Source organism: Oncorhynchus gorbuscha, linkage group LG12 (assembly GCF_021184085.1).
Source record: "Oncorhynchus gorbuscha isolate QuinsamMale2020 ecotype Even-year linkage group LG12, OgorEven_v1.0, whole genome shotgun sequence".
Lineage (NCBI taxonomy): Eukaryota > Metazoa > Chordata > Actinopteri > Salmoniformes > Salmonidae > Oncorhynchus > Oncorhynchus gorbuscha.
Window position 1 is genome coordinate 83779287 of NC_060184.1, and position 72089 is coordinate 83851375.

Sequence of the window (72089 nt, forward strand, 5' to 3'; positions counted from 1 at the left end):
AGTTATTTACTGTGAAAGAAAATAACCTAACAACATCTCAACAACATAGGATTCCCCACAAACAATTGTATGATCTCTTATATAGAACATTAGGCCCAGCCTTTTGGAACTTTGGTTTTCCTAGATATGACTACTATATTGTGATCACAACATCTGATGAATTTGGATAATGCTTTCAAACACCTTCCTGCAGCAATAGTAAAGATATGATCAAAATATGTTGATGATTCAATTTCTGTACTGTTTGTAACTACCCTGGTAGGTTGATTAATTAATTAACAGTGTCTTGAGTTTAGTTTGCCTGTTCTACAGTCTTGTAAAGATAGGGGGGGTTGACTGGGACAGGCAATGTACCATCCATAATGTTTTATGGAAACGTTTTTGTAAAACAAGCACCTTATATCAGGTCATCTTGAAACTTTCCCTCTAAAGGTAACTTTCATCAAGGTTTTATATGCTCTATTGGTTTCTCTCTTTTCATTGGCAGAATCCTTTTTCAGTGTTATGATATTCATAACATCCATATACACCAGTCTATCTCCCTGTCAACTAACAGAACTCTGCTGGTTGTCCTGGTAACAGATACCGGTGGGCAGATTGTATTTTATTTGTTCAAACTGAACTACAGCACTTACTTTGATGTGTCAAATCTGATCCTTTCCTCTCTTCTGCTCCTCCCAAAGTTCCACTCAGCCCCGTTGTTTTCCTGCAGTCCACCAGCAGCACAGACAACCTCTTCCTACCCAGCAGTAAGGTGCTACCGGGAGAGGCACGACACGAGGACTCGGGGAGTGAGGAAGGGCTAGCGTTGTCCTGGTAACCATAAAGAGGGGACACACAGACATGTCATTATGGATGTTGATGTCACTGTTGACATAAAGTGCTTTACAGAAACCCAGCCCAGACCCAGACTCAGATAGAGCAAGCTGTATGCTAAACCAGATCAAGCTGTACCATCTGGTGTTCTGATCTGGAGAGACTCTTCACTGCCTCGTCAGCATCAGGATGTTGTTGAGGCTCCCCAGAGGATCCACCATAGTCATGTCTGTCTCCTGTGTGAATGAGAACATCAAACAGATGGTAAACTGATGACCATCTATTGCAATCATAGAGTCTTACAAGAGGCATGCATATGTCTAAAATGGCCACTTTCATCATGATTTCCTAAAACAGTGTTTGTGATGCAAATGTAAAAGGGTCGTTCCACGAAATGGGTGGCTTTTGCGTCCCTTTGTTATTTTAAGTAGAAAATATTCACCAATATTTAATTTTAAAAGCCTGTTATATTAGATGAGGGGAACTTTAATATAGACCACATGGAGAATTCAATACATCGAATTGAAAAGTCCCTAAAATATATGAACCAATGGCAGATTGACCCTTTAACAATTCCTACAGTACTGAACAACATATTCAAGTGTAGAACTTCAGTAGAATGCCACTTAACAACCACACATTAGTTCAACAACGGCATAGTTTGTGTCCCTGTTGAAGTCAGTACTCACTGGTGTTAATCTGATATTCTGTCTCCGCTTTCACTCCAAAAACATCTTCCTTCTTCACCTTTATTGAGATAGCATCCTCTTCCTCTCTAAACGGTTCTTTCTCTTCTATCACTATAATAGCCTCCTCTTCCTCCTTTTTCATTCTGAAAGATTCTTAAGGCGTAAGACATAAGGCGGCTATTGCTCAAAACATACTTCTGCATTTAACACAAACACATTCTGTCCTCAGCAGAATCGAAACCGCTTAAGCAACTATAGAATACCAAGCTCATCTGTCTGACTTAAGTTATCACATGCGTCCCTGTCAAAACAGGAAGCGCCCTCGCCTGAAACACCAACTGTCAGTTCCAGTTCCTCTTATCTCACGATCCCCTGACACACAAACATCTTCTTGCATAAGCACACACACACACTCCACTCCCCTTTCAACTGGGCAGGAGCCAGGATCGGACGACTTCACGGGGCACCAATGAGGCTCCTGCACAGGCTCGGTCAGGACCCGCCTCCAACCTTCACCAACCAGTCAGAAGACAGAACTACAAGAATCAACCTACGTCATTCTATGTACAAAATCCGCTGCACACTGTTTAGGGACCCTTTTCAGCTGACTCCTTCCGAGCCATATGATTAGGTCTGTGCACGCTTAGATTACAGGACAAGATATCTTTTACTTTAATGAACTGCCTTTTTGCTATACTTGATTCCACTCAGTCCAGCGTCTTGATTTGGTCTCTCTCTCTGGTAGTTATTCATCAACAGTTCTTTCTCTTCTTTCACTATAACAGCCGCCTCTTCCTCCTTTTTCATTCTGAAAGATTCTTTCTCCAAACAGCCGACACCCTCTTCATTAGCAAGGGAGGAGTAGTTTAGTGAGCTCATGGTCAGGGATGTTAGCTAGCTAGCATTAGCGTCTAGCCTAGTGCTAGGCTCAGTATCAATCTTTAACACGTTTGCAAATTGAACCAGTTGATATGTCAACCGAAACTCGTTTAAAACACTGAGATTAGATCATGTACATTAACATGGTCTAAAACGTCAATATTTCAGTTTTATGTTGGCTAGCAAGCTACCGCCGTGGTTGAAAGAGTTGACGCCTTGTTGTTCCTGAAGAAGCGTCCCGTCCAGTCCATTATACGTCACGGAAGAAGAGTCAACTGAAAGACGCTCATCGCCATCTGCTGGCTGGAGTGGGTAACGCAGTTTGGAAACAATACTTACTACACTTTTTGTATTGGAAAGAACGGCATAATTATTTAATAATAAGCTGATACATTTTCTCTTCCAAATAATACGTAACAGCTGCTCTATCTACATGTGACCATACTATTCCCTTAAAGCCACGCTCTATAAGATACAAATCATTCTGTAAACAACAGAACAAATGCATCACATGCGAATAGCACTTGTTTATCTGTAGTGCAATACACTGGGTAGACAAAACAGAATAGCTGCTCCTCTTCCATGACTTAGAAAGACTAGGTGAATCCAGGCTAAAGCTATGATCCCTTACTGATGTCACCAATTAAATCCACTTCAATCTGTGTAGATGAAGGGGGGAGACAGGTTAAATAAGGATTTTTAAGCCTTGAGACATGGATGTGCATGTGTGCCATTTAGAGAGTTAATGGGGAAGACAACATATTTAAGTGACTTTGCACGGGGTATGGTAGTAGGTGCCAGGTGCACCGGTTTGTGTCAAGAACTGCAACGCTGCTGGGTTTTTCAGCTCAACAGTTTCCCATGTGTACCAAGAGTGGTCCACCACCCAAACAGTGGAGGTGTGTGCCGTTTAAGATGAGGCAGGACGATTTGTTTTTTCATGAGCATGGCCTTAATTCTATTACAGCATATTGGACGACTGTCATTCATATTTCACTCACCCTGTTCAATGTAACAGCAATAGGTTTAGGCTACTACATGATACTCTAATTGTCCCTATATCCATCATGAGGTAGCAACCTAGCCTATGAATGAAAGTTTAGAATGTAGGTTCACACAGGTCGAGAGAACATTTTGCGATGACAGACAGTGACACATAGACAGACAGTGACACATTCAATACTGCCTTGCACACTCTCGCCTGCATCTAGCTGAAGTAGAGATATCACTGGACAAATTCAGGTATGTTTATCCCCGTTTTGTTCCATTTAAACGTTTGTCAACAGAATCGGCGGAATGAATACACCCCTGATCATGCATAAACACAGTTCACTTTCATTACAGACACGTTGTATTCCTTCTTGCATCTATGTGCTCTCCTCTTATCACCTTCTCCCTTTGTTTCTGTACTTCAATGCACAACACATCAGCTGTATGTGACCAGGAGAAAAAACCTTTCCAAGCCAAACCATTTCATAACTGCTACACACAGCTTGCATTGTTGTCAACATATTAGCTAAAATAACATCATAGTCAACAGAGCTAATAGAACTAACTTGTTAGTAAACCTGCTACAATCATGCAGTAACGTTACAGTGTACAGTCAGTAAGCAGTTTAGCACCTACCTTGGCGGATCCCAGTGGCAATAAATTAGTAAAACCAAAAGCTTGCCTTGACTTGGAAGAGTTCCAGTGTTGTGTTGGATAGTCATAGCCAGCTAGCTAACATAACATCCCTTTGTTTGAGCCAAGTGTTTGAGTAGACTAAACTAGATAGATGCATTTGCTAGCTAAGTAAGTGAAACTGAAAGTGGAAAATAAATGACGAAATATCTCTCTCGCTTCTCCTTCCTTCGCCCCGATGAATTGAGGCTGTTCTGAGGGGAAAAGGGGAGGGTCCAACTCCATATTAGGAAGGTGTTCCAGATGTTTGGTATAATCAGTGGATCATCATACTTAATGTGGAGGCTATATTAGGGGTACCAGTACAGAGTCAATGTTTTTTCTATATACAGGAGGTAATCAATGTGGATACAGAAGATACAGTGCAGAGTTAATGTGGAGGCTATATACAGGAGGTACCAGTACAGAGTCAATGTGGAGGCTAATATACAGGAGATATACAGAGTCAGTACAGGAGGTACCAGTACAGAGTCAGAGGCTTATTACCAGTACAGAGTCAATGAGGCTATATACAGGAGGGTACAGAGTCAATGTATATACAGGAGGTACCAGTACAGAGTTAATGGGATCATGGGGGTACCAGTACAGAGTCAAGAGCTATATACAGGAGGTACCAGTGCAGAGTTAATGTGGAGGCTATATACAGGAGGGTGCGTTGGGATCTCCCAAGTACAGAGTCAATGTGGAGGCTATATACAGGGGGTGGTCATTCTCTCTTTCTCCCCTTACCCATCTGTCCCAAGTATCCCCTTACCCATCTGCTATCTCCTTTGAATTCCATGCTGTCACAGTTACTAGCCCTTTCAAGCTTAACATCCTTATCATTTATCGCCCTCCAGGTTCCCTCGGAGAGTTCATCAATGAGCTTGATGCCTTGATAAGCTCCTTTCCTGAGGACGGCTCACCTCTCACAGTTCTGGGCACTTTAACCTCCCCACGTCTACCTTTGACTCTTTCCTCTCTGCCTCCTTCTTTCCACTCCTCTCCTCTTTTGACCTCACCCTCTCACCTTCCCCCCACTCACAAGGCAGGCAATACGCTCGACCTCATCTTTACTAGATGCTGTTCTTCCACTAACCTCACTGCAACTCCCCTCCAAGTCTCCGACCACTGCCTTGTATCCTTTTCCCTCTCGCTCTCATCCAACACCTCCCACACTGCCCCTACTCGGATGGTATCGCGCCGTCCCAACCTTCGCTCTCTCTCCCCCGCTACTCTCTCCTCTTCCATCCTATCATCTCTTCCCTCCGCTCAAACCTTCTCCCACCTATCTCCTGATTCTGCCTCCTCAACCCTCCTCTCCTCCCTCTCTGCATCCCTTGACTCTCTATGTCCCCTATCCTCCAGGCCGGCTCGGTCCTCCCTCCCCGCTCCGTGGCTCGATGACTCATTGCGAGCTCACAGAACAGGGCTCCGGGCAGCTGAGCGGAAATGGAGGAAAACAGGCCTCCAGTGCGGACCTGGCATCCTTTCACTCCCTCCTCTCTACATTTTCCTCCTCTGTCTCTGCTGCTAAAGCCACTTTCTACCACGCTAAATTCCAAGCATCTGCCTCTAACCCTAGGAAGCTCTTTGCCACCTTCTCCTCCCTCCTGAATCCTCCGCCACCTCCCCCCCCCTCCTCTCTGCAGATGACTTCGTCAACCATTTTGAAAAGAAGGTCGACGACATCCGATCCTCGTTTGCTAAGTCAAACGACACCGCTGGTTCTGCTCACACTGCCCTACCCTGTGCTCTGACCTCTTTCTCCCCTCTCTCCAGATGAAATCTCGCGTCTTGTGACGGCCGGCCGCCCAACAACCTGCCCGCTTGACCCTATCCCCTCCTCTCTTCTCCAGACCATTTCCGGAGACCTTCTCCCTTACCTCACCTCGCTCATCAACTCATCCCTGACCGTTGCTATATACGGGGGTTCCGTCTTCAAGAGAATGAGAGTTGCACCCCTTCTGAAAAAACCTACACTCGATCCCTCCGATGTCAACAATTACAGACCAGTATCCCTTCTTTCTTTTCTCTCCAAAACTCTTGAACGTGCCGTCCTTGGCCAGCTCTCCCGTATCTCTCTCTGAATGACCTTCTTGATCCAAATCAGTCAGGTTTCAAGACTAGTCATTCAACTGAGACTGCTCTCCTCTGTATCACGGAGGCGCTCCGCACTGCTAAAGCTAACTCTCTCTCCTCTGCTCTCATCCTTCTAGATCTATCGGCTGCTTCGATACTGTGAACCATCAGATCCTCCTCTCCACCCTCTCCGAGTTGGGCATCTCAGTACGGACGTTAATGTTGAGGCCTACCTGACAGGTCGCTCCTACCAGGTGGCGTGGCGAGAATCTGTCTCCTCACCACGCGCTCTCACCACTGGTGTCCCCCATGTGGGCTCTGTTCTTGGCCCTCTCCTATTCTCGCTATACACCAAGTCACTTGGCTCTGTCATAACCTCACATGGTCTCTCTTATCATTGCTATGCAGACGACCACACATTAATCTTCTCCTTTCCCCCTTCTGATGACCAGGTGGCGACCATCAGAGCATGTCTGGCAGACATATCAGTGTGGATGACGGATCACCACCTCAAGTGAACCTCGGCAAGACGGAGCTGCTCTTCCTCCCGGGGAAGGACTGCCCGTTCCATGATCTCGCCATCACGGTCGACAACTCCATTGTGTCCTCCTGGAGCGCCAAGAACCTTGGCGTGATCCTGGACAACACCCTGTCGTTCTCAACTAACATCAAGGCGGTGGCCCGTTCCTGTAGGTTCATGCTCTACAACATCCGTACAGAGTTAATGTGGACCCTGCCTCACACAGGAAGCGGCGCAGGTCCTAATCCAGGCACTTGTCATCTCCCGTCTGGATTACTGCAAGGCTGTTGGCTGGGCTCCCTGCCTGTGCCATTAAACCCCTTCAACTCATCCAGAACGCCGCAGCCCGTCTGGTGTTCAACCTTCCCAAGTTCTCTCAATGTGGAGGCTCCTCCGTTCTCTCCACTGGCTTCCAGTTGAAGCTCGCATCCGCTACAAGACCATGGTGCTTGCCTACGGAGCTGTGAGGGGAACGTCAGTACCTCCAGGCTCTGATCAGGCCCTACACCCAAACAAGGGCACTGCGTATCCACCTCTGGCCTGCTCGCTCCCTACCACTGAGGAAGTACAGCTCCCGCTCAGCCCAGTCAAAACTGTTCGCTGCCCTGGCCCCCAATGTGGAACAAACTCCCTCACGACGCCAGGACAGCGGAGTCAATCACCACCTTCCGGAGACACCTGAAACCCCACCTCTTTAAGGAATACCAGGATAGGTTAATGTGGATCCTCTCACCCCACCCCCTAAGTTTTAGATGCACTATTGTTAAGTGACTGTCCCACTGGATGTCATAAGGTGAATGCACCAATTTGTAAGTCGCTCTGGATAAGAGCGTCTGCTAAATGACTTAAATGTAATGTAAATGTAGGTACCAGTACAGAGTCAATGTGGAGGCTATATACAGGAGGTACCAGTACAGAGTCAATGTGGAGGCTATATACAGGACCAGTACAGAGTTAATGTGGAGGCTATATACAGGGGTACCAGTACAGAGTCAATGTGGAGGCTATATACAGGAGGTACCAGTACAGAGTCAATGTGGAGGCTATATACAGGAGGTACCAGTACAGAGTTAATGTGGAGGCTATATACAGGAGGTACCAGTACAGAGTTAATGTGGAGGCTATATACAGGGGGTACCAGTACAGAGTCAATGTGGAGGCTATATACATGAGGTACCAGTACAGAGTTAATGTGGAGGCTATATACAGGGGTACCAGTACAGAGTTAATGTGGAGGCTATATACAGGGGTACCAGTACAGAGTCAATATGTGGAGGCTATATACAGGGGTACCAGTACAGAGTCAATGTGGAGGCTATATACAGGAGGTACCAGTACAGAGTCAATGTGGAGGCTATATACAGGAGGTACCAGTACAGAGTCAATGTGGAGGCTATATACAGGGGGTACCAGTACAGAGTCAATGTGGAGGCTATATACAGGGGTACCAGTACAGAGTCAATGTGGAGGCTATATACAGGGGTACCAGTACAGAGTCAATGTGGAGGCTATATACAGGAGGTACCAGTACAGAGTTAATGTGGAGGCTATATACAGGAGGTACCAGTACAGAGTTAATGTGGAGGCTATATACAGGAGGTACCAGTGTGGAGGCTATATACAGGAGGTACCAGTACAGAGTTAATGTGGAGGCTATATACAGGGGGTACCAGTACAGAGTCAATGTGGAGGCTATATACAGTACAGAGTCAATGTACCAGTACAGAGTTAATGTGGAGGCTATATACAGGGGGTATACAGGAGGTACCAGTACAGAGTCAATGTGGAGGCTATATACAGGAGGTACCAGTACAGAGTTAATGTGGAGGCTATATACAGGAGGTACCAGTACAGAGTTAATGTGGAGGCTATATACAGGAGTTAATGTGGAGGCTACCAGTACAGAGTCAATGTGGAGGCTATATACAGGAGGTACCAGTACAGAGTCAATGTGGAGGCTATATACAGGAGGTACCAGTACAGAGTCAATGTGGAGGCTATATACAGGAGGTACCAGTACAGAGTCAATGTGGAGGCTATATACAGGGGGTACCAGTACAGAGTTAATGTGGAGGCTATATACAGGGGGTACCAGTACAGAGTCAATGTGGAGACTATATACATGAGGTACCAGTACAGAGTCAATGTGGAGGCTATATACAGGGGGTACCAGTACAGAGTCAATGTGGAGGCTATATACAGGGGGTACCAGTACAGAGTTAATGTGGAGGCTATATACAGGAGGTACCAGTACAGAGTTAATGTGGAGGCTATATACAGGAGATACCAGTACAGAGTCAATGTGGAGGCTATATACAGGAGATACCAGTACAGAGTCAATGTGGAGGCTATATACAGGGGGTACCAGTACAGAGTCAATGTGGAGGCTATATACAGGGGGTACCAGTACAGAGTCAATGTGGAGGCTATATACAGGAGGTACCAGTACAGAGTCAATATGGAGGCTATATACATGAGGTACCAGTACAGAGTCAATGTGGAGGCTATATACATGAGGTACCAGTACAGAGTCAATGTGGAGGCTATATACATGAGGTACCAGTACAGAGTCAATATGGAGGCTATATACATGAGGTACCAGTACAGAGTCTATGTGGAGGCTATATACATGAGGTACCAGTACAGAGTCAATATGGAGGCTATATACATGAGGTACCAGTACAGAGTCTACGTGGAGGCTATATACAGGGGGTACCAGTACAGAGTCAATGTGGAGGCTATATACAGGGGGTACCAGTACAGAGTCTATGTGGAGGCTATATACAGGAGGTACCAGTACAGAGTCAATGTGGAGGCTATAGCTCTGATAGGTTGGAGGACATCCAGCCAACTTGACACAATTGTGGGAAGCATTGGAGTCAACATGGGCCAGCATCCCTGCGGAAAGCTTTAGACACCTTGTAGAGTCCATGCCCCATTCAATTGAGGCTATTCTGAGGGAGAAAGGGGGGGGTCCAACTCCATCTTAGGAAGGTGTTCGAAATGTTTGGTATAATCAGTGGATACATTGCCATTTAGCAGACACTTTTATCCGAAGGGATTTGCAGTCATGTTTGCAAACACTTAACATATGGATGGTCCCAGGAATCAAACCCACTACCCTGGTTTAACAAGCACTATACTCCACCAACTGAGCTACAGGACCACAAGGAATGATCAAGGAATGACGCAGATAAACACGCACAGCCTGAGTTTCAAAAATATAATTGAATCAAAGACCGTAACATTGAAACTGACATACTTCATATTAGACGCAGACCGATTCATCTGACTGGCCGATCTCAGGTTTGGTATTTTTGGGCACCATTTTGCAGATTTTTTTTTACACCTTTATTGAATCTTTATTTAACTCGGCAAGTCAGTTAAGAACGCATTCTTATTTTCAATGACGGCCTTGGAACGGTGGGTTAACTGCCTTGTCCAGGGGCAGAATGCTAGATTTTCACATTGTCAGCTCGGGGGATTCTGCCTTGCAACCTTACAGTTAACTTGTCCAACGCTCTAACCACCTACCTCTCATTACACTCCACGAGGAGCCTGCCTGTTACGCGAATGCAGTAGAAGCCAAGTTAACACCATCCAGTCCCAGCCTTCAGCTCCATTCAACCCCTCCCATCTGTCTCTAAACAACATCCAGTCCCTTCAGCTCCATTCAACCCCTCCCATCTGTCTCTAAACACCATCCAGTCCCTTCAGCTCCATTCAACCCCTCCCATCTCTTAACACCATCCAGTCCCTTCAGCTCCATTCAACCCCTCCCATCTGTCTCTAAACACCATCCAGTCCCAGCCTTCAGCTCCATTCAACCCCTCCCATCTGTCTCTAAACACCATCCAGTCCCTTCAGCTCCATTCAACCCCTCCCATCTGTCTCTCAACACCATCCAGTCCCAGCCTTCAGCTCCATTCAACCCCTCCCTTCTGTCTCTAAACACCATCCAGTCCCTTCAGCTCCATTCAACCCCTCCCATCTCTTAACACCATCCAGTCCCTTCAGCTCCATTCAACCCCTCCCATCTGTCTCTTAACACCATCCAGTCCCTTCAGCTCCATTCAACCCATCCCATCTGTCTCTTAACATCCATATGGGATTTATATTTGCCATATATATTTTAACTGTGCTGTGATGCTTCACAAAAGTACTAAACTTTTCGATTCTCATAGTTTCTACAGATTGTAAATTAAAGATAAACATTTTTGTTAAAATAATTATAATATTATTGATTGATTGAATAGGACTTTTCAAATCACCCAGTATTGCCATCTGCAGCGTTAGTTCTAGGTAAATGTTGCAATTCTTCAGCGATTCCTGGACCTGTGACCAACAACGAGCTACATATGGACAGTACCAAAATAAATGATCTAATGACTGCCTTCTCAGCAAAATCTGCAGAGCTGGGAAGATTGTATCCCCATATATAACATTATATTGGTTGCAAGAATTTTGTATAATAATTGAAGCTTTGAATCCGGCGTCATTTTGCGTGTCAATTCATAAACCATGTGCCATGGAATCAGTACAATGAAAATCTCTTGCCAACTATTTTGACATTTATTTGGCACAGCTGTCAGTTGTTTGGTCCTTAAATGGAACTGGTAAACATTTCTAATTATCACAATTTGGTCCTTAATGCAGGGCCTTGTTCCTGTTCTACAGTCTAGTAAAGAGAGGGGGGTTGACTGGGACAGGCAATGTAATGTAACATCCATCATGTTTTATGGAAAAGGGTTTTGTAAAACATGCACCTTACATCAGATCATCTTGAAACTTTCTCTCTAAATCTAACTTTCATTAAGGTTTTATATGGTCTATTGGTTTCTCTCTAAAGCTAACTTTCATCAAGGTTTTATATGGTCTATTGGTTTCTCTCTAAAACAAACTTACATCAAGGTTTTACATGTCAACTAACAGAACTGTCTACTGTGGTGGAAATATACCAGTCTATCTTCCTGTCAACAAACAGAACTCTGCTTGTTGTCCTGGTAACAGATTCCAGTGGGCAGATCTATTTCATTTGTTCAAACTAAATTACAGCACTTACTTTGATGTGTCAAATCTGATCCTTTCTTCTCTTCTCCTCCTCTCACAGTTCCACTCAGCCCTGTTGTTTTCCTGCAGTCCACCAGCAGCACAGACAACCTCTTCCTACCCAGCAGTAAGGTGCTACCGGGAGAGGCACGACACAGGGACTCCGGGAGGGAGGAAGGGCTAGCGTTGTCCTGGTAACCATAAAGAGGGGACACAGACACATATCATTATGGATGCTGATGTCACTGTTGTCATAAAGTGCCTTACAGAAACCCAGACCCAGATAGAGCAAGCTGTATGCTAGACCAGACCAAGCTGTACCATCTGGTGGTCTGATCTGGAGAGACTCTTCTCTGCCTCGTCAGCATCAGGATGTTGTTGAGGCTCCCCAGAGGATCCACAATAGTCATGTCTCTCTCCTGTTTGAACGAGAACATCAAACAGGTGGTGAACTTATTACCATCATCAATTATTACTGTCTATTACAGTAATATAGTCTTATCAGAGGCATTAATATCTCTAAATTAATTGCGTGCCTTTTGTGTCCCTTTGATATTTTAAGTATAAATTATGCTCCATTGTTACATTTTAAAAGCCTGTTATATATAATTAAATCTCATTTAAAAGTCCCAAAAATATATGTAGCAATGGCAGATTGACCCTTTAACAATTTAATAGTACTGAACATCATATTGAAGTGAAGAACTTCAGTAGAATGCCCCTTAAAAACCACACATTAGTTCAACAACTGCATAGTCTGTGCCCCTGTTTTTAGGACAGTACTCACTGGTGTTAATCTGATATTCTGTCTCCTCCTCTTTCACTCCCAAAACGTCTTCCTCCTTCACCTTTACTGAGATAGAACCTTTTAGAGAGGAAGAGGATGTTTTCTCTTCTTTCCCTATAACAGCCTCCTCTTCCATTCTGAAAGGTTGTTTCTCTCCTTTCACTGTAATATCCTCCTCTTCGTCTTTCACGACAATGTACAGGGGCAGAGCTTCTTTCTCTCCTTTCACTGTAATATCCTCCTCTTCGTCTTTCACGACAATGTTCAGCGCCAGAGCTTCTTTCTCCGGACAGCAGACATCCACTTCTTTAGCAGGGGATGAGTAGTTTAATGAGCTCATGGTCAGGGATGTTAGCTAGCTAGTTAGCATTAGCGACTAGCCTAGTGCTCGGCTCAGTATCAATCTTTAACAAATTTGCAAATTGAACAAGCAAATTAGGTTCAAGTTAACGTCAAATGAAATTTGTTTTAAACACTGCGATTAGCTAATGCACATTAACATGGCCTAAAAGGTCAATCTTTCAGTTTTATGTTGTCTAGCAAGCTATCGGGGTGGTTAAAAGAGTTGGCGCTTTGTTGTTCCTGAAGAAGCGTCCGTCCAGTCCATTATACGTCACACAAGAAGAGTCAACTGAAAGACGCTCATCGCCATCTGCTGACTGGAGTGGGTAACGCAGTTTGGAAACAATAGTTACTACACTTTTTGTATTGGAAAGAACGTCATAATTATTTAACAATAAGCTGATATATTTTCTCTTACGTCTTACAACTACTACTTTCCTGTACACAGACGTAAAAGCGTAATATGACTATGTAGATGATGCATAAATACTTCTATGAATAGATAGTGTGTTTATACACATTTTCTCTGTTCATTTTTCACAATCGTTTTTGTCTAGATGTGACCATACTCTTCCCTTAAAGCCATGCTCTATAAGATACAAGTAATCCTGTAAACAATAGAGCAAATGCATCACATGGAAATAGCACTTGAATATCTGTCCTGCTATACACTGAGTATACAAAACATTAAGAACACCTGCTCCTTCCATGACATAGACTGACCAGGTGAATCCAGGTGAAAGCTATGATCCCTTACTGATGTCACTAGTTAAATTCACTTCAATCCGTGTAGATGAAGGGAGGAGGCCGGTTAAAGAAGGATTGTTAAGCCTTGAGACAAATGAGACATGGATTGTGTCTGAGTACCATTCAGAGGGTGAATTGGGAAGACTAAATATTTAAGTGCCTTTGAACGGGGTATGGTAGTAGGTTCCAGGCGCACCGATTTGTGATTTGTTTTTCCAACTCAACAGTTTCCCATGTGTACCAAGAATGGTCCACCACCGTAACAGTGGAGGTCAGTGCCGTTTAAGATGAGGGAGGACCATTTTGTTTTTCATGGGCATGTCCTTATTTCTACTACAGCATGTTGGATGACTGTCATTCATATTCCATTCACCCTGTTCAATGTAACAGTGATAGGTCTAGGATACTACATGGTACTCACATTTTCCCTATACCCATCATGAGGTAGCTACAACCTAGTCTATGAATGAAAGTTTACAACGTAGGTGCACACAGGTTGAGAGAATAATTTAAGGTGACAGACAGTGACACATTCAATACCGCCTTGCACACTCTCGCCTACTGATCTAGAATGTAATCATTAGTCCAGCAGTTGCAAACGAGAGTTTAAAAAAAAACAAATTCAGGTATGTTTATCGCCATTTTGTTCCGTTTAAGAAATGAATACACCCCTGATCATGTGTAAACAGAGATCACTTTCATTACAGCCACGTTGTATTCCTTCTCTCCTCCTCTCACCTTTTCCCTTCGCTTAATATAATAATAATATAATATATGCCATTTAGCAGACGCTTTTATCCAAAGCGACTTACAGTCATGTGTGCATAGATTCTACGTATGGGTGGCCCCGGGAATCGAACCCACTACCCTGGCGTTACAAGCGCCATGCTCTACCAACTGAGCTACAGAAGGACCACACGCTTCTGGACTTCAATGCACAACACATCAGCTGTATGTGACCAGGTGAAAAAAAAAGTTTCCAAAACCTCATAGGTTTGTATTGAAGTCAAATTACTCAGAGGAGAAACGGAAACTCGCTGTTCTCCAGGCTACACCATGGTGCTACCCTACAGAATGCTGCTGAGGCTACTGTAGACCTTCATGTTTTCATCAATTATTTGGTGACGTGATTATTTTTAATATAGTTTTATCTAAAAAGGATTAAACTTTTTTACATGTTTTATCATTTTCATTTTTACGAAAATCACTGAGGAGGAGGGTCGACCCCTTCCTCCTCTCAGGAGCCTCCACTTCCTCCTCTGAGGAGCCTCCCCTTTCTCCTCTGAGGAAGCTCCTCTTCCTCCTCGGGAGAAACTCCCCCTTCCTCCTCTGGGAGCCTCCCCTTCCTCCTCTGAGGAAGCTCCTCTTCCTCCTCGCGGGAGCCTCCCCTTCCTCCTCTGAGGAAGCTCCTCTTCCTCCTCTCGGGAGCCTCCACTTCCTCCTCTGAGGAAGCTCCTCTTCCTCCTCTCGGGAGCCTCCACTTCCTCCTCTGAGGAGCCTCTCCTTTCTCCTCTGAGGAAGCTCCTCTTCCTTCTCTTAGGAGCCTCCCCTTCTTCCTCTGAGGAGCCTCCCTTTCTCCTCTGAGGAGCATCCCCTTCCTCCTCTCAGGAGCCTCCCCTTCCTCCTCTGAGGAGCCTCCACTGCACCCAAAGGAAGCATTGGAGTCAACATGTGCCAGCATCCCTGTGGAAAGCTTTCGACACCTTGTAGAGTCCATGCCCCGACGAATTGAGGCTATTCTTAGGGAGAAAGGGGAGGGTCCAACTCCATATTAGGAAGGTGTTCGAAATGTTTGGTATAATCAGTGGATATATCTGCCATTTAGCAGACACTTTTATCCGAAGGGATTTGCAGTCATGTTTGCAAACACTTTACATATGGATGGTCCCAGGAATCAAACCCACTACCCTGGTTTAACAAGCACTATACTCTACCAACTGAGCTACAGGACCACAAGGAATGATCAAGGAATGACGCAGATAAACACACACAGCCTGAGTTTCAAAAATATAATTGAATCAAAGACCGTAACATTGAAACTGACATACTTCATATTAGACGTAGGCCGATTAATTAGGGCCGATTTCAAGTTTTTATAACATTTATTTTTTACCTTTATTTAATCTTTATTTAACTAGGCAAGTCAGTTAAGAACACATTCTTATTTTCAATGACGGCCTAGGAACGGTGGGTTAACTGCCTTGTCCAGGGGTAGAACGCTAGAATTTCACCTTGTCAGCTCGGGGATCAAACTTGCAACCTTACAGTTAACTAGTCCAACGCTCTAACCACCTGCCTCTCATTGCACTCCATGAGGAGCCTGCCTGTTACACGAATGTAGTAGAAGCCAAGTTAAATTGCTAGCTAGCATTAAACTTCTTATAAAGAATAATCAATCAATCATAATCACTAGTTATAACTACTTGCATTCATTGCACGCAGAGTCAGGGTAGATGCAACAGTTTGGGCAGCCTGGCTCATTGCGAACTAATTTGCCAGGACTTTAAGTAATTATGACATAACATTGAAGGTTGTGCAATGTAACAAGAATATTTAGATTTAGGGATGCCACCCTTTAGATGAAACACTGAACGGTTCCGTATTTCACTGATGCTTACTGACAAGCCCTTAACCAACAATGTAGTTAAGAAAAATAAGGATTAAGAAAATATTTCCTAAATAAAAAAAGTAACAATAAAAAAACAATAACGAGGCAAAATACAGGAAGTACAGAGTCAATGTGGAGGCTATATACAGGAGGTACCAATACAGAGTCAATGTGGAGGCTAAATACAGGAGGTACCAGTACAGAGTCAATGTGGAGGCTGGAGGCAGAGTCAATGTGGAGGCTATATACAGAGTACAGAGTCAATGTGGAGTACCAGTACAGAGTCAATGTGGAGGCTATATACAGGAGGTACCAGTACAGTCAGTCAATGAGTCAATGTGGAGGCTAAATACAGGAGGTACCAGTACAGAGTCAATGTGGAGGCTATATACAGGAGGTACCAGTACAGAGTCAATGTGGAGGCTATATACAGGAGGTACCAGTACAGAGTCAATGTGGAGGCTATATACAGGAGGTACCAGTACAGAGTCAATGTGGAGGCTATATACAGGAGGTACCAGTACAGAGTCAATGTGGAGGCTATATACAGGAGGTACCAGTACAGAGTCAATGTGGAGGCAGGAGGTACCAGTACAGAGTCAATGTGGAGGCTATATACAGGAGGTACCAGTACAGAGTCAATGTGGAGGCTATATACAGGAGGTACCAGTACAGGAGTACCAGTACAAGTGTGGAGGCTATATACAGGAGGTACCAGTACAGAGTTAACAGAGTACCAATGTGGAGGCTATATACAGGAGGTACCAGTACAGAGTCAATGTGGAGGCTATATACAGGAGGTACCAGTACAGAGTCCATGTGGAGGCTATATACAGGGGTACCAGTACAGAGTCAATGTGGAGGCTATATAGTACAGGAGGTACCAGTACAGGAGTTACCAGTACAGAGTCAATGTGGAGGCTATATACAGGAGGTACCAGTACAGAGTCAATGTGGAGGCTATATACAGGAGGTACCAGTACAGAGTCAATATGGAGGCTATATACAGGGGGCTACCAGTACAGTACAGTCCATGTGGAGGCTATATACAGGAGGTACCAGTACAGAGTTAATGTGGAGGCTGTATACAGGAAGTACCGGTACAGAGTCAGACAATGTGGAGGCTATATACAGGAGGTACCAGTATAGAGTTAATGTGGAGGCTATATACAGGAGGTACCAGTACAGAGTCAATGTGGAGGCTATATACAGGATATATCAGTACAGAGTCAATGTGGAGGCTATATACAGGAGGTACCAGTACAGAGTTAATGTGGAGGCTGTATACAGGAGGTACCAGTACAGAGTTAATGTGGAGGCTATATACAGGAGGTACCAGTACAGAGTTAATGTGGAGGCTGTATAGTACAGGAGGTATACCAGTACAGTATACAGTTAATCTGAGGCTATATACATGAGATACCAGTACAGAGTCAATGTGGAGGCTATATACAGGAGGTACCAGTACAGAGTCAATGTGGAGACTATATACAGGGGGTACCAGTACAGAGTCAGTGGAGACTATATACAGGGGTACCAGTACAGAGGAGGCTATACAAGGGATGTTTACATACACTTAGGTTGGAGTCATTAAAACTCGGTTTTCAACCACTCCACAAATATCTTGTTGACAAACTATAGTATATGCAAGTATAAACACCACGGGACCACACAGCCGTCATACCGCTCAGGAAGGAGACTTGTTCTGTCTCCTAGAGATCAACATACGTTGGTGCAAAAAGTGCAAACCAGTCCCAGAACAACAGCAAAGGACCTTGTGAAGATGCTGGAGGAAACAGGTACAAAAATATCTATATCCATAGTAAAAATGAGTCCTATATCAACATAACCTGAAAGGACGCTCAGCAAGGAAGAACCCACTGAAGAAGGGCCTTGGTTAGGGATGTATCCTTGTTTTGAATCCCAGCCACCGTAGGGAGGCCTTTTGCCTTTTGGTTGGCCGCCGTTGTAAATAAGAATTTGTTCTTAACTGACTTGCCAAGTTAAATAAAGGTTCAATAATAAATAAATAAAATAAAAATAAAGTACAGAGAGATAATTGATGAAAATCTGCTCCAGAGCACTCAGGACCTCAGACTGGGGCAAAGGTTCACTTTCCAACAGAACAACAACCCTAAGCACACAGACAAAGGACAATGCAGAAGTGGCTTCGGGACAAGTCTCTGAATGTCCTTGTGTGGCCCAGCCAGAGCCTGGACTTGAACCCGATCGAACATCTCTGGAGAGACCTGAAAATAGCTGTGCAGCGACGCTCCCCATCCAACCTGACAGAGGTTGAGAGGATCTGCAGAGAAGAATGGGAAAAAATACAGGTGTGCCAAGCTTGTTCCTGTTAAGACACCTGGCCAGCTGAGTGCAGGTGGGCTCTCCTGTCAACATGAGGCTCCTGTTGCAGCCCTCAAGGGCACATTGACAGATTTTCCACCTAGTCCTCTCTGGGATTCAAACCAGGGATCTTTCAGTTACTGGCCCAACACTGTTAACCGCTAGGCTACCTGCAGTAGGAGCCCCATGTTGACAGGAGAGCCCACCTGCATTCAGCTGGTCAGGGGCAGTGGTGCCCTGTAAGTAACAAATGTATCACTATCAGAGGGGTGTATTATGACATCAGATAGAACTACTCAGACATTCCAAATCAGGCTTCATCCATATCATGAAGGTGGATATTGATCCAACCATTTCAGAAGTAATGACTGGGCTGACAGAAACAGGATATGCCTGAACATTTTTATAAATGGCGACAGACGATATGTTAGTTCGTTTGACATGGTGGGTTGTGTCAGTAAAAACGTTTTAGTGAGAAATGGCGATGGAAACTCCTTTATGTACAAATATTTATATAATAACCATCATGTCTTAGTTAACTTGGAGTCACGTGATGATATGTTGTGGTCCTCCCTCTAAAACTTGGAAAACCATGTAGTTTATTAGGCTACAGATGAAATAAGTTATGAACTTCACAGGGTGGTGAAAGTGCACGTGATGAGCTTGATGCTCAATTCCAATACATTTTGAGGGTCTTAATCTGGTGACATGATGACCGATGCTTGGTTGCCATTTGACAAAAAAAATAATTGCTCTCACCCATAATAATCTCATCATTCGGGTAACAACGTTTATTCAACCAGTGGGAGGTTTGTAAATGCCCCCAGGAAAGTCGAAAGAGGAACTCTTCATTGAGACAATGATAAACAGCAATCATTGGGAGAATTGTGGTGGATGTTATAAAAGAAGTATCTGCTGGAGTCCAAGTCAAACCAAGACTCTTTATTTCTGAGTTCAGAGAGACTAACAGAGTTACACAGTGCAGTGTAGACAGTCTGAATTCCTGAAGCATTGGGTGATGAGTAAATATCTTTATAGTTTCCTGTTCCTGGGAGGGACTTTAGTCATACAAGGACACAGGTGCAAATTGGTTTGCAACACAGGATGATAGTCCCAAGAACAGGAGCTTATAATAGGACAGTTTCACAAGGTTAGTCACATACTCAGTTATGTGGACACACAAACAATTAACATTTTCCATTACAGAGTCTGAACATTTTCATTTCATTAAATCATCAGTGGGCCAACAATGTAAATGTCAACAATGGAACAAATGCATCACATCCAAATATCACTTGATTATCTGTAGTGCTGGAGGAATGACACACCCAGATAAACACACAGTCAGAGTTTAAAAAAAGGACCATTAAAACACATGGAATCTGATCTACTCTATATTCAAACTGACAGACTCCATATTCACTTCATGTTTTCTAATAAAAACAAACAAATATATGTTTGAGTATACCCTGTACCATTTAATTTCATATGGTAAAGACAGGTAAACACATTGTCAGTCAACAATATAAGACAACAGGAGCACTGTGTATGTTCTCTGATGAATTTTAAGTCAATGTGATGTGAAATATCAACATACACGCTAAGAGAAGTAATTTCTCTCTCCTGTGTGGATTCTCTAATGACGTTTAAATGACTGTTATGAGTAATATGTTTTCCCACAGTCTGAGCTTTTCTAAGCCGTCTCCTCTGTGTGCAGTCTAATGTGTTCTTTCAGGCTTCCTAAATGGGCAAAAACTTTGCACTTTGGGAGGAGTAGTAAGGCTTCTGCCCTGTGTGTATTCTCTCATGTTGTTTCAGCTCCCCTGACTACTAGATTAAACACATTCCACACAGGGAGCAGTGGTAAGGCTTTCCCCTGTGTGTATTATCTCATGTCGTTTCAGCGTCCCTGAATGGTTGAAACACTTTCCACACTGGGAGCAGTGGTAAGGCTTTTCCCCTGTGTGTATTCTCTCATGCTGTTTCAGCGTCCCTGAATGGTTGAAACACTTTCCACATTGGGAGCAGTGGTAAGGCTTCTCTAATGTGTGTATTCTCTCATGTCGTTTCAGATCCCCTGACTGGTTGAAACTCTTTCCACACTGGGAACAGTGGTAAGGCTTCTCTCCTGTGTGTATTCTCTCATGTTGTTTCAGCATCCCTGACTGGTTGAAACCCTTTCCACACTGGGAACAGTGGTAAGATTTCTCCCCTGTGTGTATTCTCTTATGTTTTTTCAGTTGTGCTTCCTGTTTAAAACTCTTTTCACACTGGGAGCACTGGTGTCGTCTTGCTGGTTTGGACGTCCCTGGCTCTGGTTCCTCTGAGTCTGGTCTTTCTCCTGCCAAAGATAGTGTTATTTTTAAATAGAGACCCGAATGAAAGCACATGATAAAACAACCTTGCTACGAGGGTAAATCCTAAATCAGATCTCTCAATAACCTGAGGCCAGTTTTAACAATCTTAGTGTGATTTTAAAACAAATGTAGAGCTTCATGGTAATTACTGCTATGTTTACATTACTTACTCATCCTGTTTTACAAGTCAGAACACAAAAAAAGATGTAATTTTGTGTGGAAGTCCAAAACTAGTTTTTACGTTGCAGATACAAAGCACATCAGTAACATCTCCCCGTTGTTGAAAGGGTTCGACACATTGCTGTTTAATTGGACCAATTTCTTATTTAGACATTCACAGATTTTCAACATTTTGATTATCGCTGATGTCATATTTTGGGTAAATGTTCCTAAAACTGATAGTAACAACAAAAAACAAAAATATAAACGCAACATGTAAAGTGTTGGATGTTTCATGAGCTGAACAAAAAATATTGCAGAATTTTTTACATCCCTGTTAGTCAACATGTATTCTTTGCCAAGATAATCCATCCACCTGACAGGTGAGGCATATCAAGAAGCTGATTGAACAGCTTGCTTATTACACAGGTGCACCTTGTGCTGGGGATAATAAAAGGCTACATCGAAAATGTGCAGTTTGTTCACACAACAATGCCACAGATCTCTGAGGGAGCGGGGAATTGGCATGCTGATTGCAGGAATGTCCACTGGAGCTGTTGTCAGGGAATTTAATGTACAGAACCAGTCAAAAGTTTGGACTCACCTACTCATTCAAGGGCTTTTCTTTATTTTTTACTATTTTCTACATTGTAGAATAATAAAGACATCAAAATTATTAAAAAACATATGGAATCATGTAGTAACCACAAGTGTTAAATCAAAATATATATTTTATTCTTCAAAAGTTGCCACCCTTGCTTTCTCTCAAACAGCTTCACCTGGAATTATTTTCCAGCAGTCTTGTAGGCGTTCCCACATATGCTGAGAACTTGTAGGCCGCTTTCCCTTCACCTCTGCGATCCAACTCATCCCAAACCCTCTTGATTTGGTTGAGGTTGGGGGATTGTGTCTGGGGATTGGCCAGGTCATCTGATGCAGCACTCCATTACTCTCCTTCTTGGTCAAATACCTCTTACACAGCCTGGAGGTGTGTTGGGTCATTGTCCTGTTGAAAATCAAATAACAGTGGGACTAAGCCCAAACCAGATGGGATGGCATATAGCTGTAGAATGGTGTGGAAGCCATGCTGGTTAAGTGTGACTTGAATAAATAAATCAATGACATTGTCAACAGCAAAGCACCCGCACACCATCACATCTCCTCCTCCATGCTTCACGGTGGGAACCACACATGCGGAGATAATCTGTTCATCTACTCCTCGTCTCACAAAGACATGACGCTCGGATCCAAAAATCTCAAATTTGGACTCATCAGACCAGAGGACAGATATCCACCGGTCTAATGTCCATTGCTCGTGTTTCTTGGCCCAAGCAAGTCTCTTCTTCTTATTGGTGTCCTTTAGTAGTGGTTTCCTTGCAGCAATTGGACCATGAAGGCCTGATTCACGCAGTCTCCTCTGAACCGATGATGTTGAGATGTGTCTGTTACTTGAACTTTGAAGCATTTATTTTGGCTGCAATTTCTAAGGCTGGTAACTCTAATGAACTTATGCATCAGAAGTAACTCTGGAACTTCCATTCTTGTGGTGGTCCTTAAAGTAATGATGGACTGTTGTTTCTCTTTGCTTATTTGAGCTGCTCTTGACATAATATGGACTTTGTCTTTTACCCAATAGGGCTATCTTCTGTATACCACCCCTACCTTGTCACAACACAACTGATTGGCTCAAACACATTAAAACCTGTTATGGCTAGGGATTCCGCTAGCGGAACATTTCAACAAAATCCGGTGAAATTGCAAAAAATATATATATATTTTTTTGAAATATTTAACTTTCATGCATTCACAAGTGCAATGCCACAAATTAAAGCTTAAGACTCCATAATGTTTCATCATTAGATGCTACAGGCCTCCTTTAAGACTCCATAATGTTTCATCATTAGATGCTACAGTCCTCCTTTAAGAATCCATAATGTTTCATCATTAGATGCTACAGTCCTCCTTTAAGACTCCATAATGTTTCATCATTAGATGCTACAGTCCTCCTTTAAGACTCCATAATGTTTCATCATTAGATGCTACAGTCCTCCTTTAAGACTCCATAATGTTTCATCATTAGATGCTACAGTCCTCCTTTAAGACTCCATAATGTTTCAAAATTAGATGCTACAGTCCTCCTTTAAGACTCCATAATGTTTCATCATTAGATGCTACAGTCCTCCTTTAAGACATCATGTTTAGAATGTGTCTGGAAGCGCTACTCTATCTATTCTACTCTCATCCTTTCGGTTTTAATAATATTTTATAATAATAATGTTATAATAGGTAATCACTAAGTTTAATAACTAGGGTTAATACCTGCCTGGCGCACCAACAAAATATTTGGCGCACCAACAAAATTTTATTTAGCCCTCTCTAACAATACCGCTACAGAATTAGCATAGTAGGCCATGTAACTTAACCTGTAGTGACACCCAGCCCGTGAACGGGACCGTTACCATCATCTGACACTAATTAGCATAACGCAACGGACATAAATCTTCCTAGAAAATATTCCTATTCATGAAAATCACAAGTGAAATATATTGGAACATAGCTTAGCCTTTTGTTAATCACCCTGTCATCTCAGATTTTCAAAATATGCTTTACAGCCAACGCTAGACAAGCATCTGTGTAAGTTTATCATAGCCTAGCATAGCATTATGCCTTGCTAGCAGCAGGCAAACTTGTCACGGAAATCAGAAAATCAATCAAATTAAATCGTTTACCTCTGATGAACTTCAAATGTTTTCACTCACGAGACTCCCAGGTAGACAGCCAAAGTTCATTTTTTCCCAAAAGATTATTTTTGTAGGCGAAATAGCTCTGTTTGTTCTTCACGTTTGGCTGAGAAATCGCCCGGAAATTGCAGTCACAACTCCGAAAAATATTCCAAATTAGCTCCATAATATCGACAAAAACATGGCAAACGTTGTTTAGAATCAATCCTCAAGGTGTTTTTCTAATATCTATTTGATAATATATCCGTCGGGACAATTCCTTTTTCTCAAGGACCGATTGGAGTAATGGCTACCTCTGCACTTTACGCGAGAATCTCTCTCGGAGCCACCATGTGACCACTTACGCAATGTGCCCCCATACGGCTATTCTTCAATAGAAATGCGTAAAACTACGTCACAATGCTGTAGACACCTTGGGGAATACGTAGAAAGCATAAGCTTGTTGATGGTACATTCAAAGCCATATAGGGAGTCATTGGAACACAGCGCTTTCAAAACCTGGGGCACTTCCGGATTGGATTTTTCTCAGGCTTTCGCCTGCAACATCAGTTCTGTTATACTCACAGACAATATCTTTACAGTTTTGGAAACGTTAGAGTGTTTTCTATCCAAAGCTGTCAATTATATGCATATTCTAGTATCTTTTACTGACAAAATATCCCGTTTAAAACGGGGACGTTTTTTTCCAAAAATGAAAATAGTGCCCCCTAACACCAAGAGGTTTTAAGGTAATCAGAAATATTTAGGATTAACTTATTCCTTGACACCCATTCTGATACTAACTGCAGCTCTATGTTAAGTGTTGAAGTCATTTCAGTCGATGTAGTAGCTGACATGTACAGTGTTGAGTCAACGCATACATAGACTCACTGGCTTTACTCAAATGTCATTGGCATGTTGTTGGTAAAGATTTTAAAAAGTAGGTGCCAAACAGCTGCCCAGGGGAATTCCTGATTCAAACTTGATTTTGTTGTACAGGCTTCCATTAAAGAACACTCTCTGTGTTCTGTTAGACAGGTAGCTCTGGGGCGGCAGGTAGCCTAGTGGTTAGAGCGGTAGGCCAGTAACAAAGATTTGGATCGAAACCCTGAGCTGACAAGGTAAAAAACTCTGTCGTTCTGCCCCTGAACAAGGCAGTCCTAGGCCATCATTGAAAAAAAAATTTGTTTATAACTGACTTGCCTAGTTAAATAAAGGTTATATTTTAAAAAAAAACTCTTTATCCCAATATAGCAGGAGGTGTAAAGCCATTTTTATCATCAATGTCTCTCAGCCAATCAGTCATTTGTAAGTGCTGTGCTAGTTGAATGAACTTCCCTATAAGCTGAACGTCTATATTTGTTTACTTTGTATCAGGTCAAATATATTTTTTCCAAAATTGTAATGGTTGGTAACAGGCTGATTGGTCGGCTATTTAAGGCTGATTGGTCAGCTTTTTAAGCCAGTAAAGGGAGCTTTACTATTCTTGGGTAGTGGAATGACTTTAGCTTCCCTCCAGGCCTGAGGGCACACACTTTCTAGTAGGCTTAAATTAAAGACAAGGCAAATAGGAATGGCAATATCGGCTGCTATTATCCTCAATTTTCCATCCACGTTGTCAGACACCAGTGACTTGTCATTGTTGATTTTATTTGCGCAAAATTTCATTGAAGATGCTCCAAAGATTTTTACTATCCTTCTTCATGTCATTTATCTTTGTTTCATAGTGTAGTTTATTCTTTATATTGAGTTTAGTCACATTATTTCTCAATTTGCAATAGGTGTCACGAATATTACCGAAGGTGGCTCCCCTCCCTGTTCGGGTGCCGCTCGGCGGTTGTCGTCGCCGGTCTACTAGCTGCCACCGATCCTTTTTCGTTTGGTTTTGTCTAATTGTTTTCACCTGTTCATTGTTTGGTTGTTAGGGTGGTACGTTCGTTTCACCCACTTCTGTTAGATATAGACTTTCATTGAGCAATAAGTTTCATTCTTCATGTCATTTATCTTTGGTTCATTGTGTAGTTTCTTCTTTTTATTCAGTTTAGTCAAATGATGTCTCAATTTGCAATACATTTGCCAATCAGTTATACAGCCAGACCTATTTGCCATCTCTTTTGCCTCCCTCTTCATCATACCATTTTGTAATTCCTCATCAATCCCAGTTTTTACAGTCATTTTCTTAATGGGTGCTGCTTATTAGTAACTGGGATAAGCAGCTTCAAATGTGTCAAGGGCAGCGTCTGGTTGCTCATCATTACACACCACAGACCAACAAATATTATTTACATCAACAACATAGGAATCACTACATAAAATTGTATGACCTCTTATACACAATATTAGTCCCAGCCTTTGGAACGGTGGTTTTCCTAGACATGGCTCCTATATTGTGATCACTACATCTGATGGATCTGGATACTGCTTTAAAACCCATTTCTGCAGCATTAGTAAAGATATGATCAAACCATGTTGATGATTTCATTCCTCTACTGTTTGTCACTACCCTGGTAGGTTGATTGATAACCTGAACCAGGTCGCCAGCACTGGTTACAGTTTGAAGCTTTTGTTTGAGTGGGCAGCCTGATCACAGCTTTTCTTCAGTACTAGTTAATTAATTACCAAAGTCTTGAGTTTAGTTTGCCTGTTCTACAGTCTTGTAAAGATAGGGGTTTGACTGGGACAGGCAATGTAACATCCATAATGTTTTAAGGAAAAGTTTTTGTAAAAAAAGCACCTTACATTGGATCATCTTGAAACTTTCTCTCCAAAGCTAACTTTCATCAAGGTTTTATATGGTCTATTGGTTTCTCTCTTTTCATTGGCAGAATCCTTTTTCAGTGTTATGATATTCATAACATCCATATACACCAGTCTATCTTCCTGTCAACTAACAGAACTCTGCTGGTTGTCCTGGTAACAGATACCGGTGGGCAGATCTATTGTATTTGGTTCAAACTAAACTACAGCACTTACTTTGATGTGTCAAATCTGATCCTTTCTTCTCTTCTCCTCCTCTCACAGTTCCACTCAGCCCCGTTGTTTTCCTGCAGTCCACCAGCAGCACAGACAACCTCTTCATACCCAGCAGTAAGGTGCTACCGGGAGAGGCACGATACAGGGACTCCGGGAGGGAGGAAGGGCTAGTGTTGTCCTGGTAACCATAAAGAGGGGACACAGACGCACATCATTATGGATGCTGATGTCACTGTTGTCATAAAGTGCTTTACAGAAACCCAGACCCAGAGAGAGCTAGACCAGACCCAGAGAGAGAAAGCTGTATGCTAGACCAGACCAAGCTGTACCATCTGGTGTTCTGGTCTGGAGAGACTCTTCTCTGCCTCGTCAGCATCAGGATGTTGTTGAGGCTCCCCCAGAGGATCCACCATAGTCATGTCTCTCTCCTGTGTTAATGAGAACATCAAAATGAGTAGTAAACTTATAACCGTCTCATAAAATCATAGGGTCTTACAAGAGGCATGAATATGTCCCTTTTATATTTTAAGTAGAAATTATGCTTCAATATTGAATTTTAAAAGCCTGTTATACTAGATGAGGGGAACTTTAATGTAGACCACATGGAGAATTCAATACATCGAATTGAAAAGTCCCTAAAACATATGAACCAATTGCAGATCGACCCTTTAACAATTCCTACAGTACTGAACAACATATTCAAGTGTAGAACTTCAGTAGAATAACACTTTAAAACCGCACATTAGTTCAACAACGGCATAGTTTGTGTCCCTGTTGAAGACAGTACTCACTGGTGTTAATCTGATATTCTGTCTCCTCCTCTTTCACTCCCAAAACGTCTTCCTTCTTCACCTTTATTGAGATAGCATCCTCTTCCTCTCTAAACGGTTCTTTCTCTTCTTTCACTATAACAGCCTCCTCTTCCTCCTTTTTCATTCTGAAAGATTCTTTCTCCATACAGCAGACACCCTCTTCATTAGCAAGGGAGGAGTAGTTTAGTGAGCTCATGGTCAGGGATGTTAGCTAGCTAGCTAGCATTAGTGTCTAGCCTAGTGCTAGGCTCAGTATCAATCTTTAACACGTTTGCAAATTGAACCAGTTGATACGTCAAACGAAACTTGTTTAAAACACTGAGGTTAGCTAATGTACATTAAAACAGCAGACCTCCTCTTCATTAGCAGGGGATGAGTAGTTTAGTGAGCTCATGGTCAGGGATGTTAGCTAGCTAGTTAGCATTAGCGAATAGCCTAGTGCTAGGCTCAGCATAAATCGTTGCAAATTAGGTTACAGTTAACCAGTTAATACGTCAACAGAACTGTGTTTAAAACACTGAGATTAGATAATGTACATTAAGATGGTCTAAAGCGTCAATCTTTCACTTTTATGTTGGCTAGCAAGCTACCGAGGTGGTCGAAAGAGTTGGCGCCTTGTTGTTCCTGAAGAAGCGTCCGTCCAGTCCATTATACGTCACGCAAGAAGAGACAACTGAAAGACGCTCATCGCCATCTGCTGGCTGGAGTGGGTAACGCAGTTTGGAAACAATAGTGACAACACTTTTTGTATTGGAAAGAACGTCATAATTATTTAATAATAAGCTGATACATTTTCTCTTCCAAATAATACGTTCCTGTACACAGACGTAGAAGCTCAATATGAAAAATGTAGATGATTAATAAATACTTATATGAATAGGTAGTGTGTTGATATACATTTTCTCTGTTAATTTTTCACATTCTTTTTTATCTACATGTGACCATACTATTCCCTTAAAGCCACGCTCTATAAGATACAAATCATCCTGTAAACAACAGAACAAACGCATCACATGCAAATAGCACTTGATTATCTGTAGTGCTTTACACTGGGTAGACAAAACATTAAGAACAGCTGCTCCTTCCATGACTTAGAAAGACTAGGTGAATCCAGGCTAAAGCTATGACCCCTTACTGATGTCACCAATTAAATCCACTTCAATCTGTGTAGATGAAGGGGGGGAGACAGGTTAAATAAGGATTTTTAAGCCTTGAGACATGAGACATGGATTGTGCATGTGTGCCATTTAGAGAGTTAATGGGGAAGACAAAATATTTAAGTGACTTTGCACGGGGTATGGTAGTAGGTGCCAGGTGCACCGGTTTGTGTCAAGAACTGCAACGCTGCTGGGTTTTTCAGCTCAACAGTTTCCCATGTGTACCAAGAGTGGTCCACCACCCAAACAGTGGTGGTTTGTGCCGTTTAAGATGAGGCAGGACGATTTGTTTTTTCATGAGCATGGCCTTAATTCTATTACAGCATATTGGACGACTGTCATTCATATTTCACTCACCCTGTTCAATGTAACAGCAATAGGTTTAGGCTACTACATGATACTCTAATTGTCCCTATACCCATCATGAGGTAGCAACCTAGCCTATGAATGAAAGTTTAGAATGTAGGTTCACACAGGTCGAGAGAACATTTTGCGATGACAGACAGTGACACATAGACAGACAGTGACACATTCAATACTGCCTTGCACACTCTCGCCTGCATCTAGCTGAAATAGAGATATCACTGGACAAATTCAGGTATGTTTATCCCTGTTTTGTTCCATTTAAACGTTTGTCAACAGAATCGGCGGAATGAATACACCCCTGATCATGCATAAACACAGTTTCACTTTCATTACAGACACGTTGTATTCCTTCTTGCATCTATGTGCTCTCCTCTTATCACCTTCTCCCTTTGTTTCTGTACTTCAATGCACAACACATCAGCTGTATGTCACCAGGAGAAAAAACCTTTCCAAGCCAAACCATTTCATAACTGAAACACACAGCTTACATTGTTGTCACCATATTAGCTAAAATAACATCATAGTCAACAGAGCTAATAGAACTAACTCGTTTGTAAACCTGCTACAATCATGCAGTAAGTTACAGTGTACAGTCAGTAAGCAGTTTTCAGCACTTACCAGGGTCCCAGTGGCAATAAATTAGTCAAACCAAAAGCTTTGCATTGAAGTACAGAAACAAAGGAGAGCCAAGGTTTGAAATCTCAGAAATATCTGAAACCTCTCGCTTCTCCTTCATTTTGGAATAAAATAATTTGTTCAAAACTGTTCAACTATTGTATTTTTCTCTCTTTTAGTCAACTACTCACCACATGTTATGCACTGCAGTGCTAGCTAGCTGTAGCTTATGCTTTCAGTACTAGATACATTCTCTGATCCTTTCATTGGTTGGACATCATGTCAGTTCATGCTGCAAGAGCTCTGATGGGTTGGAGGATGTCCTCCGGAAGTTGTCATAATACCCGTGTAAGTCTATGGAAGCCTTGAGAACCATAATCCTCCCAGGTTTTGTATTGTGGTCAATGTATCCAGAGGAGGATGCAAAATAGTATGTTTTAATAAATTATTTGGTGATGTGATTATATTTAGTATAGTTTTATCTAAAAAGGACCACTTTTAAATATTTTACCTTTTTTATTTTTCTGAAAATAACTGAGGACGATGGTTCTCCCCTTCCTCCTCTGAGGAGACCCCACTGCACCCAAAGGACATCCAGCCAACTTGACCCAATTGTGGGAAGCATTGGAGTCAACATGGGCCAGCATCCCTGTGGAATGCTTTCGACACCTTGTAGAGTCCATGCCCCGACCCATTGAGGCTGTTCTGAGGGGAAAAGGGGAGGGTCCAACTCCATATTAGGAAGTTGCTCCAGATGTTTGGTATAATCAGTGGATATATCTGCCATTTAGCAGACACTTTTATCCAAAGGGATTTGCAGTCATGTGTGCAAACACTTTACATATGGATGGTCCCAGGAATCAAACCCACTACCCTGGTTTAACAAGCACTATACTCCACCAACTGAGCTACAGGACCACAAGGAATGATCAAGGAATGACGCAGATAAACACACACAGCCTGAGTTTCAAAAATATAATTGGATCAAAGACCGTAACATTGAAACTGACATACTTCATATTTAGTTACAATCAAAAATTATTTGTCACATGCGCTGAATACAACAGGTGTGGATCTTAACGTGAAATGCTTACTGACAAGCCCTTAACCAACAACGTAGATAAGAAAAACAAGTGTTAAGAAAATATTACCAAAATAAAACGTTCAAAAAAGTAACACAATAAAAAACAAATAACGAGGCAAAATACCAGTACAGAGTCAATGGAGGCTATATACAGGGGTACCAGTACAGAGTCAATGTGGAGGCTATATACAGGGGGTACCAGTACAGAGTCAATGTGGAGGCTATATACAGGGGATACCAGTACAGAGTCAATGTGGAGGCTATATACAGGGGATACCAGTACAGAGTCAATGTGGAGGCTATATACAGGGGGTACCAGTACAGAGTCAATGTGGAGGCTATATACAGGAGGTACCAGTACAGAGTCAATGTGGAGGCTATATACAGGAGGTACCAGTACAGAGTCAATGTGGAGGCTATATACAGGGGGTACCAGTACAGAGTCAATGTGGAGGCTATATACAGGAGGTACCAGTACAGAGTCAATGTGGAGGCTATATACAGGAGGCTATATACAGGGGGTACCAGTACAGAGTCAATGTGGAGGCTATATACAGGAGGCTATACAGAGTCAGGGGGCTACCAGGAGGTACAGAGTCAATGTGGAGGCTGTATACAGGGGGTACCAATACAGAGTCAATGTGGAGGCTATATACAGGAGGTACCAGTACAGAGTCAATGTGGAGGCTATATACAGGGGGTACCAGTACAGAGTCAATGTGGAGGCTATATACAGGAGATACCAGTACAGAGTCAATGTGGAGGCTATATACAGGGGGTACCAGTACAGAGTCAATGTGGAGGCTATATACAGGGGTACCAGTACAGAGTCAATGTGGAGGCTATATACAGGAGGTACCAGTACAGAGTCAATGTGGAGGCTATATACAGGGGTACCAGTACAGAGTCAATGTGGAGGCTGTAAACAGGGGTACCAGTACAGAGTCAATGTGGAGGCTATATACAGGAGGTACCAGTACAGAGTTAATGTGGAGGCTATATACAGGGGATACCAGTACAGAGTCAATGTGGAGGCTATATACAGGGGATACCAGTACAGAGTCAATGTGGAGGCTATATACAGGGGTACCAGTACAGAGTCAATGTGGAGGCTATATACAGGGGATACCAGTACAGAGTCAATGTGGAGGCTATATACAGGGGTACCAGTACAGAGTCAATGTGGAGGCTATATACAGGAGGTACCAGTACAGAGTCAATGTGGAGGCTATATACAGGAGGTACCAGTACAGAGTCAATGTGGAGGCTATATACAGGGGGCTACCAGTACAGAGTCAATGTGGAGGCTATATACAGGAGGTACCAGTACAGAGTCAATGTGGAGGCTATATACAGGAGGCCAGTACAGAGTCAATGTGGAGGCTATATACAGGGGGTACCAGTACAGAGTCAATGTGGAGGCTATATACAGGAGGCAGAGTACAGGGGGTACCAGTACAGAGTCAATGTGGAGGCTATATACAGGGGGTACCAGTACAGAGTCAATGTGGAGGCTATATACAGGAGGTACCAGTACAGAGTCAATGTGGAGGCTATATACAGGGGGTACCAGTACAGAGTCAATGTGGAGGCTATATACAGGAGGTACCAGTACAGAGTCAATGTGGAGGCTATATACAGGGGGTACCAGTACAGAGTCAATGTGGAGGCTATATACAGGGGGTACCAGTACAGAGTCAATGTGGAGGCTATATACAGGGGTACCAGTACAGAGTCAATGTGGAGGCTATATACAGGAGGTACCAGTACAGAGTCAATGTGGAGGCTATATACAGGGGTACCAGTACAGAGTCAATGTGGAGGCTATATACAGGGGGTACCAGTACAGAGTCAATGTGGAGGCTATATACAGGAGGTACCAGTACAGAGTCAATGTGGAGGCTATATACAGGGGGTACCAGTACAGAGTCAATGTGGAGGCTATATAAATGGTGTACCAGTACAGAGTCAATGTGGAGGCTATATACAGGGGTACCAGTACAGAGTCAATGTGGAGGCTATATACAGGAGGTACCCAGTACAGAGTCAATGTGGAGGCTATATACAGGGGGTACCAGTACAGAGTCAATGTGGAGGCTATATACAGGGGGTACCAGTACAGAGTCAATGTGGAGGCTATATACAGGGGGTACCAGTACAGAGTCAATGTGGAGGCTATATACAGGAGGTACCAGTACAGAGTCAATGTGGAGGCTATATACAGGGGATACCAGTACAGAGTCAATGTGGAGGCTATATACATGGGGTACCAGTACAGAGTCAATGTGGAGACTGTAAACAGGGGTACCAGTACAGAGTCAATGTGGAGGCTATATACAGGAGGTACCAGTACATAGTTAATGTGGAGGCTATATACAGGGGATACCAGTACAGAGTCAATGTGGAGGCTATATACAGGAGTTACCAGTAAAGAGTCAATGTGGAGGCTATATACAGGAGGTACCAGTACAGAGTCAATGTGGAGGCTATATACAGGAGGTACCAGTACAGAGTCAATGTGGAGGCTGTATACAGGAGGTACCACTACAGAGTCAATATGGAGGCTATATACAGGAGGTACCAGTACAGACTCAATATGGAGGCTATATACAGGAGGTACCAGTACAGAGTCAATGTGGAGGCTATATACAGGAGGTACCAGTACAGAGTCAATATGGAGGCTATATACATGGGGTACCAGTACAGTGTCAATGTGGAGGCTATGTACATGAGATACCAGTACAGAGTCAATGTGGAGGCTATATACAGGGGTAACAGTACAGAGTCAATGTGGAGGCTATATAAAGGGTGTGCCCAGTACACAGTCAATGTGGAGGTTATATACAGGGGGTACCAGTACAGAGTTAATGTGGAGGCTGTATACAGGGGGTACTACTACAGAGTCAATGTGGAGGCTGTATACAGGAGGTACCAGTACAGAGTCAATGTGGAGGCTATATACAGGGGGTACCAGTACAGAGTCAATGTGGAGGCTATATACAGGGGGTACCAGTACAGAGTCAATGTGGAGGCTATATACAGGAGGTACCAGTACATAGTTAATGTGGAGGCTATATACAGGGGATACCAGTACAGAGTCAATGTGGAGGCTATATACAGGAGTTACCAGTAAAGAGTCAATGTGGAGGCTATATACAGGAGGTACCAGTACAGAGTCAATGTGGAGGCTTTATACAGGAGGTACCAGTACAGAGTCAATGTGGAGGCTGTATACAGGAGGTACCACTACAGAGTCAATATGGAGGCTATATACAGGAGGTACCAGTACAGACTCAATATGGAGGCTATATACAGGAGGTACCAGTACAGAGTCAATGTGGAGGCTATATACAGGAGGTACCAGTACAGAGTCAATATGGAGGCTATATACATGGGGTACCAGTACAGTGTCAATGTGGAGTCTATGTACATGAGATACCAGTACAGAGTCAATGTGGAGGCTATATACAGGGGGTAACGGTACAGAGTCAATGTGGAGGCTATATAAAGGGTGTGCCGGTACAGTCAATGTGGAGGTTATATACAGGGGGTACCGGTACAGAGTTAATGTGGAGGCTGTATACAGGGGGTACTACTACAGAGTCAATGTGGAGGCTGTATACAGGAGGTACCAGTACAGAGTCAATGTGGAGGCTATATACAGGGGGTACCAGTACAGAGTCAATGTGGAGGCTATATACAGGGGGTACCAGTACAGAGTCAATGTGGAGGCTATATACAGGAGGTACCAGTACAGAGTCAATGTGGAGGCTATCTATATACAGGGGGTTCCAGTACAGAGTCAATGTGGAGGCTATATACAGGAGGTACCAGTACAGAGTCAATGTGGAGGCTATATACAGGAGGTACCAGTACAGAGTCAATGTGGAGGCTATATACAGGAGGTACCAGTACAGAGTCAATGTGGAGGCTATATACAGGGGATACCAGTACAGAGTCAATGTGGAGGCTATATACATGGGGTACCAGTACAGAGTCAATGTGGAGACTGTAAACAGGGGTACCAGTACAGAGTCAATGTGGAGGCTATATACAGGAGGTACCAGTACATAGTTAATGTGGAGGCTATATACAGGGGATACCAGTACAGAGTCAATGTGGAGGCTATATACAGGAGGTACCAGTACAGAGTCAATGTGGAGGCTATATACAGGAGGTACCAGTACAGAGTCAATATGGAGGCTATATACATGGGGTACCAGTACAGAGTCAATGTGGAGGCTATATACATGAGATACCAGTACAGAGTCAATGTGGAGGCTATATACAGGGGGTAACGGTACAGAGTCAATGTGGAGGCTATATAAAGGGTGTGCCGGTACAGTCAATGTGGAGGTTATATACAGGGGGTACCAGTACAGAGTCAATGTGGAGGCTGTATACAGGAGGTACCAGTACAGAGTCAATGTGGAGGCTATATACAGGAGGTACCAGTACAGAGTCAATGTGGAGGCTAAATACAGGAGGTACCAGTACAGAGTCAATGTGGAGGCTATATAAAGGGGTACCAGTACAGAGTCAATGTGGAGGCTATATACAGGAGGTACCAGTACAGAGTCAATGTGGAGGCTATATACAGGGGGTACCAGTACAGAGTCAATGTGGAGGCTATATACAGGAGGTACCAGTACAGAGTCAATGTGGAGGCTATATACAGGGGGTACCAGTACAGAGTCAATGTGGAGGCTATATACAGGAGATACCAGTACAGAGTCAATGTGGAGGCTATATACAGGGGTACCAGTACAGAGTCAATGTGGAGGCTATATACAGGGGGTACCAGTACAGAGTCAATGTGGAGGCTATATACAGGAGGTACCAGTACAGAGTCAATGTGGAGGCTATATACAGGAGGTACCAGTACAGAGTCAATGTGGAGGCTATATACAGGGGTACCAGTACAGAGTCAATGTGGAGGCTATATACAGGAGGTACCAGTACAGAGTCAATGTGGAGGCTATATACAGGGGGTACCAGTACAGAGTCAATGTGGAGGCTATATACAGGAGGTACCAGTACAGAGTCAATGTGGAGGCTATATACAGGAGGTACCAGTACAGAGTCAATGTGGAGGCTATATACAGGGGTACCAGTACAGAGTCAATGTGGAGGCTATATACAGGAGGTACCAGTACAGAGTCAATGTGGAGGCTATATATACAGGGGTTCCAGTACAGAGTCAATGTGGAGGCTATATACAGGAGGTACCAGTACAGAGTCAATGTGGAGGCTATATACAGGAGATACCAGTACAGAGTCAATGTGGAGGCTATATACAGGGGGTACCAGTACAGAGTCAATGTGGAGGCTATATACAGGGGTACCAGTACAGAGTCAATGTGGAGGCTATATACAGGAGGTACCAGTACAGAGTCAATGTGGAGGCTATATACATGGGGTACCAGTACAGAGTCAATGTGGAGACTGTAAACAGGGGTACCAGTACAGAGTCAATGTGGAGGCTATATACAGGAGGTACCAGTACAGAGTTAATGTGGAGGCTATATACAGGGGATACCAGTACAGAGTCAATGTGGAGGCTATATACAGGGGATACCAGTACAGAGTCAATGTGGAGGCTATATACATGGGGTACCAGTACAGAGTCAATGTGGAGGCTATATACAGGAGGTACCAGTACAGAGTCAATATGGAGGCTATATACATGGGGTACCAGTACAGAGTCAATGTGGAGGCTATATACATGAGATACCAGTACAGAGTCAATGTGGAGGCTATATACAGGGGTACCAGTACAGAGTCAATGTGGAGGCTATATAAATGGTGTACCAGTACAGTCAATGTGGAGGTTATATACAGGGGTACCAGTACAGAGTCAATGTGGAGGCTGTATACAGGGGGTACCAATACAGAGTCAATGTGGAGGCTATATACAGGAGGTACCAGTACAGAGTCAATGTGGAGGCTATATACAGGGGGTACCAGTACAGAGTCAATGTGGAGGCTATATACAGGGGGTACCAGTACAGAGTCAATGTGGAGGCTATATACAGGGGTACCAGTACAGAGTCAATGTGGAGGCTATATACAGGAGGTACCAGTACAGAGTCAATGTGGAGGCTATATACAGGGGGTACCAGTACAGAGTCAATGTGGAGGCTATATACATGGGGTACCAGTACAGAGTCAATGTGGAGACTGTAAACAGGGGTACCAGTACAGAGTCAATGTGGAGAGGCTATATACAGGAGGTACCAGTACATAGTTAATGTGGAGGCTATATACAGGGGATACCAGTACAGAGTCAATGTGGAGGCTATATACAGGAGTTACCAGTAAAGAGTCAATGTGGAGGCTATATACAGGAGGTACCAGTACAGAGTCAATGTGGAGGCTATATACAGGAGGTACCAGTACAGAGTCAATGTGGAGGCTGTATACAGGAGGTACCACTACAGAGTCAATATGGAGGCTATATACAGGAGGTACCAGTACAGAGTCAATATGGAGGCTATATACAGGAGGTACCAGTACAGAGTCAATGTGGAGGCTATATACAGGAGGTACCAGTACAGAGTCAATATGGAGGCTATATACATGGGGTACCAGTACAGTGTCAATGTGGAGGCTATGTACATGAGATACCAGTACAGAGTCAATGTGGAGGCTGTATACAGGAGGTACCAGTACAGAGTCAATGTGGAGGCTATATACAGGGGGTACCAGTACAGAGTCAATGTGGAGGCTATATACAGGGGGTACCAGTACAGAGTCAATGTGGAGGCTATATACAGGAGGTACCAGTACAGAGTCAATGTGGAGGCTATCTATATACAGGGGGTTCCAGTACAGAGTCAATGTGGAGGCTATATACAGGAGGTACCAGTACAGAGTCAATGTGGAGGCTATATACAGGAGGTACCAGTACAGAGTCAATGTGGAGGCTATATACAGGAGGTACCAGTACAGAGTCAATGTGGAGGCTATATACAGGGGTACCAGTACAGAGTCAATGTGGAGGCTATATACAGGGGTACCAGTACAGAGTCAATGTGGAGACTGTAAACAGGGGTACCAGTACAGAGTCAATGTGGAGGCTATATACAGGAGGTACCAGTACAGAGTTAATGTGGAGGCTATATACAGGGGTACCAGTACAGAGTCAATGTGGAGGCTATATACAGGAGGTACCAGTACAGAGTCAATGTGGAGGCTATATACAGGAGGTACCAGTACAGAGTCAATATGGAGGCTATATACATGGGGTACCAGTACAGAGTCAATGTGGAGGCTATATACAGGAGATACCAGTACAGAGTCAATGTGGAGGCTATATACAGGGGGTACCAGTACAGAGTCAATGTGGAGGCTATATACAGGGGGTACCAGTACAGAGTCAATGTGGAGGCTATATACAGGAGGTACCAGTACAGAGTCAATGTGGAGGCTAAATACAGGAGGTACCAGTACAGAGTCAATGTGGAGGTTGTATAAAGGGGGTACCAATACAGAGTCAATGTGGAGGCTATATACAGGAGGTACCAGTACAGAGTCAATGTGGAGGCTATATACAGGGGGTACCAGTACAGAGTCAATGTGGAGGCTATATACAGGAGGTACCAGTACAGAGTCAATGTGGAGGCTATATACAGGAGGTACCAGTACAGAGTCAATGTGGAGGCTATATACAGGGGGTACCAGTACAGAGTCAATGTGGAGGCTATATACAGGAGGTACCAGTACAGAGTCAATGTGGAGGCTATCTATATACACGGGGTTCCAGTACAGAGTCAATGTGGAGGCTATATACAGGAGGTACCAGTACAGAGTCAATGTGGAGGCTATATACAGGGGGTACCAGTACAGAGTCAATGTGGAGGCTATATACAGGAGGTACCAGTACAGAGTCAATGTGGAGGCTATATACAGGAGGTACCAGTACAGAGTCAATGTGGAGGCTATATACAGGGGGTACCAGTACAGAGTCAATGTGGAGGCTATATACAGGAGGTACCAGTACAGAGTCAATGTGGAGGCTATCTATATACACGGGGTTCCAGTACAGAGTCAATGTGGAGGCTATATACAGGAGGTACCAGTACAGAGTCAATGTGGAGGCTATATACAGGAGGTACCAGTACAGAGTCAATGTGGAGGCTATATACAGGAGGTACCAGTACAGAGTCAATGTGGAGGCTATATACAGGGGATACCAGTACAGAGTCAATGTGGAGGCTATATACATGGGGTACCAGTACAGAGTCAATGTGGAGACTGTAAACAGGGGTACCAGTACAGAGTCAATGTGGAGGCTATATACAGGAGGTACCAGTACATAGTTAATGTGGAGGCTATATACAGGGGATACCAGTACAGAGTCAATGTGGAGGCTATATACAGGAGGTACCAGTACAGAGTCAATGTGGAGGCTATATACAGGAGGTACCAGTACAGAGTCAATATGGAGGCTATATACATGGGGTACCAGTACAGAGTCAATGTGGAGGCTATATACATGAGATACCAGTACAGAGTCAATGTGGAGGCTATATACAGGGGGTACCAGTACAGAGTCAATGTGGAGGCTATATAAAGGGTGTGCCAGTACAGTCAATGTGGAGGTTATATACAGGGGGTACCAGTACAGAGTCAATGTGGAGGCTGTATACAGGGGTACCAATACAGAGTCAATGTGGAGGCTATATACAGGAGGTACCAGTACAGAGTCAATGTGGAGGCTATATACAGGGGTACCAGTACAGAGTCAATGTGGAGGCTATATACAGGAGGTACCAGTACAGAGTCAATGTGGAGGCTATATACAGGAGGTACCAGTACAGAGTCAATGTGGAGGCTATATACAGGAGGTACCAGTACAGAGTCAATGTGGAGGCTATATACAGGAGGTACCAGTACAGAGTCAATGTGGAGGCTATATACAGGAGGTACCAGTACAGAGTCAATGTGGAGGCTAAATACAGGAGGTACCAGTACAGAGTCAATGTGGAGGCTATATACAGGGGTACCAGTACAGAGTCAATGTGGAGGCTATATACAGGAGGTACCAGTACAGAGTCAATGTGGAGGCTATATACAGGGGTACCAGTACAGAGTCAATGTGGAGGCTATATACAGGAGGTACCAGTACAGAGTCAATGTGGAGGCTATATACAGGAGGTACCAGTACAGAGTCAATGTGGAGGCTATATACAGGGGGTACCAGTACAGAGTCAATGTGGAGGCTATATACAGGAGGTACCAGTACAGAGTCAATGTGGAGGCTATCTATATACACGGGGTTCCAGTACAGAGTCAATGTGGAGGCTATATACAGGAGGTACCAGTACAGAGTCAATGTGGAGGCTATATACAGGAGATACCAGTACAGAGTCAATGTGGAGGCTATATACAGGGGGTACCAGTACAGAGTCAATGTGGAGGCTATATACAGGGGGTACCAGTACAGAGTCAATGTGGAGGCTATATACAGGAGGTACCAGTACAGAGTCAATGTGGAGGCTATATACATGGGGTACCAGTACAGAGTCAATGTGGAGACTGTAAACAGGGGGTACCAGTACAGAGTCAATGTGGAGGCTATATACAGGAGGTACCAGTACATAGTTAATGTGGAGGCTATATACAGGGGATACCAGTACAGAGTCAATGTGGAGGCTATATACAGGGGATACCAGTACAGAGTCAATGTGGAGGCTATATACATGGGGTACCAGTACAGAGTCAATGTGGAGGCTATATACAGGAGGTACCAGTACAGAGTCAATATGGAGGCTATATACATGGGGTACCAGTACAGAGTCAATGTGGAGGCTATATACATGAGATACCAGTACAGAGTCAATGTGGAGGCTATATACAGGGGGTAACGGTACAGAGTCAATGTGGAGGCTATATAAATGGTGTGCCGGTACAGTCAATGTGGAGGTTATATACAGGGGGTACCAGTACAGAGTCAATGTGGAGGCTGTATACAGGGGGTACCAATACAGAGTCAATGTGGAGGCTATATACAGGAGGTACCAGTACAGAGTCAATGTGGAGGCTATATACAGGGGTACCAGTACAGAGTCAATGTGGAGGCTATATACAGGGGTACCAGTACAGAGTCAATGTGGAGGCTATATACAGGGGTACCAGTACAGAGTCAATGTGGAGGCTATATACAGGAGGTACCAGTACAGAGTCAATGTGGAGGCTATATACAGGGGATACCAGTACACAGTCAATGTGGAGGCTATATACATGGGGTACCAGTACAGAGTCAATGTGGAGACTGTAAACAGGGGGTACCAGTACAGAGTCAATGTAGAGGCTATATACAGGAGGTACCAGTACATAGTTAATGTGGAGGCTATATACAGGGGTACCAGTACAGAGTCAATGTGGAGGCTATATACAGGAGTTACCAGTAAAGAGTCAATGTGGAGGCTATATACAGGAGGTACCAGTACAGAGTCAATGTGGAGGCTATATACAGGAGGTACCAGTACAGAGTCAATGTGGAGGCTGTATACAGGAGGTACCACTACAGAGTCAATATGGAGGCTATATACAGGAGGTACCAGTACAGACTCAATATGGAGGCTATATACAGGAGGTACCAGTACAGAGTCAATGTGGAGGCTATATACAGGAGGTACCAGTACAGAGTCAATATGGAGGCTATATACATGGGGTACCAGTACAGTGTCAATGTGGAGGCTATGTACATGAGATACCAGTACAGAGTCAATGTGGAGGCTGTATACAGGAGGTACCAGTACAGAGTCAATGTGGAGGCTATATACAGGGGGTACCAGTACAGAGTCAATGTGGAGGCTATATACAGGGGGTACCAGTACAGAGTCAATGTGGAGGCTATATACAGGAGGTACCAGTACAGAGTCAATGTGGAGGCTATCTATATACAGGGGTTCCAGTACAGAGTCAATGTGGAGGCTATATACAGGAGGTACCAGTACAGAGTCAATGTGGAGGCTATATACAGGAGGTACCAGTACAGAGTCAATGTGGAGGCTATATACAGGAGGTACCAGTACAGAGTCAATGTGGAGGCTATATACAGGGGATACCAGTACAGAGTCAATGTGGAGGCTATATACATGGGGTACCAGTACAGAGTCAATGTGGAGACTGTAAACAGGGGGTACCAGTACAGAGTCAATGTGGAGGCTATATACAGGAGGTACCAGTACATAGTTAATGTGGAGGCTATATACAGGGGATACCAGTACAGAGTCAATGTGGAGGCTATATACAGGAGGTACCAGTACAGAGTCAATGTGGAGGCTATATACAGGAGGTACCAGTACAGAGTCAATATGGAGGCTATATACATGGGGTACCAGTACAGAGTCAATGTGGAGGCTATATACATGAGATACCAGTACAGAGTCAATGTGGAGGCTATATACAGGGGGTACCAGTACAGAGTCAATGTGGAGGCTATATACAGGGGGTACCAGTACAGAGTCAATGTGGAGGCTATATACAGGAGGTACCAGTACAGAGTCAATGTGGAGGCTAAATACAGGAGGTACCAGTACAGAGTCAATGTGGAGGTTGTATAAAGGGGGTACCAATACAGAGTCAATGTGGAGGCTATATACAGGAGGTACCAGTACAGAGTCAATGTGGAGGCTATATACAGGGGGTACCAGTACAGAGTCAATGTGGAGGCTATATACAGGAGGTACCAGTACAGAGTCAATGTGGAGGCTATATACAGGAGGTACCAGTACAGAGTCAATGTGGAGGCTATATACAGGGGGTACCAGTACAGAGTCAATGTGGAGGCTATATACAGGAGGTACCAGTACAGAGTCAATGTGGAGGCTATCTATATACACGGGGTTCCAGTACAGAGTCAATGTGGAGGCTATATACAGGAGGTACCAGTACAGAGTCAATGTGGAGGCTATATACAGGGGTACCAGTACAGAGTCAATGTGGAGGCTATATACAGGAGGTACCAGTACAGAGTCAATGTGGAGGCTATATACAGGAGGTACCAGTACAGAGTCAATGTGGAGGCTATATACAGGGGGTACCAGTACAGAGTCAATGTGGAGGCTATATACAGGAGGTACCAGTACAGAGTCAATGTGGAGGCTATCTATATACACGGGGTTCCAGTACAGAGTCAATGTGGAGGCTATATACAGGAGGTACCAGTACAGAGTCAATGTGGAGGCTATATACAGGAGGTACCAGTACAGAGTCAATGTGGAGGCTATATACAGGAGGTACCAGTACAGAGTCAATGTGGAGGCTATATACAGGGGATACCAGTACAGAGTCAATGTGGAGGCTATATACATGGGGTACCAGTACAGAGTCAATGTGGAGACTGTAAACAGGGGGTACCAGTACAGAGTCAATGTGGAGGCTATATACAGGAGGTACCAGTACATAGTTAATGTGGAGGCTATATACAGGGGATACCAGTACAGAGTCAATGTGGAGGCTATATACAGGAGGTACCAGTACAGAGTCAATGTGGAGGCTATATACAGGAGGTACCAGTACAGAGTCAATATGGAGGCTATATACATGGGGTACCAGTACAGAGTCAATGTGGAGGCTATATACATGAGATACCAGTACCGAGTCAATGTGGAGGCTATATACAGGGGGTAACGGTACAGAGTCAATGTGGAGGCTATATAAAGGGTGTGCCGGTACAGTCAATGTGGAGGTTATATACAGGGGGTACCAGTACAGAGTCAATGTGGAGGCTGTATACAGGGGGTACCAATACAGAGTCAATGTGGAGGCTATATACAGGAGGTACCAGTACAGAGTCAATGTGGAGGCTATATACAGGGGGTACCAGTACAGAGTCAATGTGGAGGCTATATACAGGAGGTACCAGTACAGAGTCAATGTGGAGGCTATATACAGGAGGTACCAGTACAGAGTCAATGTGGAGGCTATATACAGGAGGTACCAGTACAGAGTCAATGTGGAGGCTATATACAGGAGGTACCAGTACAGAGTCAATGTGGAGGCTATATACAGGAGGTACCAGTACAGAGTCAATGTGGAGGCTAAATACAGGAGGTACCAGTACAGAGTCAATGTGGAGGCTATATACAGGAGGTACCAGTACAGAGTCAATGTGGAGGCTATATACAGGAGGTACCAGTACAGAGTCAATGTGGAGGCTATATACAGGAGGTACCAGTACAGAGTCAATGTGGAGGCTATATACAGGAGGTACCAGTACAGAGTCAATGTGGAGGCTATATACAGGAGGTACCAGTACAGAGTCAATGTGGAGGCTAAATACAGGAGGTACCAGTACAGAGTCAATGTGGAGGCTATATACAGGAGGTACCAGTACAGAGTCAATGTGGAGGCTATATACAGGAGGTACCAGTACAGAGTCAATGTGGAGGCTATATACAGGAGGTACCAGTACAGAGTCAATGTGGAGGCTAAATACAGGAGGTACCAGTACAGAGTCAATGTGGAGGTTGTATAAAGGGGGTACCAATACAGAGTCAATGTGGAGGCTATATACAGGAGGTACCAGTACAGAGTCAATGTGGAGGCTATATACAGGGGGTACCAGTACAGAGTCAATGTGGAGGCTATATACAGGGGGTACCAGTACAGAGTCAATGTGGAGGCTATATACAGGAGGTACCAGTACAGAGTCAATGTGGAGGCTATCTATATACAGGGGGTTCCAGTACAGAGTCAATGTGGAGGCTATATACAGGGGGTACCAGTACAGAGTCAATGTGGAGGCTATATACAGGGGGTACCAGTACAGAGTCAATGTGGAGGCTATATACAGGGGGTACCAGTACAGAGTCAATGTGGAGGCTATATACAGGAGGTACCAGTACAGAGTCAATGTGGAGGCTATATACAGGGGATACCAGTACAGAGTCAATGTGGAGGCTATATACAGGAGGTACCAGTACAGAGTCAATGTGGAGGCTATATACAGGAGGTACCAGTACAGAGTCAATGTGGAGGCTATATACAGGAGGTACCAGTACAGAGTCAATGTGGAGGCTATATACAGGAGGTACCAGTACAGAGTCAATGTGGAGGCTATATACAGGAGGTACCAGTACAGAGTCAATGTGGAGGCTATATACAGGAGGTACCAGTACAGAGTCAATGTGGAGGCTAAATACAGGAGGTACCAGTACAGAGTCAATGTGGAGACTATATACAGGAGTTACCAGTACAGAGTCAATGTGGAGGCTATATACAGGAGGTACCAGTACAGAGTCAATGTGGAGGCTATCTATATACACGGGGTTCCAGTACAGAGTCAATGTGGAGGCTATCTATATACACGGGGTACCAGTACAGAGTCAATGTGGAGGCTATATACAGGAGGTACCAGTACAGAGTCAATGTGGAGGCTATATACAGGAGGTACCAGTACAGAGTCAATGTGGAGGCTATATACAGGAGGTACCAGTACAGAGTTAATGTGGAGGCTATATACAGGAGTTACCAGTACAGAGTTAATGTGGAGGCTATATACAGGAGGTACCAGTACAGAGTTAATGTGGAGGCTATATACAGGAGGTACCAGTACAGAGTTAATGTGGAGGCTATATACAGGAGGTACCAGTACAGAGTTAATGTGGAGGCTATATACAGGAGGTACCAGTACAGAGTTAATGTGGAGGCTATATACAGGAGGTACCAGTACAGAGTTAATGTGGAGGCTATATAGGTTAATGTGGAGGCTATATACAGGAGGTACCAGTACAGTACCAGTACAGAGTCAATGTGGAGGCTATACAAGGGATGTTTACATTCACTTAGGTTGAAGTCATTAAAACTCAGTTTTCAACCACTCCACAAATGTCTTGTTCACAAACTATAGTTTTGGCAAGTCGGTTAGGACATCTACTTTGTGCATGACAAAAGTCATTTTTCCAACAATTGTTTACAGACAGATTATTTCACTTATAATTTACTGTATCACAATTCCAGTGGGTCAGAAGTTTACATACACTATGTTGACTTTGCCTTTAAACAGCTTGGAAAATGCCAGAAAATGATGTCATGTTTTTCAAAGCTTCTGATAGGCTAATTGATATAATTTGAGTCAATTGGAGGTGTACCTGTGGATGTATTTCAAGGCCTACCTTCACACTCAGTGCCTCTTTGCTTGACATCATGTGAAAATCAAAAGAAATCACCCGAGACCACAGAAAAATTATTGTAGACCTCCACAGGTCTGGTTCATCCTTCGGAGAAATTTCCAAACGCCTGAAGATACCATGTTCATCTTTACATACAACAGTATGCAAGTATAAACACCATGGGACCACACAGCCGTCATACCGCTCAGGAAGGAGACTTGTTCTGTCTCCTAGAGATTAACATACAGTGGGGCAAAAAGTATTTAGTCAGCCACCAATTGTTCTCCCACTTAAAAAGATGAGAGAGGCCTGTAATTTTCATCATAGGTACACTTATTCTATGACAGACAAAATGAGAAGAAAAAATACAGAAAATCACATTGTAGGATTTTTAATGAATTTATTTGCAAATTACAAATTGCTTCAACAAAGTACGGAGTAAAGGGTCTGAATACTTATGTAAATGTTATTTTTCAGTTTTTAATTATAAAATACATTTGCAAACATTTCTAAAACCCTGTCTTTGCTTTGTCATTATGGGGTGTTGTGTGTAGATTGATGAGGAAAACATCCCAATTTAATCCATTTTAGATTAAGACGAACATAACAAAATGTGGAACAAGTCAAGAGGTCTGAATACCTCCCGAATGCGTTGTATGTAGAGCAGAATATCAGGAACAGGCTGGATGTGAGAAGGAGGGTGGCATCTCACTGCCATTCAGCATTCAGGAAGTCAACTGAAAATGGCAATTCCCTTCTATGGTTTTCAATTATGAAGAGCTGGTATTGGAATTTGATTTACTTCCGGAATTGACTGGAATTGAATTGGAATTAACTCCAAACCTGTTTTACTACAAAGCTGTCAGCTTCATCATTCAGTCAATCGATGTAATAATGCATAACGCTCAGAGATGTGCTTGTTCTCATTCAGAGAACATTTTTTAGTTGAATAACAAGAATAGAATAAAAACATTTTATTATGCACCTGAATAACTTGGACATGGATTACCTGGTTGATTCTCTGCTCAACAACACTGACTGTGAATCAATCTGGTTGATTCTCTGCTCAACAACACTGACTGTGAATCAATCTGGTTGATTCTCTGCTCAAAAACACTGACTGTGAATCAATCTGGTTGATTCTCTGCTCAAAAACTGACTGAATCAATCTGGTTGATTCTCTGCTCAATGACTGTGAATCAATCTGGTTGATTCTCTGCTCAACAACACTGATTGTGAATCAATCTGGTTGATTCTCTGCTCAACAACACTGATTGAATCAATCTGGTTGATTCTCTGCTCAAAAACACTGACTGTTCAATCTGGTTGATTCTCTGCTCAAAACCACCCTGACTGTGAATCAATGAGTCTCTTCACTGTCTGATCTGATTCCTCTGCTTCATCACCACTGATTGTGAATCAATCTGGTTGATTCTCTGCTCAACAACACTGATTGTGAATTAATCTGGTTGATTCTCTGGTTGATTCTTCATCACCGTCCCTGGAGTCTCTTCACTGAGTAAGTAAAGATAGTATAAGAAACCTCTCCCATTCTACTAGTCTATTATTTTTGTTTAGAAATAGTCATTTGTGTGACCTACTGATTTTCCCTGCAATTTATTTTAAGGATTTAGAAATATTGAAATGGTGGAACGAGGAATGTCAGAGTCTGGAATATAAATATATACAATTTGTTTAAAATGTATATGATGGTGTGTCTAGACATTGTGGACCGTATATGAATATAAAAGGTGTGTACAGCAGTAGTTATATAGGATGAGCCTTGACTAGAATACAGGGTGGAGTACTGGGTGGTTGACAGGTAGTAACAGTGACTAAGTTCAGGGCAGGATACTGGGTGGTTGACAGCTAGTAACAGTGACTAAGTTCAGGGCAGGGTACTGGGTGGTTGACAGCTAGTAACAGTGACTAAGTTCAGGGCAGGGTACTGGGTGGTTGACAGCTAGTAACAGTGACTAAGTTCAGGGCAGGATACTGGGGGGAGGCCGGCTAGAACAGTGACTATTTGAACATTCATATTGGACAGCCTTGGTAGACGGCTAGTAACAGTGACTAGAGTTCAGCACCACCACCCATCAGCCCATTCTCTTCTTGATGTCAAAGCTGCAGTGTATTGTTGCTATAGGAGTTTATGATTGTTATGTTCTGTTAATTACTGATGTCCCCTTTAAGGATGAAGTGCCCTTGGTCATGCGCAGTATTGTTCTATGTTATTCTGGTACTAACTAGTTTGAGTAAATGTGAAGCTCCAGGTCAATTGCTTGTATTCAGAGTCTTTCTTATTACATAAATAAGTACTCAGTGTTAAGACACTACAATGATTAATAATCCTATTTCAAGACACACTAAGATGTCACCATACTATTCATTTAAAGCCCCTCTGTCAGATATAAATCATCAGAGTGGGAAACCAACTGACATGGAAACAATGGAGCAAATGTATCACTATCAGAGGGGAGTATTATGACATCAGATAGAACTACTCAGACATTCCAAATATCACTTGATTATCAGAGGGGTGTATTATGACATCATATAGAACTACTAAGACATTCCAAATCAGGCTTCATCCACATCATGAAGGTGGATATTGATCCAACCATTTCAAAAGTAATGACCGGGATGACGGAAACAGGATATGCCTGTACACTTTTATAAATGCCGACAGACGATTTGTTACTTCGTTTGACAATTTGTTTGTATATTTGTGTCAGTAAAAATGTCTAAGCGAGAAATGGCTGTGGAAACTCCTTAATGATAACAATCACATCTTAGTTAACTTGGAGTCACATGATGATATGTTGTGTGGTCCTCCCACTATGACTTGAGAAACCATGTAGTTTATTAGGCTACAGATGAAATAAGTTATGAACTTCACAGGTTGGTGAAAGTGCACGTGATGAGCTTGATGCTCCTTTCCAATACATTTTGAGGTTCATTATTCTGGTGACATGATGATCGATGCTTGCTTGCCAATTGACAAATAAAATAATAATCTGATCATTCGGGTAACAACGTTTATTCAACCAGTGGGAGGTTTGTAATTGCCCCCAGGAAAGTCGAAAGAGGAACTCTTCATTGAGACAATAATAAACAGCAATCCATGGGCGAGTTGTGGTGGATATTATAAAATAAGGATCTGCTGGAGTCCAAGTCGAACCAAGATTCTTTATTTCTGAGCTCAGAGAGAATAACAGAGTTACACAGTGCAGTGTAGACAGTCTGAATTCCTGAAATATTGAGTGATGAGCACATATCTTTATAGTTTCCTGTTCCCGGGAGGGACTTTATTCATACAAGGACACAGGTGCAAATTGGTTTGCAACACAGAATGATACTCCCAAGAACAGGAGCTTATAATAGGACAGTTTCACAAGGTTAGTCACATACTCAGTTATGTGGACACACAAACAATTAACGTTTTCCATTACAGAGTCTGAACATTTTCATTTCATTAAATCATCAGTGGGCCAACAATGCAAATGTCAACAATGCAACTAATGAATCACATCCAAATATCACTTGATTATCTGTAGTGCTGGAGGAATGACACACCCAGATAAACACACACAAAGAATTTAAAAAAGGACAGTTTAAAAGAAGGAACCTGATCTTCTTTATATTCAAACTGACAGACTCCATATTCAATTCATGTTTTCTTATAAAAACAAACAAATATATGTTTGAGTATACCCTGTACCATTTAATTACATATGGTAAAGACAGGTAAACACATTGTCAGTCAACAATATAAGACAACGGGAGCACTGTGTATGTTCTCTGGTGAATTAAGTCAATGTGATGTGAAATATCAATATACACGCTAAGAGAAGTAATTTCTCTTAAATGACTGTTATGAGTAATATGTTTTCCCACAGTCTGAGATTTTCTAAGCCTTCTCCTCTGTGTGCAGTCTAATGTGTTCTTTCAGGCTTCCTATATGGGCAAAAGCTTTGCACCCTGGGAGGAGTGGAAAGGCTTCTGCCTTGTGTGTATTCTCTCATGTCGGTTGAAACACTTTCAGGGAGCAGTTTTCTCTCTCTGGTTGAAACACTTTCCACATTGGGAGCAGTGGTAAGGCTTCTCTCCTGTGTGTATTCTCTCATGTTGTTTCAGCTCCCCGAACGGCACTTTCCAAACACTTTCCACATTGGGGCAGTGGTAAGGCTTCTCTCCTGTGTGTATTCTCTCATGTTTCCACATTGGGGCAGTGGTTTCAGCTTCAGCGTCCCTGGATGGTTGAAACACTTTCCACACTGGGAGCAGTGGTAAGGCTTCTCTCCTGTGTGTATTCTCTCATGCTGTCTCAGCTCCTCTGAACGGCCGAAACACTTTCCACATTGGGAGCAGTGGTAGGGCTTCTCTCCAGTGTGTATTCTCTCATGCCGTTTCAGCTCCCATGAATGGTTGAAACACGTTCCACACTGGGAGCAGTGGTAAGGCTTCTCTCCTGTGTGTATTCTCTCGTGTTGTTTCAGCTCCCCCGAACGGCCGAAACACTTTCCACATTGGGGGCAGTGGTAAGGCTTCTCTCCTGTGTGTATTCTCTCATGTTGTTTCAGCTCCTCCGAACGGCCGAAACACTTTCCACATTGGGAGCAGCGGTAAGGTTTCTCCCCTGTGTGTATTCTCTCGTGAGCTTTCAGGTGTGCTTTCTGGTGAAAACTCTTTCCGCACTGGGAGCAGTGGTAAGGCTTCTCTCCTGTGTGTATTCTCTCATGTTGTTTCAGCTCCTCCGAACGGCCGAAACACTTTCCACATTGGGAGCAGCGGTAAGGCTTCTCTCCTGTGTGTGTTCTCTCATGCCGTTTCAGCTCCCATGAATGGTTGAAACACTTTCCACATTGGGAGCAGTGGTGTCGTCTTGCGAGTTGGGACGTCCCTGGCTCTGGTTCCTCCGAGTCTGGTCTTTCTCCTGCCAAAGACAGTGTTATTTTTAAATAAAGACCCGAATGAAACCACATGATAAAACAACCTTGCTACGAGGGTAAATCCTAAATCAGATCTCTCAATAACCCGAGGCCAGTTTTAACAATCTTAGTGTGATTTTAAAACAATTGTAGAGCTTCCTGGTAATTACTGCTATGTTTACATTACTTATTCATCCTGTTTTACAAGTCAGAACACAAAAACCTAGACAGTTATAGGACACTGAAGACACAGTCGTCACTGGATTACAATCAGCAGGTGGTTCTAAATATATAACTTTCATAGCTGTATGATACAGAATGTGACCTACACACTTCCTTAAACATAAAATAACCAAAGAAGATATCTTGTGTGGAAGTCCAAAACGTGTTTTTACGTCGCAGATACAAAGCACATCAGTAACATCTCCCCGTTGTTGAAAGGGTTCGGGACGTTGCTAGCGGAACGTTGACAACATCCAGTGAAATTGCAGAGTGCAAAATATATATTTTTTAATGAGAAATATTTAACTTTCATTCATTCACAAGTGCAAAGCTTAACTTCTTGTTAATCTAGCCACCGTGTCAGATCTCAAAAAGGCTTTGCGGCAAAAGCAAACCATGAGATTATCTGAGGACAGCACCCCATCAAACAAACACATGACAATCATATTTCAACCCGCCAGGCGCGACACAATCCTCAGAAATAACGATATAATTTGTGCCTTACCTTTGAAGAGCTTCTTCTGTTGGCACTCCAATGTCCCATAAACATCACTTTAGTTCGATTAATTCCGTCGTTATATCTCCAAAATGTCAATTTATTTGGCGCGTTTGTCACGTTCTGTCTATCGTTCGTATGTGTTTTCCTTGTTTTAGTGTTGGTCAGCACGTGAGCTGGGTGGGCATTCTATGTTGTGTGTCTGGTTTGTCTAGTTCTATGTTTGGCCTGATATGGTTCTCAATCAGAGGCAGGTGTTAGTCATTGTCTCTGATTGGGAACCATATTTAGGTAGCCTGTTTTGTGTTGGGTTTTGTGGGTGATTGTTCCTGTCTCTGTGTTTGCACCAGATAGGACTGTTTAGGTTTTCACTTTTCTTGTTTTGTATAGTCTGTTCATGTATAGTCGTCTTTATTAAAAACATGAATAACCACCACGCTGCATTTTGGTCCGCCTCTCTTTCACCAGAAGAAAACCCTTACAGCGTTTGATTTTTAAAAAAAACACTGGTTCCAACTCGCCCAGCATGACTACAAAATATCTAATAAGTTACCTGTAAACGCTGTCCAAACATTTCAAACAACTTTCCTAATCCAACTTTAGGTATTTTAAAAAGTAAATAATCGAGAAAATTTAAGACGGGATAAACTGTGTTCAATACCGGATAAAAACAACGTGAAGCGAGTGACCTGGAGCGTGCATCAAAACATTAGAGAGCACTAGGCTGGACCCTCGTTCTGAATAGCCGAACTTCTTCATTTCTCTAAAGAAAAACATCAACCAATTTCTAAAGACTGTTGACATCTAGTGGAAGCAATAGGAACTGCAACCAAGTGCCACAGAAAAGTGCCACACAAAACCATTTGAAAACAGAGTCACCTCAACAACAAAAAATTCCTCCTGGATGGTTTGTCCTCTGGGTTTCACCTGCCAAATAAGTTATGATATACGCACAGACATTATTTTAACAGTTTTAGAAACTTTAGAGTGTTTTCTATCCAAACCTACCAATTATATGTATATCCTAGCTTCTGGGCAGGTAGCAGGTAGTTTACCTTAGGAACGCCAATCAGTTATTCAGCCAGACCTATATGCCATCTCTTTTGCCTCCCTCTTCATCATACCATTTTTAAATTTATCATCAATCCACGTGGATTTAACAGTTTTTTCTTAATGGGTGCATGCTTATTAGTAACTGGGATAAGCAATTTCATGAACGTGTCAAGGGCAGCATCTGGTTGCTCGTCATTACACACCTCGGACCAACAAATATTGTTTCCATTGTTGGAATCGGCTAAACTTTGAACATGGAGACATTAAAGTAGTGATAGGAAGTGAAAGAGACTGGGTGTTATGTCAGAAGTTAATGGTTCTCTGAAGAAAGGCTTTGGAATGTGTTGGGTGGACGAGAGGAGAGCAAAGTGTGAAACAGGGGAGACGAACATCTGTGGATTAGATGAAGGAGAGGTTGAGGTCAGGACAGATTCTCATCAGGGAGAAAGGTCTGGTATCCTGTTACTCTCTTTACTCTCTTCCTGTGGAACCATAAGATGTAAGGATTGGAGAGAAGGAGTGTCTTAAGTGAGACATATAACTGGATGGAACAAATGTTGGGTTGTCTGAATTACAGATGTACAGAACCTTTGGGAATAATTCAACTTGGTTAAAGCTTCTCTAGTGTCCGTGAGTTATTTACTGTGAAAAAAAAACCTAATAACATCAACAACATAGGATTCCCCACAAACAATTGTATGATCTCTTATATAGAACATTAGGCCCAGCCTTTTGGAACTTTGGTTTTCCTAGATATGACTACTATATTGTGATCACAACATCCGATGAATTTGGATAATGCTTTCAAACACATTCCTGCAGCAATAGTAAAGATATGATCAAAATATGTTGATGATTCAATTTCTGTACTGTTTGTAACTACCCTGGTAGGATTGATAAACTAATTAAGGTTAACAGTGTCTTTGGAGTTTACCCGGTTTGCCTCAACAACAGTTCTACAGTCTTGCAAAGATACCTCAAGGTCTCAGAGCAAGTGACTGGGAAACAGGCAATGTACCATCCATGGTTACAGTTCGTTTTCTTGATGGAATCACAGCTTTTCCAGTATTAAAAATTAAAGTGTCTTGAGTTTAGTTCCTTTCTATCTTGTAAAGATAGTCATCTTGTTTTAAATGTTTTTGTAAAACAAGCACCTTATATCAGGTCATCTTGAAACTTTCCCTCTAAATCTAACTTTCATCAAGGTTTTATATGGTCTATTGGTTTCTCTCTTTTCATTGGCAGAATCCTTTTCAGTGTTATGATATTCATAACATCCATATACACCAGTCTATCTTCCTGTCAACTAACAGAACTCTGCTGGTTGTCCTGGTAACAGATACCAGTGGGCAGATCTATTGTATTTGTTCAAACTGAACTACAGCACTTACTTTGATGTGTCAAATCTGATCCTTTCTTCTCTTCTCCTCCTCTCACAGTTCCACTCAGTCCTGTTGTTTTCCTGCAGTCCACCAGCAGCACAGACAACCTCTTCATACCCAGCAGTAAGGTGCTACCAGGAGAGGCACGACACAGGGACTCCGGGAGGAGGAAGGGCTAGCGTTGTCCTGGTAACCATAAAGAGGGGACACAGACACACATCATTATGGATGCTGATGTCACTGTTGTCATAAACTGCTTTACAGAAACACAGCCCAGACCCAGATAGAGCAAGCTGTATGCTTGACCAGACCAAGCTGTACCATCTGGTGTTCTGATCTGGAGAAACTCTTCTCTGCCTTGTCAGCATCAGGATGTTGTTGAGGCTCCCCAGAGGATCCACCATAGTCATGTCTCTCTCCTGTGTTAATGAGAAAATCAAATAGATGAAGGGAGGAGGCCGATTAAAGAAGGATTGTTAAGCCTTGAGACAAATGAGACATGGATTGTGTCTGAGTACCATTCAGAGGGTGAATTGGGAAGACTAAATATTTAAGTGCCTTTGAACGGGTTATGGTAGTAGGTTCCAGGCGCACCGATTTGTGATTTGTTTTTCCAACTCAACAGTTTCCCATGTGTACCAAGAATGGTCCACCACCGTAACAGTGGAGGTCAGTGCCGTTTAAGATGAGGGAGGACCATTTTGTTTTTCATGGGCATGTCCTTATTTCTACTACAGCATGTTGGATGACTGTCATTCATATTCCATTCACCCTGTTCAATGTAACAGCGATAGGTTTGGACTACTACATGATACTAACATTTTCCCTATACCCATCATGAGGTAGATACAACCTAGTCTATGAATTAAAGTTTACAGGTGCACACAGGTTGAGAGAAAAATTTAAGGTCACAGACAGTGACACATTCAATACCACTCTCACCTGCTGATCTAGAATGTAATCATTAGTCCAGCAGTTGCAAACGAGAGTTTTTTTTATACAAATTCAGGTATGTTTATCCCTGTTTTGTTCCGTTTAAGAAAGGTTTTTCAACAGAATCGTTGGAATGAATACACCCCTGATCATGTGTAAACACAGTTCACTTTCAATACAGCCACATTGTATTCCTTCTCTCCTCCTCTCACCTTTTCCCTTCGCTTCTGGACTTCAATGCACAACACATCAGCTGTATGTGACCAGGTGAAAAAAAAAGTTTCCAAAACCTCATAGGTTTGTATTGAAGTCAAATTACTCAGAGGAGAAACGGAAACTCGCTGTTCTCCAGGCTACACCATGGTGCTACCCTACAGAATGCTGCTGAGGCTACTGTAGACCTTCATGTTTTCATCAATTATTTGGTGACGTGATTATTTTTAATATAGTTTTATCTAAAAAGGATTAATAGTTTTTACATGTTTTATCATTTTTATTTTTATGAAAATCACAATCATAATTAACATTAACATTAACAATTAAGTCACTTAGCAGACGCTCTTATCTAGAGCGACTTACAAATTGGTGCATTCACCTTATGACATCCAGTGGAACAGCCACTTTACAATAGTGCAACTAAATCTTTTAAGGGGGGGGGGGGGGTGAGAAGGATTACTTTTCAGGTGTCTCCGGAAGGTGGTGATTGACTCCGCTGTCCTGGCGTCGTGAGGGAGTTTCTTCCACCATTGGGGGGGCCAGAGCAGCGAACAGTTTTGACTGGGCTGAGCGGGAACTGTACTTCCTCAGTGGTAGGGAGGCGAGCAGGCCAGAGGTGGATGAACACAGTGCCCTTGTTTGGGTGTAGGGCCTGATCAGAGCCTGGAGGTACTGAGGTGCCGTTCCCCTCACAGCTCCGTAGGCAAGCACCATGGTCTTGTACCGGATGCGAGCTTCAACTGGAAGCCAGTGGAGAGAGCGGAGGAGCGGGGTGACGTGAGAGAACTTGGGAAGGTTGAACACCAGACGGGCTGCGGCGTTCTGGATGAGTTGTAGGGGGTTAATGGCACAGGCAGGGAGCCCAGCCAACAGCGAGTTGCAGTAATCCAGACGGGAGATGACAAGTGCCTGGATTAGGACCTGCGCCGCTTCCTGTGTGAGGCAGGGTCGTACTCTGCGGATGTTGTAGAGCATGAACCTACAGGAACGGGCCACCGCCTTGATGTCAGTTGAGAACGACAGGGTGTTGTCCAGGATCACGCCAAGGTTCTTAGCGCTCTGGGAGGAGGACACAATGGAGTTGTCAACCGTGATGGCGAGATCATGGAACGGGCAGTCCTTCCCCGGGAGGAAGAGCAGCTCCGTCTTGCCGAGGTTCAGCTTGAGGTGGTGATCCGTCATCCACACTGATATGTCTGCCAGACATGCAGAGATGCGATTCGCCACCTGGTCATCAGAAGGGGGAAAGGAGAAGATTAATTGTGTGTCGTCTACATAGCAATGATAGGAGAGACCATGTGAGGTTATGACGGAGCCAAGTGACTTGGTGTATAGCGAGAATAGGAGAGGGCCTAGAACAGAGCCCTGGGGGACACCAGTGGTGAGAGCGCGTGGTGAGGAGACAGATTCTCGCCACGCCACCTGGTAGGAGCGACCTGTCAGGTAGGACGCAATCCAAGCGTGGGCCGCGCCGGAGATTCCCAACTCGGAGAGGGTGGAGAGGAGGATCTGATGGTTCACAGTATCGAAGGCAGCCGATAGGTCTAGAAGGATGAGAGCAGAGGAGAGAGAGTTAGCTTTAGCGGTGCGGAGCGCCTCCGTGATACAGAGAAGAGCAGTCTCAGTTGAATGACTAGTCTTGAAACCTGACTGATTTGGATCAAGAAGGTCATTCTGAGAGAGATAACGGGAGAGCTGGCCAAGGACGGCACGTTCAAGAGTTTTGGAGAGAAAAGAAAGAAGGTATACTGGTCTGTAGTTGTTGACATCGGAGGGATCGAGTGTATGTTTTTTCAGAAGGGGTGCAACTCTCGCTCTCTTGAAGACGGAAGGGACGTAGCCAGCGGTCAGGGATGAGTTGATGAGCGAGGTGAGGTAAGGGAGAAGGTCTCCGGAAATGGTCTGGAGAAGAGAGGAGGGGATAGGGTCAAGCGGGCAGGTTGTTGGGCGGCCGGCCGTCACAAGACGCGAGATTTCATCTGGAGAGAGAGGGGAGAAAGAGGTCAGAGCACAGGGTAGGGCAGTGTGAGCAGAACCAGCGGTGTCGTTTGACTTAGCAAACGAGGATCGGATGTCGTCGACCTTCTTTTCAAAATGGTTGACGAAGTCCTCTGCAGAGAGGGAGGGGGGGGGGGGAGGAGGATTCAGGAGGGAGAAGAAGGTGGCAAAGAGCTTCCTAGGGTTAGAGGCAGATGCTTGGAATTTAGAGTGGTAGAAAGTGGCTTTAGCAGCAGAGACAGAAGAGGAAAATGTAGAGAGGAGGGAGTGAAAGGATGCCAGGTCCGCAGGGAGGCGAGTTTTCCTCCATTTCCGCTCGGCTGCCCGGAGCCCTGTTCTGTGAGCTCGCAATGAGTCGTCGAGCCACGGAGCGGGAGGGGAGGACCGAGCCGGCCTGGAGGATAGGGGGCATAGAGAGTCAAAGGATGCAGAAAGGGAGGAGAGGAGGGTTGAGGAGGCAGAATCAGGAGATAGGTTGGAGAAGGTTTGAGCAGAGGGAAGAGATGATAGGATGGAAGAGGAGAGAGTAGCGGGGGAGAGAGAGCGAAGGTTGGGACGGCGCGATACCATCCGAGTAGGGGCAGTGTGGGAAGTGTTGGATGAGAGCGAGAGGGAAAAGGATACAAGGTAGTGGTCGGAGACTTTGAGGGGAGTTGCTATGAGGTTAGTGGAAGAACAGCATCTAGTAAAGATGAGGTCGAGCGTATTGCCTGCCTTGTGAGTAGGGGGGAAAGGTGAGAGGGTGGGGTCAAAAGAGGGGGAGGTTAAAGTCGCCCAGAACTGTGAGAGGTGAGCCGTCCTCAGGAAAGGAGCTTATCAAGGCATCAAGCTCATTGATGAACTCTCCGAGGGAACCTGGAGGGCGATAAATGATAAGGATGTTAAGCTTGAAAGGGCTGGTAACTGTGACAGCATGGAATTCAAAGGAGGCGATAGACAGATGGGTAAGGGGAGAAAGAGAGAATGACCACTTGGGAGAGATGAGGATCCCGGTGCCACCACCCCGCTGACCAGAAGCTCTCGGTCACTAGTAATCACTAGTTATAACTACACATGGGTGATGATATTACTAGTTTATCTAGCATGTCCTGTCAATGCGGTGCGTATCGTTGCTCCAATGTGTACCTAACCATAAACACCAATGCTTTTCTTAAAATCAATACACAGAAGTATATATTTTTAAACCTGCATATTTAGCTAGAAGCAATCCAGGTTAGCAGGCAATATTAACCAGGTGAAATTGTGTCACTTCTCTTGCGTTCATTGCACTCAGAGTCAGGGTAGATGCAACAGTTTGGGCAGCCTGGCTCATTGCGAACTAATTTGCCAGGACTTTAAGTAATTATGACATAACATTGAAGGTTGTGCAATGTAACAAGAATATTTAGACTTAGGGATGTCACCCGTGAGATAAAATACTGAACGGTTCCGTATTTCACTGAAATAATAAACGTTTTGTTTTCGAAATGATAGTTTCCATATTCGAGCTTGCGAAGAGCTGCTGGCAAAACGCACGAAAGTGCTGTTTGAATGAATGCTTACGAGCCTGCTGCTGCCTACAATCGCTCAGTCAGACTGCTCTATCAGATCATAGACTTAATTATAACATAACACACAGAAATACGAGACTTTGGTCATCAATATGGTCGAATACGGAAACTATCATTTCGAAAACAAAAGGTTGGTGCCCTGGCCCCCCAATGGTGGAACAAACTCCCTCACGACGCCAGGACAGCGGAGTCAATCACCACCTTCCGGAGACACCTGAAACCCCACCTCTTTAAGGAATACCTAGGATAGGATAAGTAATCCCTCTCACCCCCCCCCCCTTAAGTTTTAGATGCACTATTGTAAAGTGACTGTTCCACTGGATGTCATAAGGTGAATGCACCAATTTGTAAGTCGCTCTGGATAAGAGCGTCTGCTAAATGACTTAAATGTAATGTATGTAAATGTTTCCAAACTGCGTTACCCACTCCAGTCAGCAGATGGCGATGAGCGTCTTTCAGGTGATGATTCTTGTGTGACGTATAATGGACTGGACAGACGCTTCTTCAGGAACAACAACACGGATACTATTTCAACCACCTGGGTAGCTTGCTAGCCAACATAAAAGTGAAAGATTGACGCTTTAGACCATCTTAATGTACATTATCTAATCTCAGTGTTTTAAACACAGTTCTGTTGACGTATTAACTGGTTAACTGTAACCTAATTTGCAAACTTTTTAAAGATTGATGCTGAGCCTAGCACCAGGCTATTCGCTAATGCTAACTAGCTAGCTAACATCCCTGACCATGAGTTCATTAAACTACTCATCCCTGCTATAGAAGAGGGGGTCTGATGTTTGGAGAAAGAAGTTCTGGCGCTGAACATTGAAGAAGAGGATGAGGTTACAGTGAAAGAAGAGAAAGAATCATTAAGAATGAAAAAGGAGGAAGAGGAGGCTGTTATAGTGAAGGAAGAAGATGCTGTTATAGTGGAAGAACATTTCAGAATGAAAAAGGAGGAAGAGGAGACTGTTATAGTGAAGGAAGAAGATGCTGTTATAGTGGAAGAACATTTCATAATGAAAAAGGAGGAAGAGGAGGCTGTTATAGTGAAGGAAGAAGATGCTGTTATAGTGGAAGAACATTTCAGAATGAAAAAGGAGGAAGAGGGGGCTGTTATAGTGATAGAAGAGAAAGAACCGTTTAGAGAGGAAGAGGATGCTATCTCAATAAAGGTGAAGAAGGAAGACGTTTTGGCAGTGAAAGAGGAAGAGACAGAATATCAGATTACCACCAGTGAGTACTGTCTTCAACAGGGACACAAACTATGTTGTTGAACTAATGTGTGGTTTTAAAGTGGCATTCTACTGAAGTTCTACACTTGAATATGTTGTTCAGTACTGTAGGAATTGTTAAAGGGTCGATCTGCCATTGGTTCATATATTTTAGGGACTTTACAATTTAATGTTTTGAATTCTCCATGTGGTCTACATTAAAGTTCCCCTCATCTAGTATAACAGGCTTTTAAAATTCAATATTGAAGCATAATCTCTACTTAAAATATCAAAGGGACATATTCATGCCTCTTGTAAGACCCTATGATTTTATTAGACGGTTATAAGTTTACTATTCATTTTGATGTTCTCATTAACACAGGAGAGAGACATGACTATGGTGGATCCTCTGGGGAGCTTCAACAACATCCTGATGCTGACAAGGCAGAGGAGAGTCTCTCCAGATCAGAACACCAGATGGTACAGCTTGGTCTGGTCTAGCATACAGCTTGCTCTCTCTGGGTCTGGGTTTCTGTAAAGCACTTTATGACAACAGTGACATCAGCATCCATAATGATATGTGTCTGTGTCCCCTCTTTATGGTTACCAGGACAACGCTAGCCCTTCCTCCCTCCCGGAGTCCCCGTGTTGTGCCTCTCCCGGTAGCACCTTACTGGTGGGTATGAAGAGGTTGTCTGTGCTGCTGGTGGACTGCAGGAAAACAACTGGGCTGAGTGGAACTGTGGGAGGAGGAGAAGAGAAGAAAGGATCAGATTTGACAGGTCAAAGTAAGTGCTGTAATTTAGTTTGAACAAATAGATCTGCCCACTGGAATCTGTTACCAGGACAACCAGCAGAGTTCTGTTTGTTGACAGGAAGATAGACTGGTATATTTCCACCACAGTAGACAGTTCTGTTAGTTGACATGTAAAACCTTGATGTAAGTTGTTTTAGAGAGAAACCAATCGACCATATAAAACCTTGATGAAAGTTAGATTTAGAGAGAAACCAATAGACCATATAAAACCTAGATGAAAGTTCGCTTTAGAGAGAAAGTTTCAAGATGATCTCATGTAAGGTGCATGTTTTACAAAAACCTTTTCCCAAAAACATAGATGTTACATTGCCTGTCCCAGTCAACCCCCCTCTCTTTACTAGACTGTAAAACAGGAACAAGGCCCTGCATTAAGGACCAAATTGTAATAAATAGAAATGTTTACCAGTTCCATTTAAGGACCAAACAACTGACAGTTGTGCCAAATAAATGTCAAAATAGTTGGCAAGAGATTTTCATTGTACTGATTCCATGGCACATGGTTTATGAATTGACACGCAAAATGACGCCGGATTCAAAGCTTCAATTATTATACAAAATTCTTGCAACCAATATAATGTTATATATGGGGATACAATCTTCCCAGCTCTGCAGATTTTGCTGCGAGAAGGCAGTCATTAGATCATTTATTTTGGTACTGTCCATATGTAGCTCGTTTTTGGTCACATGTCCAGGAATCGCTGAAGAATTGCAACATTTACCTAGAACTAACGCTGCAGATGGCAATACTGGGTCATTTGAAAAGTCCTATTCAATCAATCAATAATATTATAATTATATTAACAAAAATGTTTATCTTTAATTTACAATCTGTAGAAACTATGAGAATTGAAACGTTTAGTACTTTTGTGAAGCATCACAGCACAGTTAAAATATATATGGCAAATGTAAATCCCATATGGATGTTAAGAGACAGATGGGATGGGTTGAATGGAGCTGAAGGGACTGGATGGTGTTAAGAGATAGATGGGAGGGGTGGAATGGAGCTGAAGGGTGGGACTGGATGGTGTTTAGAGACAGAAGGGAGGGGTTGAATTGAGCTGAAGGGACTGGATGGTGTTTAGAGACAGAAGGGAGGGGTTGAAAGGATTGGATGGTGTTTAGAGACAGATAGGAGGGGTTGAATGGAGCTGAAGGGACTGGATGGTGTTAAGAGACAGATGGGAGGGGTTGAATGGAGCTGAAGGGTGGGACTGGATGGTGTTAAGAGACAGATGGGAGGGGTTGAATGGAGCTGAAGGCTGGGACTGGATGGTGTTAACTTGGCTTCTACTGCATTTGCGTAACAGGCAGGCTCCTCGTGGAGTGCAATGAGAGGCAGGTGGTTAGAGCGTTGGACAAGTTAACTGTAAGGTTGCAAGGCAGGATCCCCCGAGCTGACAATGTGAAAATCTAGCATTCTGCCCCTGGACATGGCAGTTAACCCACCGTTCCAAGGCCGTCATTGAAAATAAGAATGCGTTCTTAACTGACTTGCCGAGTTAAATAAAGATTCAATAAAGGTGTAAAAAAAATCTGCAAAATCGCCGCCCAAAACTAACAAACCCGAGATCGGCCCTAATTAATCGGCCATTCAGATGAATCGGCCCACATCTAAGATGGAGTATGTCAGTTTCAATGTTACGGTCTTTGATTCAATTATATTTTTCAAACTCAGGCTGTGTGTGTTTATCTGCGTCATTCCTTGATCATTCCTTGTGGTCCTGTAGCTCAGTTGGTGGAGTATAGTGCTTGTTAAACCAGGGTAGTGGGTTTGATTCCTGGGACCATCCATATGTTAAGTGTTTGCAAACATGACTGCAAATCCCTTTGGATAAAAGTGTCTGCTAAATGACAGAAGGGAGGGGTTGAATTGAGCTGAAGGGACTGGATGGTGTTTAGAGACAGAAGGGAGGGGTTGAAAGGATTGGATGGTGTTTAGAGACAGATAGGAGGGGTTGAATGGAGCTGAAGGGACTGGATGGTGTTAAGAGACAGATGGGAGGGGTTGAATGGAGCTGAAGGGTGGGACTGGATGGTGTTAAGAGACAGATGGGAGGGGTTGAATGGAGCTGAAGGCTGGGACTGGATGGTGTTAACTTGGCTTCTACTGCATTCGCGTAACAGGCAGGCTCCTCGTGGAGTGCAATGAGAGGCAGGTGGTTAGAGCGTTGGACAAGTTAACTGTAAGGTTGCAAGGCAGGATCCCCCGAGCTGACAATGTGAAAATCTAGCATTCTGCCCCTGGACATGGCAGTTAACCCACCGTTCCAAGGCCGTCATTGAAAATAAGAATGCGTTCTTAACTGACTTGCCGAGTTAAATAAAGATTCAATAAAGGTGTAAAAAAAATCTGCAAAATCGCCGCCCAAAACTAACAAACCCGAGATCGGCCCTAATTAATCGGCCATTCAGATGAATCGGCCCACATCTAAGATGGAGTATGTCAGTTTCAATGTTACGGTCTTTGATTCAATTATATTTTTCAAACTCAGGCTGTGTGTGTTTATCTGCGTCATTCCTTGATCATTCCTTGTGGTCCTGTAGCTCAGTTGGTGGAGTATAGTGCTTGTTAAACCAGGGTAGTGGGTTTGATTCCTGGGACCATCCATATGTTAAGTGTTTGCAAACATGACTGCAAATCCCTTTGGATAAAAGTGTCTGCTAAATGGCAGATATATCCACTGATTATACCAAACATTTCGAACACCTTCCTAATATGGAGTTGGACCCTCCCCTTTTCCCCTCAGAATAGCCTCAATTCGTCGGGGCATGGACTCCACAAGGTGTCGAAAGCATTCCACAGGGATGCTGGCCCATGTTGACTCCAATGCTTCCCACAATTGTGCCAAGTTGGCTGGGTGTCCTTTGGGTGCAGTGGGGTCTCCTCAGAGGAGGAAGGGGAGAACCATCGTCCTCAGTTATTTTCAGAAAAATAAAAATGGTAAAATATTTAAAAGTGGTCCTTTTTAGATAAAACTATACTAAATATAATCACGTCACCAAATAATTTATTAAAACATACTATTTTGCATCCTCCTCTGGGTATATTGACCACAATACAAAACCTAGGAGGATTATGGTCCTCAAGGCTTCCATATACTTACACGGTTATTATGACAACTTCCGGAGGACATCCTCCAACCCATCAGAGCTCTTGCAGCATGAACTGACATGATGTCCAACCAATGAAAGGATCAGAGAATGAATATAGTACTGAAAGCATAAGCTACAGCTAGCTAGCACTACAGTGCATAACGTGGTGAGTAGTTGACTAAAAGAGAGAAAAATACAATAGTTGAACAGTTTTGAACAAATTATTTTATTCCAAAATGAAGGAGAAGCGAGAGAGAGATATTTCGTCATTTATTTTCCACTTTCAGTTTCACTTACTTAGCTAGCAAATGCAGCTATCTAGTTTAGTCTACTCAAACACTTGGCTCAAACAAAGGGATGTTATGTTAGCTAGCTGGCTATGACTATCCAACACAACACTGGAACTCTTCCAAGTCAAGGCAAGCTTTTGGTTTTACTAATTTATTGCCACTGGGACCCGCCAAGGTAAGTGCTAAACTGCTTACTGACTGTACACTGTAATGTTACTGCATGATTGTAGCAGGTTTACTAACGAGTTAGTTCTATTAGCTCTGTTGACTATGATGTTATTTTAGCTAATATGGTGACAACAATGTAAGCTGTGTGTAGCAGTTATGAAATGGTTTGGCTTGGAAAGGTTTTTTCTCCTGGTGACATACAGCTGATGTGTTGTGCATTGAAGTACAGAAACAAAGGGAGAAGGTGATAAGAGGAGAGCACATAGATGCAAGAAGGAATACAACGTGTCTGTAATGAAAGTGAACTGTGTTTATGCATGATCAGGGGTGTATTCATTCCGCCGATTCTGTTGACAAACGTTTAAATGGAACAAAACGGGGATAAACATACCTGAATTTGTCCAGTGATATCTCTATTTCAGCTAGATGCAGGCGAGAGTGTGCAAGGCAGTATTGAATGTGTCACTGTCTGTCTATGTGTCACTGTCTGTCATCGCAAAATGTTCTCTCGACCTGTGTGAACCTACATTCTAAACTTTCATTCATAGGCTAGGTTGCTACCTCATGATGGGTATAGGGACAATTAGAGTATCACGTAGTAGCCTAAACCTATTGCTGTTACATTGAACAGGGTGAGTGAAATATGAATGACAGTCCTCCAATATGCTGTAATAGAATTAAGGCCATGCTCAGGAAAAAACAATTTGTCCTACCTCATCTTAAACGGCACAAACCACCACTGTTTGGGTGGTGGACCACTCTTGGTACACATGGGAAACTGTTGAGCTGAAAAACCCAGCAGCGTTGCAGTTCTTGACACAAACCGGCACGCCTGGCACCTACTACCATACCCTGTGCAAAGTAACTTAAATATTTTGTCTTCCCCATTAACTCTCTAAATGGCACACATGCACAATCCATGTCTCATGTCTCAAGGCTTAAAAATCCTTATTTAACCTGTCTCCCCCCTTCATCTACACGGATTGAAGTGCATTTAACTAGTGACATCAGTAAGGGATCATAGCTTTAGCCTGGATTCACCTAGTCTTTCTAAGTCATGGAAGTAGCAGCTGTTCTTAATGTTTTGTCTACCCAGTGTATAGCACTACAGATAATCAAGTGCTATTTGCATGTGATGCGTTTGTTCTGTTGTTTACAGGATGATTTGTATCTTATAGAGCGTGGCTTTAAGGGAATAGTATGGTCACATGTAGATAAAAAAGAATGTGAAAAATTAACAGAGAAAATGTATATCAACACACTACCTATTCATATAAGTATTTATTAGTCATCTACATATTCATATTGAGCTTCTACGTCTGTGTACAGGAATGTATTATTTGGAAGAGAAAATGTATCAGCTTATTGTTAAATAATTATGATGTTCTTTCCAACACAAAAAGTGTAGTAACTATTGTTTCCAAACTGCGTTACCCACTCCAGTCAGCAGATGGCGATGAGCGTCTTTCAGTTGACTCTTCTTGCGTGACGTACAATGGACTGGACGGACGCTTCTTCAGGAACAACAAGGCGCCAACTCTTTTGACCACCTCAGTAGCTTGCTAGCCAACATAAAAGTGAAAGATTGACGCTTTAGACCATCTTAATGTACATTATCTAATCTCAGTGTTTTAAACACAGTTATGTTGACGTATTAATTGTTTAACTGTAACCTAAATTGCAAACTTTTTAAAGATTGATGCTGAGCCTAGCACTAGGCTAGTCGCTAATGCTAACTAGCTAGCTAACATCCCTGACCATGAGCTCACTAAACTACTCATCCCCTGCTAATGAAGAGGAGGTCTGCTGTTTTAATGTACATTAGCTAACCTCAGTGTTTTAAACAAGTTTCGTTTGACATATCAACTGGTTCAATTTGCAAACGTGCATGGCTGTCGTCCCAGAAGGAAGCCTCTTCTAAAGATGATGCACAAGAAAGTCCGCAAACAGTTTGCTGAAGACAAGCAGACTAAGGACATGGATTACTGGAACCATGTCCTGTGGTCTGATGCGTCCAAGAAACGTATTTGGTTAAGATGGTGTCAAGCGTGTGTGATGGCAACCAGGTGAGGAGTACAAAGACAAGTGTGTCTTGCCTCTAGTCAAGCGTGGTGGTGGGAGTGTCATGGTCTGGGGCTGCATGAGTGCTACCGTTACTGGGGAGCTACAGTTTATTGAGGGAAGCATGAATGCCAACATGTACTGTGACATACTGAAGCAGAGCATGATCCCCTGAGGGCAGTATTCCAACATGATAACGACACCAAACACACCTCCAAGACGACCACTGCCTTGCTAAAGAAGCTGAGGGTAATGGTGATGGACTGGCCAAACATGTCTCTAGACCTAAACCCTATTGAGCATCTGTGGGGCATCCTCAAACGGAAGGTGGAGGAGTGCAAGGTCTCTAACATCCACCAGCTCCGTGATGTCGTCATGGAGGAGTGGAAGAGGACTCCAGTGGCAACCTGTGAAGCTCTGGTGAACTCCATGCCCAAGAGGGTTAAGGCAGTGCTGTAAAATGATGGTGGCCACACAAAATATTGACACTTTGGGCCCAATTTGGACATTCTCACTTTTGTTGCCAGCAGTTTAGACATCAATGTGTGTTATTTTGAGGGGACAGCAAATTTACAAGCTCACACTCACTAATTTACATTGTTTCAGAACCACCTGCTCGATAGGAATCCAGCAAAGTCTGTGTCTTGAGTGTCATAGACAACAACAAGGTTGTTTTATCATGTGGCATTTCATTCCCTATTTTTTTTTAAAACACGTGTCTTTGGCAGCAGAAAGACCAGACTGTCATGTTTGTCATTTATTATCATGTCTTGTCCCTGTGCTCCCCATTCTATTCGTTTCCCTCTGCTGGTCTTATTAGGTTCTTTCCCTCTTTCTATCCCTCTCTCTCCCCCTCCCTCTCTCACTCTCTCGCTCTCTCTTCTCTCTATCGTTCCGTTCCTGCTCCCAGCTGTTCCTATTCCCCTAATCATCATTTAGTCTTCCCACACCTGTTCCCGATCCTTTCCCCTGATTGGAGTCCCTATTTATTCCTTTGTGTTCCGTTCCTGTCCTGTCGGTTCCTTGTTTAGAATTCACCGTGCTGTGATTGTGTATCGCCCTGTCCTGTCGTGTTTTTTGCCTTCATCAGATGCTGCGTGTGAGCAGGTGTCTCTGTCAACTACGGCCTGCGCCTACCCGAAGCGACCTGCAGTCTGTGGCCGCTTCTCCTGTTATTCCCCTCTACAGACTAGAGGATTTCTGTTATTCCCTGTTTGGACTTGAATAAACTCTGTTTCTGTTAAGTCGCTTTTGGGTCCTCTTTCACCTGCATGACAGAAGGAACCGACCAAGGAATGGACCCAGCGACTTCAGACGCTCGTTACACTGCCGTCGAGATCCAAGGAGCCATGCTCGGCAGACACGAGCAGGAATTGTCTGCTGCTCGCCATGCCGTGGAGAACCTGGCCGCTCAGGTTTCCGACCTCTCTGGACAGTTCCAGAGTCTACGTCTCGTGCCACCTGTTACTTCCTGGCCTGCCGAGCCTCCAGAACCTAGGGTTAATAACCCACCTTGCTACTCCGGGCAGCCCACTGAGTGCCGCTCCTTTCTCACGCAGTGTGAGATTGTGTTCTCTCTCCAACCCAACACATACTCTAGAGAGAGAGCTCGGGTTGCTTACGTCATTTCACTCCTTACTGGCCGGGCTCGAGAATGGGGCACAGCTATCTGGGAGGCAAGGGCTGATTGCTCTAACAAGTTCCAGAACTTTAAAGAGGAGATGATTCGGGTTTTTGACCGTTCAGTTTTTGGTGGGGAGGCTTCTAGGGCCCTGGCTTCCTTATGCCAAGGTGAACGGTCCATAACGGATTATTCTATTGAGTTTCGCACCCTTGCTGCCTCTAGTGAGTGGAACGAGCCGGCGCTGCTCGCTCGTTTTCTGGAGGGACTCCACGCAGTGGTTAAGGATGAGATTCTCTCCCGGGAGGTTCCTTCAGATGTGGACTCTTTGATTGCTCTCGCCATCCGCATAGAACGACGGGTAGATCTTCGTCACCGGGCTCGTGGAAGAGAGCTCGCATCAACAGTGTTTCCCTGCTCCGCATCGCAACCATCTCCCTCCTCTGGCTTTGAGACTGAGCCCATGCAGCTGGGAGGGATTCGCATCTCGACTAAGGAGAGGGAACGGAGGATCACCAACCGCCTGTGCCTCTATTGCGGAGTTGCTGGACATTTTGTTAATTCATGTCCAGTAAAAGCCAGAGCTCATCTGTAAGCGGAGGGCTACAGGTGAGCGCAACTACTCAAGTCTCTCCATCAAAATCCTGTACTACTTTGTCGGTCCATCTACGCTGGACCGGTTCGGGTGCTACATGTAGTGCCTTGATAGACTCTGGGGCTGAGGGTTGTTTCATGGACGAAGCATGGGTTCGGAAACATGACATTCCTTTCAGAGAGTTAGAGAAACCTACGCCCATGTTCGCCTTAGATGGTAGTCATCTTCCCAGTATCAGATTTGAGACACTACCTTTAACCCTCACAGTATCTGGTAACCACAGTGAGACTATTTCTTTTTGATTTTCCGTTCACCGTTTACACCTGTTGTTTTGGGTCATCCCTGGCTAGTATGTCATAATCCTTCTATTAATTGGTCTAGTAATTCTATCCTATCCTGGAACGTTTCTTGTCATGTGAAGTGTTTAATGTCTGCCATCCCTCCCGTTTCTTCTGTCCCTACTTCTCAGGAGGAACCTGGCGATTTGACAGGAGTGCCGGAGGAATATCATGATCTGCGCACGGTCTTCAGTCGGTCCCGAGCCAACTCCCTTCCTCCTCACCGGTCGTATGATTGTAGTATTGATCTCCTTCCGGGGACCACTCCTCCTCGAGGTAGACTATACTCTCTGTCGGCTCCCGAACGTAAGGCTCTCGAGGATTATTTGTCTGTGTCTCTTGACGCCGGTACCATAGTGCCTTCTTCCTCTCCGGCCGGGGCGGGGTTCTTTTTGTTAAGAAGAAGGACGGTACTCTGCGCCCCTGCGTGGATTATCGAGGGCTGAATGACATAACGGTTAAGAATCGTTATCCGCTTCCCCTATGTCATCAGCCTTCGAGATTCTGCAGGGAGCCAGGTGCTTTACTAAGTTGGACCTTCGTAACGCTTACCATCTCGTGCGCATCAGAGAGGGGGACGAGTGGAAAACGGCGTTTAACACTCCGTTAGGGCATTTTGAGTACCGGGTTCTGCCGTTCGGTCTCGCCAATGCGCCAGCTGTTTTTCAGGCATTAGTTAATGATGTTCTGAGAGACATGCTGAACATCTTTGTTTTTGTCTATCTTGACGATATCCTGATTTTTTCTCCGTCACTCGAGATTCATGTTCAGCACGTTCGACGTGTTCTACAGCGCCTTTTAGAGAATTGTCTCTACGTAAAGGCTGAGAAGTGCTCTTTTCATGTCTCCTCCGTTACTTTTCTCGGTTCCGTTATTTCCGCTGAAGGCATTCAGATGGATTCCGCTAAGGTCCAAGCTGTCAGTGATTGGCCCGTTCCAAGGTCACGTGTCGAGTTGCAGCGCTTTTTAGGTTTCGCTAATTTCTATCGGCGTTTCATTCGTAATTTCGGTCAAGTTGCTGCCCCTCTCACAGCTCTTACTTCTGTCAAGACGTGTTTTAAGTGGTCCGGTTCCGCCCAGGGAGCTTTTGATCTTCTAAAAGAACGTTTTACGTCCGCTCCTATCCTCGTTACTCCTGACGTCACTAGACAATTCATTGTCGAGGTTGACGCTTCAGAGGTAGGCGTGGGAGCCATTCTATCCCAGCGCTTCCAGTCTGACGATAAGGTTCATCCTTGCGCTTATTTTTCTCATCGCCTGTCGCCATCTGAGCGCAACTATGATGTGGGTAACCGTGAACTGCTCGCCATCCGCTTAGCCCTAGGCGAATGGCGACAGTGGTTGGAGGGGGCGACCGTTCCTTTTGTCGTTTGGACAGACCATAAGAACCTTGAGTACATCCGTTCTGCCAAACGACTTAATGCCCGTCAAGCTCGTTGGGCGTTGTTTTTCGCTCGTTTCGAGTTTGTGATTTCTTACCGTCCGGGTAGCAAGAACACCAAGCCTGATGCCTTATCCCGTCTGTTTAGTTCTTCTGTGGCTTCTACTGATCCCGAGGGGATTCTTCCTTATGGGCGTGTTGTCGGGTTAACAGTCTGGGGAATTGAAAGACAGGTTAAGCAAGCACTCACGCACACTGCGTCGCCGCGCGCTTGTCCTAGTAACCTCCTTTTCGTTCCTGTTTCCACTCGTCTGGCTGTTCTTCAGTGGGCTCACTCTGCCAAGTTAGCTGGTCATCCCGGTGTTCGAGGCACTCTTGCGTCTATTCGCCAGCGCTTTTGGTGGCCGACTCAGGAGCGTGACACGCGCCGTTTCGTGGCTGCTTGTTCGGACTGCGCGCAGACTAAGTCGGGTAACTCTCCTCCTGCCGGTCGTCTCAGACCGCTCCCCATTCCTTCTCGACCATGGTCTCACATCGCCTTAGACTTCATTACCGGTCTGCCTTTGTCTGCGGGGAAGACTGTGATTCTTACGGTTGTCGATAGGTTCTCTAAGGCGGCACATTTCATTCCCCTCGCTAAACTTCCTTCCGCTAAGGAGACGGCACAAATCATTATTGAGAATGTATTCAGAATTCATGGCCTCCCGTTAGACGCCGTTTCAGACAGAGGCCCGCAATTCACGTCACAGTTTTGGAGGGAGTTCTGTCGTTTGATTGGTGCGTCCGTCAGTCTCTCTTCCGGGTTTCATCCCCAGTCTAACGGTCAAGCAGAGAGGGCCAATCAGACGATTGGTCGCATACTACGCAGCCTTTCTTTCAGAAACCCTGCGTCTTGGGCAGAACAGCTCCCCTGGGCAGAATACGCTCACAATTCGCTTCCTTCGTCTGCTACCGGGTTATCTCCGTTTCAGAGTAGTCTGGGTTACCAGCCTCCTCTGTTCTCATCCCAGCTTGCCGAGTCCAGCGTTCCCTCCGCTCAAGCGTTTGTCCAACGTTGTGAGCGCACCTGGAGGAGGGTGAGGTCTGCACTTTGCCGTTACAGGGCACAGACGGTGAGAGCCGCCAATAAACGCAGGATTAAGAGTCCAAGGTATTGTTGCGGCCAGAGAGTGTGGCTTTCCACTCGCAACCTTCCTCTTACGACAGCTTCTCGTAAGTTGACTCCGCGGTTCATTGGTCCGTTCCGTGTCTCCCAGGTCGTCAATCCTGTCGCTGTGCGACTGCTTCTTCCGCGACATCTTCGTCGCGTCCATCCTGTCTTCCATGTCTCCTGTGTTAAGCCCTTTCTTCGCACCCCGTTCGTCTTCCCTCCCCCTCCCGTCCTTGTCGAGAGCGCACCTATTTACAAGGTACATAAGATCATGGACATGCGTTCTCGGGACGGGGTCACCAATACTTAGTGGATTGGGAGGGTTACGGTCCTGAGGAGAGGAGTTGGGTTCCGTCTCGGGACGTGCTGGACCGTTCACTCATCGATGATTTCCTCCGTTGCCGCCAGGATTCCTCCTCGAGTGCGCCAGGAGGCGCTCGGTGAGTGGGGGGGTACTGTCATGTTTGTCATTTATTATCATGTCTTGTCCCTGTGCTCCCCATTCTATTCGTTTCCCTCTGCTGGTCTTATTAGGTTCTTTCCCTCTTTCTATCCCTCTCTCTCCCCCTCCCTCTCTCACTCTCTCGCTCTCTCTTCTCTCTATCGTTCCGTTCCTGCTCCCAGCTGTTCCTATTCCCCTAATCATCATTTAGTCTTCCCACACCTGTTCCCGATCCTTTCCCCT

At 43.9% G+C, this 72089-nt stretch overlaps 2 pseudogenes; both read right to left on the reverse strand.

Annotated features, from left to right (window-relative positions):
• Positions 1–13166, reverse strand: part of LOC123991452 — an 18117-nt pseudogene extending 4951 nt beyond the window's left edge.
• Positions 13167–19454: 6288 nt separating this feature from the next.
• Positions 19455–54140, reverse strand: LOC123990434 (annotated as a pseudogene).
• Between the last annotated feature and the right edge of the window lie 17949 nt (positions 54141–72089).